Genomic DNA, 72,089 nt, shown 5'->3' on the forward strand with positions numbered 1-72,089 from the left:
CACGCAGTCCTAGTCCCAGTCCGCGATGGTATGATTCACGTGTCTGTACACACATGTGTGTATATTAAATAATATTAAATAATATAATAATATATAAAGAAAAATGCACAATAAAATAAGGGAGAAAAGAGAAACAATGGCAAGGATCGGAGAACTACGAGGAAAGAGGAGGTACTCTTCACGCATGCGCGTGTTCAACTCTTTTCGTGCGCGACTGTTATTATGGCGGACACAAAGGTTCCCCATATGGCGATCCGTTCTTATAATATATGTTATTAGACATTACTCTATGATAATTAAACGTCTATACGTTATTGTTACGTGCGTACTTACGTTACATTACTAGAAATGACACGTTTCGCTACAGTGCTTTGGATGTCGTGAAGAAGAATATAACCGCTCTCGACACTCGCAACCACTCGGTCCCGGTCCCAAGCTCATCGCTCTTAACTCCCAGGAATATTAATATCATTTTTCCAATTAACATTCATACGAATCTTATTTTATTAAAAAAAAAAAAAATAAAAATCATTTTTTGCGAAATTCTTCCTAGAACAATCGATAAAAAAAAAATAAAATTGAAGCTAAATAAACAATCGTTCACGTTAACTGACCTATGAATTGGTTTTACTCCGAAATAACCCTTTAAAATCATTGAAAAATTTATAAAATCTCTTTTACTCCCCCAGTAATTTTTTTCGATAGTGTAATAGCTTGAAACTATTATTTGAGGTTGAAATAAAAGAAGAGAAAATTGAAAAAAAAAAAAAAAAAAACTTTCCGAGAAATGACTCTATTTCCTAAAATCAAACATGTACTTATCTACGGTACTTGAAAAGTTTAAAGTTTTCGCTACCCTTTCTCTTGCTTAACTTTTCCATTTATCTGATGTAAGTATACATTTCTAACCCCCATTGGATTCTAAAATTAAACCTATATGTTAGGGACACGCGCCACAGTACTACAACCAACATATATATTCTTACACATATATACTTATATACAGCAAGATTACTGTTATTAAAGTAACCTCGAAGGCGTTAAAATTTATCTCGAAAGTGACTGATCGATGAGAGTGTATTACCACCGTACATACACACAACTTACTGGTTGTACACATAATATATATTTATTCCTACTCCACAGTCAGCGTTCAATGTCTCGATCACAACTGGAGCATAAGGTGTTTCGCGGTTTATAATAATCGCCGGGGTAGCTTTTTTATTTTCCGTACTATACACCCGACAGACTTTGCAGCCAGCGTCAATACGTAAAAAAAAAAAAAAAAAAACAAAAAAAACCGGGTCAGTTGAAGAATACGATGAGTGACTGTGGTCGAACACGTGTATGAAGTATCAATAGTCCATGGCATCTTTCTAAGGAAAGAGTTTTATTTTTAGATCCTTTATTGTATCATCAATTGTCCAGATCCATCGACATGCACACCATCCACCAACACTGAACAGGATGAGAATGTATAGCATATGCTAGCAAGCCTTCTTCTTTCTGCCGGTCATTTGCAAGTCATCTGGGCTCTAACCACATGCATCTGCTTTTCACCAATCCTCTGATGGACCTCGACTTTTGTGTTTTTGTACATCGTTTTATTTTATCTACTATTCTTTTTCATAAATTTAGAAGTTATAAATGTGCATGTGTGTAGAAAAAAGTTAACGCTAAAGAAAGAAATGCGTGTCAGATCTAAATAGGGGTAGTTTTAGAACAAATTTTTTTGTAAAGTCAGTTTTATGTTTTTTTCTGAACTGTATAATTCGAAATTTGATAATTAGTAGACGTTTAAATATATTGTCTGACAAATTTGTTACAATTTACATAGATTTGCATGAATTATCTTAGAGCTTTACAGTAATTGCAGAATTTTTTAACCTGATTTTTTATGTGTTACTGCATTTTTTAGTACTTTAAGTTTCAGCAGGCTGTAACTCGGAGAAAAACGGTCGTACAAAAAAAGTTTTAGAAAAGCGAATTGTAGCTTTAAGTATTTAGTTGTTTAAATTTTTAACTCCGAAAAAAATTATAATGAATTTAGAAATGTAAACTCACTAAAAAAATTAAATTGATTCAAGAGAATAATTTTTAAACTAATAAAATAATTTTGAAGAGTTTAATTGCCTTAAATAAGACGAAAAATTTATAAATTAAGTAAAATTCCTCAGTTTAAGAATTTTTATCTTGAATCAAATTAATTTTTTTTCAGTGTTAAAATTTTGATAATCTTATGAACAAAAAATGAGCACATACATAAAAAATAACGATGGTAAATTGAAAAACACTTTTTAAAAAATACATAAAGCGAGTTTTTATCCAGAAAAATTGATGTTGAACATGTCGACTTAGCGCAAGAAGAGGAAGATGCGTGCATATAAGCACATACTTTTATTTGTAGATGGGTATAACCGGTTGGGTATGTTACGCGGCCATATTAGTTGCCCTTGATGGCTTGGTGCATCCGGCATTTGAACAATGCCGACAGACATATGTACTGCATAATATATAACATGAACGAGACGTATTGTGTCTCCTGGCATGATCCGTATGTCATATAAGCATCATCATATCGTCTATAGATCCGAGCTGAGGACGGGGTAGGGGAATTCTATTGCTGCAATCCGATGTACGACGTAGGACGTACTAGTACGATATACTATACCATGGATGTCCTGATGAATGTACAGAATAAGAGCAATGCGAGGTATCTGTACTCATGAGGGTGCTTGAATGCCCCCACGTAATACACGATCCATGATTTGAAGCCTCTTACATATCAGGGCGTGGTGCTCACTCCCAGGTGCTGGTTTACTGCTTACTGGATCCACCGGAGGACAATTGCCACCAGGACACGTTCTACCTAGCCTTAGCCGTAGCCTCAGTCTATATAGTTCGCGTAACTAATGTGACACGCCTAGACCTCTGTCCCCGATATTCACGCGTGCTACATTATATTATTTTAAACAATAATGGTTCAGTGGCGTGTCCCACAGTGTCGTTCGCACTTTTTCGCTTTTCGAGTTTCTTTTATTTTCGTTTATTGTTGTTGTATGGATGTTGGGCAGATGCATTGATATACATTATATTAAATAGTTTTTGGTTATGCTACTCTAGCTTTGCTTCATAATAGTAACCAGAGTCACTCTATTTATGGTATATATCAGTGAGAACCGGTACTATACAGTAGTAAAGATTTTGGTTTAACACGCCTACCATTTGGCAACCGAATCCCTCGATTTGGTATTTGGGGTGGACATGGTTTGTCAATTTTACTGAACTGAACTAATAATGCTCGTCCATCAAAGATTGATGACCATGATGAAAAGTTTTAGTTTTATTTTCATTTCTTCAATTCTATGGATTTATTTCGAAACTTCATAGATTGCTGGTCACTCCTTATATCAGGTTTTGAACATCGTTTTATTTTTAGGTTTCACTTTGATATTTATGAGTTCTTGGGATATCAATGTTTTACAATGCAATTTATGGACGAAGTTAACAAAAAGTATGATGGATAATATTTAGTATTAAATGTACACAGGAAAAAAATTTGCATCAAGTAAATAATTTTGATGAACTTCACACTGAAAAAAAAATTAACTTGATTCGAGAAAAAAATTCAAGTAAAATTTACTTAAATTAAGAAAAATTTATTTAGTTCAAGAATTTTTCTACTCAAATCAAGAAGATTAAGTTCTTCAAAATTATATACTTGATTCAAGAACATTTTTTTTTCTGTGCATCTTCTTGATTTGAATAGAAAAATTTTTAAACTAAAAAATTCTTCTTGGTTTAAGTAAATATTACTTGATTCAAGAATTTTTCATCTTGATTAAAGACAACGAAACTCTTCAAAATTATTTTCTTGGTTCAAGAATTTTTCTCTTGTTAATTGAATCAAGTTAATTTTTTTTCTGTGTATTAGATGTATTAAGAAAAAATAATACTAAATCTGTCGGATACCCAATAATGCTTGGAATTTTTTGAAAAAGATGAGTGATTATGTAAAAAAAAATTTTTTTTCAATTCTATGGATAGCTGTTTGAAATTTCTACATTTAGAACACGGAAAAAAGAAAACTCGAAAAATTACAGTATATAATGCAACGTGGCACTTCGTGATGAAAACTGGAAAAATTACAGTTTCAAATTGTAATTATTACAGATTTTATAAGAATTACATTATAGAATGTAATATTTACATTGAAAGCTCTGAATATTAAATTAAAAAATTGAACTTAGAAAAATGTTATTTCAAACTGTAATTTTTCTAGTTTTGATTACAACGGGATCGATTTTACATTTTATACTGTAATTTTTCGAGTTTTCTTTTTTCCGTGAATTTTTTTTTGATTTTTTTATTACAATTTTAGATGAATTTTTTGAGAAATCTTGAGTCATAAAAATTTATTTTGCAATAAAGGACTTTCTGTGTAGAGTAACTCTGTACAAGAAATTATCTTAAAAATTTTTAATATTTTTTATTGACACAAGTGACGGTATTTTTGATTTTATTGCATGACGTTAAGTGAAAGTAGGAAGAGTTTCAATGGACATTTTGTTGGCGGACGACAATGGAGTACTGTCGTATGGGGTCAAATTAAAAAAGCTAAAAAAAACACATGGATTACATCTTCGAGAGAGTGACGATAGTCGCGGGTATACTGTGCGGCCCCCATACGCCCGAGGGCGGCAAGGGCGTACGCGATTCCGCCTCCAGGTGGGTCAGGGAGGCACCGGAGCATTCCTCATTCTGCCACGGTGTGCATAAATAACGATAGACCGGGCTAAACTCTTGTTTCGAACACGATGTATCAATTACATTATGTAGAGAATTAAGTGAAGGCAATAATGGATTAACGTTCGAATGAATGACGCTTACCTTTTATTTTAAGCTTTTCTGAATGACACTCGTGCATTCGAAAGGGTCATTACACTCGAGTAACCAATTACCTTGGGTACTTATATGTGAAGATTGTAAGGTCTTGTGGCCTTCGACGCTTTCATGTCGCAGAAAAAGTGACGGAAGAAAAAATTTAATCTATAGAAAAATGAGAGAAGTAAAAAAGTTATTGACAGATGGAAGAACTTGCTCCGAGCCTTATACACGTACGTACTTGTCAATAATGAAAGTTTTTTCATGAATACATGTCTCGCATATGCCTGAAGGGATAATAACACCGAGGGTTAAAAAATGATGCATGCAACGGTTGTGCATTTTTTGACAGTTTCCGTGTTTCTGTTTTTTTAACATCCGTTTTTTTAACAATAAGCAAGTTTAACTGAAAAGTTATTTATATATTAAATGTATTAGCGAGTAGAGTGTAAACACTTACAATAATATTTTTTAATGACTACAGCTTTCAAAGTAATGAAAATATTTTGATAAAAAATAAAAATTTACTCTATATTGGTGAAATTTATTGGTTATTAAAATAAATACAATCAATAATAATGGCTATATTGACCCTGCCAGGGTAAATTTAACCCACTCTTCACAAGTATTTTTTTATTGTAAATTATGCAGTGATTCCATATGTAAAGAGAAAGTTTTCAAAGTCAATTAGTTAAAATATTATTTTTTGAAGTGGATAAAATTACCCTGCTATAGGCTTAAGCAACTTCAATTGATTATATTTTTCTGACCCATTGATTTTGAGCAAGTTAAACAACTGTTCCTTGTTCCAATATTTTATTGAAGCAATTTTTTTAGTAAAAATTTGAAAATATACACAGAAAAAAAATTAACTTGAATCAAGTAAATAATTTTGAAGAATTTTATCTTCTTGATTTGAGTAAAAAAATTCTTAAACTAAGAAATTTTTCTTGGTTTAAGTAAATTTAACATAATTTAAGAATTTTTTGTCTTGATTGAAGACAATGAAGCTTTTCAAAATTAATTTCTTGGTTTAAGAATTTTTCTCTTGATTCAAATTAATTTTTTTTTCAATTCAGACCAATTTCAGATCATTTTTGATGTTATAATAAAATTGTTTTCTATTGTTTCAAGACCAAAATCAGATTTTTTTTTGTCACAATCATTTAACTGGTTTTGATCGCATCAAGGTCAAAAACAGACCAAAACGTTCCACAATTTTTAGTCGGTTTTTGATCGCCTGTAGATCAAAAACAGACCTTTTACGAATTAGATAATAATGATAATAAAAAAAATAATAATAATATATTTATTTATTATTATTTTTTTCATGTCCTCGAAGATCCTCTACAGGGCACAGCTTTTCATTCTCTGAAATTGAAATAGTGACTATTCTCTATTTTGTAGTGCAATGTATACCAAACGGTATACTTTGCACTACCAAATAGTGAATACCGCTCATTAAATGATGCGTGAAAGTATAAAATTTAATATTAATCTTATCATATTGTCAACATTTTAATCTTGTCGATGTATTCACATTGTGTTTAATATTGATAATTAGAAAACTCTAGATTTAGATCCATAATCAAACGATGAGAACTATTTTATATACGTATGTTAATACAAATTTATTAGTTATCACTGCAACTAATATTCGCAGTTACAAAACTTTTATAATCCATGAAATGTTAAGCTATGACAAATAAATATGACAGATGTAAGGTTATAATCGACGTTCAGTTCATAAAACAAGAGAGCGCATGAATATATTTTAAATTAATTTATTTTTTCAAATAAATGCGACATAATTTTTGATGAGATACTTTTGAGTCCAAAAAATTATAAGTCACTATCTTAGTCGACTTTTGGCCTTCGAACATTTAGAGTGAAAATTGTAGAACAAAAACAGTATAAGATTTCATATTGAATTTGAAAACAATACATAAAGTCCATCTATAAATTAACTAGACTAAAAACCGATCAAACTTTTAAAACTTTTTAGTCTCATTAGATTAGAAACAGCATAAAATATTCATAGTTGCTCAATCATTTTACTAAAAAGTTATTTAGACTTAAAACAGATCAAAAATAATTTCAATAGTAGATCAAATACAGATGAAAATGTTTTTAAAAGATCAAATACAGATCAATAAGTTCAAATGCAAATCATTTAGCTTAAAATCAGTTTAAATTTTTCGACCCGGGTACCGTGTGAAAATCGGTTGATTTATTAAAAAGTTACAGCAGTTTGAAAATTAGAAAAATCGTGTTTCATCGTATTTTGATAAGACTTTTGAGCTCGAAGAGCTCAAAAACGTCATAAGTGCAATTTTAAGCGCCTAGGTATGGAATTAGCGGGAAGTTGCAGGGATGGCCTTCAGGGTCAACCGTTTTTCTAATTTTTTTTTACCGAATTTAAGTTAAAATTCTTCATAATTTCTCAAAATGGCATTTTGATCTAAAAAATTTTCGACCCTCTGTTATTAATTTTTATTACATGTCACGCTGGTTTATTATATATAATACGTTCTATAAAATCACATAATTTATTATCATTTATAATTTTGGTCAAGTATAAAAAGATTAATGAAAGATAATTAAATAGAATATGCGCTATAAAGACTTATTTATGTAGTTAGGAGATAATAGAAGACAAATATTAGCAGATGCTCGAGTTGTGGTGCCTAATCTCTTGTGTATCCAGCGATCTATATACATATTATATGTATTATACTAATAAAACGGGGGTTTTTGAGAAATATATATTACAGGGTAAAGCTACTGGATTTAATAGTGTATAACACCCTTGTAAAGTCATCCTCTTTCATTTGCCCAGGGTTTTAAATTTTATTCGGGGGCTGTGTTAGCATTGTTGCACAAAAAAGGAATACATAAATCAAAGCGTCGTATACAGACCGCGAGGTAACAATGATATCGGTGTGCTTTAGATCGTTTTTGTAGTTACCACCTCTACCTCTTACTTTGTAGTCTAGTCTAGTGTTATGTAGTGGATCTCGATTGTGGATAATTCTTTGGAGCGCTACCGCGTCAAAGGAATTGAAGGAATTCATTCTATCATGGCATTTTTTTGCGTCTAAGAGGCGCGACCACAATGCCGCACGATGACAAATTACTTTTTAGTCGTCCAAGACAGAGTCACAAAGTGTCGTGAAAATTTTTTTACAAAAAAAAAAAAAAAAAATAAATAAAATAACCAATAATAAAAATGCAAATAAAAGTCAGTTACTTTTTCAGTTGATTAAAAATATACGAGTAATAAAAATAAAAGCAAAGTGTTTTTGCAAGACGAAAATGAGTGATACAAACCAACGAAAAACGAGCAACACAAACTCTATTTACTCATCGACGACAATTCGTTCGTAAAACTGTGTACAAGAGTTACGAGTTCACGAGGCGATAAAGTCTGGGCTCGTAACACGCCCTGAGAAGAATAAAAGTGAAAAAAATAAAAATAAAAAAGAAAGAGAGAGGGTACAAGCAATGCTGAGATTTTGTCGGCGGTTAGTTTGTTTTATGGCGAACCCAATGTTCAGAAGGAAGTTTGTGCTTATTCTTTCTGGTCCATCTGCGCTTTATGGCCCTTTAAGGAATTTAGCTTAAACATAATTGATGGATTGTACATTTGCCAAGTAAATAGTTTGTTTTCTTTGTCTACCATTTATAGCACACATTACAACACATACTATGCACCATACACTAATCTATCAAGGTAGATATTTATATCTATACCTTTACCTATCGTGTCTTAGTCTATAGTGTACTAAATAACACTATTTCTTACGGTTGAAGTTACAACTCACGTTTATCGTAAATATAAAACACCAATAAATTATTTCTGACATAACTTGAGCAGAATGTCCTGTTGTGCAGTTCAAAATTTAATAGCGTTAGAGTCAAATGTTCATAGGTAACTAACTGTGACTGTAACTATAAAATCCATTCATGAGAAATAATGTCTAAATTTGAATCTGACTTTCAATGGATCAAACTGCAAGCGTGGGTTATTTTTAACGATATAATCTATTGATAAAATTTTTAGGTAAAAGATTGATAAATATAATTGTAAAAAAAAATTTGAATTTTCTGTCCCAAAGTTCAGAAAATATATTTTTTTATTTCTCTTAATATTCAACAAATTTATTAACCGTATAATGTATTTTTGTATTATTAATTATTAGATGATTTTAATCACTTTATTTTCATTTTTGACAATTTATCAATTTTTTATAATTTGTGGAAAATTATTCCTAACTTTTTGGTTGATAAGTTTTTTTTTTTTATCATTAAATTAAACCGTATGTGAGTGACAAGTGAAAAACTGACAAATTACTATTTTCTTCAGACTTTTATAAATTTTTTTTTAGCAATTTTCGGTGATTAAACAAAGGTGGAAATTTTACAGATTATGTATCACATTAATAAAATTGTTTATGGCCAAATCGATTTTATTTTACTGATCTACAAAGTCTTTGAAATTGATAAAAGACTGATATCATAGCTGCAAGCAGAGAATTAGGGACTTATTTTATTTATATTTTTAAAAAAAGATAAATAGTTTTTAAAGTACCAGAGTAAGGCGTTACGTTTGGTGACAGACGATCAAAAGGTCACAGTGTCATATCGAGAAATTTATTTTTGACTAAAAAAATTTATTGAGATAAACCAGTTACAGTTACGCTTTAGCTTGGAAACAAGAGAATACGGGGAATTTTGGTTTATAATGATTCCGAGACTAAAGAGGGATGCTTTTAGTGTGAGACAATCGGGAGTAGCGACGTCGAGAAGATACTGATGAAGGGTGTAACGGAATAGAGAAAGAGAGAAAGAAAAAGTGAAGGGAGAAAGGAATGATTGCTTTTGGTAACTAGCGATGGGTTCACAGTTTAGTATCAGAGTTGTGTCTTTTTCCAGGACTGGATCGCCTCTGCTTAGTTTTGCGAGAGCATGTGCTTTGGGCGGTAACCAAAACGAAAGAGATATAGTGGTTTGCTCGAGTATTTATGGTATATCCTTACTCTTACTCTTAAATACTTACTCGGGCTGATATATATGCTTGACTTGGAATGTCTCACACACGACACACTACACATAATTGTTTCGAGAAGTGTGAATTGCGCGGTTATTAACTTCCCTTGTTATGGCTCTTTTAATCATTTTTTTCAGAGCTCACAGCTATTAAATCTTTTTTATATCCCGAATACTTATTAGCGAATGAGTGAGGCGTCAATCTTAATGGTTAATGTTTTTTTCTCAAAATTATCTGGATACTAGAATTGGAGTCATTAATAATTTAATACACAAAATTTTTTTTAAATCTATTCAATAAGTTAATATATGATTTAAAAATGATTTTGTTATATATTTAACAACGTTATGGTAGGATTAAAAGATAACAATACGTTAAATTAAAAAATTTGATTTTATAAAAATAATTAAAGTCTAGTAGAATAAATTTATAAAAAAATTATCAATATAATTAAAGAATTTTACTGCAATTTATTGAAGAAAATTTTTGTAACCTTAATACTCATTTGCAAAATTCTAGTAGATAAAATGAGATTTTTAATTAAACCTGTCTTTTGTATTTTTACATAGTTTGTAAAAATATGAAACGTTCGTTTATGGAAATTTTTTTAATAAATTTATGTTCTAACATAGAATTTAAAAAGTATAATATTGTCATAAAAATTAATTTCCAATAAATTTTGGTCGGAAATTACTTATTTTTTTTAACAGTAAAGAATTTTATTTCATTAAAATTTTGTTTGAAATTGTGATTTTTGTTTGTCAAAATTATATTTTAAAAGTATAATTTTTTGCAATTTTTTACTAGGGGCAACAAATTATTAAAATATATCCATTACAAACTGTAAAAATGAAACTGTTCTTTTTCCGTGTAATTGAATACATACTAACTATAAGTATAAGGCTCTTTTTTTTTTTTATAAATTATTTAACAGAATATAGTCTGTCAATAATTGCATGATGCGTTATAAATGTGATAATTATTTTATAGCTGTTTTTTCACTGCAATGTAAATTATCAAGTCATAAAACTGAATCACTACACTCTATATATGTTTAATATTTGATGCTGTCTTGTAAGTATATTATTTATAGGCTACTTCATTATATATTTATAGAGTATATATTTTATATTGAATTTTATTAAATATCAACATCTTTTTTTTTCAATCATAATTTATCACTTTATTTATTAGAGATTTGATATTTTTTACCTTCAACTGGATAATACATTTTTAAAATTTCTCATACAGTAAAGTTCGATGTAAAGATATATTTTTTATGGTCGATGATATTACATAAAATAATTTAAAAAAAGATAAACTTGATATGGAAGATCTAAAATAAGAAATTTTTTATTGGGTCGTCAGATAAATCGAGTAAATCGAGCGTAAAAAAAGTATAAAATGGGGTAAGACTATCAGATATCAAACAGGTATTCCTTTGTAACTCTGGAGTGATAATTGGCTGGATCGAAAAATGAAATAGAAGCCTAGCATGAGAAGAAAAGTATATACGTGCGTCAAAAGGTTTACTATTCGCTATAAGAAAATATAAAGGGCAATAAAAGACACCTGAGAAGCCTAACTGGGGCAATTAGTATCGGATGTCGATAGATCGGTCCTCTGTGTAACAACCTGTGTAAAATAGCCCGCGGCTGCAGCCCAGCAGGGTGCAACCTGTAAAAAGTTCCAGTGAAGAGACTGCCAGACTAAGACCATTCATTCATTCGAGAATATTTAGGACAGCGCTAATGGCTCTGGCAGTCTCAGCTTCTCATTCAGAGCCAGATCCTGCTTACTTAGAATTTCACGGGATAACATATATATATATATATATATATCGTTATACGTTGCATCGGGTGATATCCAATTCATGGGAAACCATAAGGTTTCTCGTCCTCTTCACGAACTGCTCTACTGTATTTTACGTATTATTATTATTATACTCCTCATTCTTTTTGAGGACGATTATGCCAAAATTATTGTTATTTTCTCAGATGTCGACGTATTTTTAAATTTCACTTTGCCCCGAGGAATTTCGAGACTTAAAAGACTTTAAATGACATAAATTACCCAGCAATCCAGTTAATCTTCTTTAAATTAAATTCTGAGCTATTATATATCAATTTATTTTAAGAATAAGAATATTAACAGTTAAAAGAGTCTATACATTATTAAATAATATTTTTATTCGTATTATATTGACATTTATATATAATAAAATAAAATATACAAGGAAATATCTACAAGTATGAATAATAATATCGAAAAATATTTATAGAGATTCTGGTATTTGGTATGATTTTCACTTTATGGCCAGCCGGAGGGTATTATTTATCGATAGACGATGGGTCAGAGACGTAAAGACCACCCTTGGGATTCTAGTTGACTGCTGATTTTCCTGCTCGATAAATATCATTCGTTCCGATACTCAAAGATACCCGAAGGGTTTCCCTGGAACCCCGGCCATCTAGTCTGGTATAGTCGGTACTCTATACCATATACTTGCTACACACCATATATTATTATACCAGAACTATATACCAGCCTCTCAGTGTAACTAAACTCGAGGGGCTTAAACTTGGTTCTTGTTCCATGTGCTTGTCTTTTATTCTTCCATGCATCTGACCTCTCACCCCAAATTTGGCTTATGAAATCCAAAGTTCTTGGTTAATCTTCAATAAAATACTCAAATAAGTTTTTCATTCATTAGTACAATAATTTTTAATTTTTCTTCAAAATTTGCACCAAAGTTTATTATTATTTTTCTTTTAAGGGACTGTCCGTGATTTTATATTGTATTGTATAATAATATTATATCATAACCTTCAGCGCAATTTAATTTATTTTTTATAATCACGAATGTGCAACATTGTATTGTGTATTCTGTTACATATTTATCGATTAAAAGTTTGATTACATTGTAAAATTATTTATTTGTTTTATTGTATAATATTTGATGACTAGTTTTGCTATCGGATTCTAAAAATCAAAAAATAAATAAATAAGTGAGAATCGAACATTGAATAGAGGTTGCTTTACTAAGAGTGAGAGTAGTTCAAAAAACAACAGTAGTCCATTTCCGTTTCTCATCAGAGCACGGATTGACCATAAAACTAATACATCCGTAGGGAATCCTACTTGGAGGGTAAGCTACTCGGAATTTGATGTGAACCCTATAAATCCAAATCGAGTCCCACCCTCAGATTCATCAAGGACCCAAATACTTTGGTATTGTCCAAATTTTTCAGACAAATTCGCCACGTGGCTTTCAACCTACACTTTGTGAATGTACATGTACGCGTGGAACAAATTGAAGAGCCGTAAAATCAGTCTATTAAGAAAAGCAGATAAAATCCTCCGATAATTTAAAACTTTAATTAAATGCATCTAATGCATTATTGATGAATAAGTAAAAATAACTTAAACATTTGGAATTTGGATTAGACGTTGGATCCCATAGTCGCGGTAAACTCGAGAATTTCGGCCCCAAAGAGGTGAATTATGAAAAACGGTAACTATTATCGTTAAAAAAAAATTGGGCAAGGTTTTACAGCCTCTTTTAGCAGCTCCAGGAATCATTGCGAATTCAAGTTTCATTTTTTTCTGTGAATCCGTTCATGGAGGTAGAGGATAAAAATTACAGAAAGGAAAGAAAAAAAAGTATAAAAGTGGTCAGGATTACTCGAGTTTATTCCTAAGAGTCCGCGAAAAGTCTTTTAACGTCTTTTGGGAATTTCTGGTGATGGTTTCGTCGTCGGTTGATGCTGACCGGGCCATAAAGATAAATAGTTACCCGGCAAATTTACACAATTTGGGGTAAGCGACGCGACGGGGCTCCGGTTCAATATCGCCTGCTTGTTATTTTATTTCTCTCTCGCCAGTGTATAGTATATAGTATATAGATGACCAAAAAAGAATTTTTTTTCTTTCGTCTTTCTCAGCAGTGTGATGGCGATAGCAACAGACTCTACTTTTATTTTTTTATTTTATTTTATTTCTATATACTATATACTACACTCTCACGACGTTACAGTACATCAGTGTGGGTTTTAGAGTGTAAGTTGTATCCGTAAAAAAAAGGCCAATCTACGGAAATTGGTTCGTTGCTCTTACCAATTTCCGACCAAGACCCGCAAACACTCAACCATCCTCAGGTCATTCAGGGTGAGGGTTAATCGTCGTTAAAACGATCCTCGTTAACGCGCCGAAAAAACAATTTTTTTTTGGTCAGTTCAACAATATTTTTTCTTCGCCGTAAATCTACTGATTTTTATCTCCACCCCCACCGTCCACCGTCCACCATTCCATCATCTACCTTTTCCTCAGTCTCCTTCTAACTTAAGTTATTTATTTTTTCCGTAACCTCATCTTCGAGTTCCTCAGCTCGCTAAATTCCTCTGGATAAGCGATAAATCGAATCTCGATTAACGTCGACACGATTTGCGGTTCACTTTTCAACACCCATTGTAATAATAGCGTCAATTATTTATTTGTTGCATCAAGGTATACACGATTAAATTTGTGTTTAAGTTTCAGTATTGTTATATACAAGCTAAAATATTAATTTATTTGGTATTATAAAAAAAGTGTTTTCTTATTTTTATTTTTATATTTTTTATTTTTAGAAAAAGATAAAGAACGTTCTTTTTCCTTCTGCGTGGAATAAGATACAATTTTAGTTCGCTGGACCACCGACAGCTCTTTCTTCCTTCGATCATTAACATTCCCGACGCAATTGCCCACCCCCACGTCAACGGGAACTCAGGTAATTTTTTTTTTACAGCATCAAAGTTCTTTTTCGCTATGTACCGCAGCTTAACCGCGAAATATTACTATTTAATCGTCGATTAAGCTAGAGTAGTTTCTTTCTGAGGCCCAGGTGGCAGCACCGCCCGATTTAGTCTAACAGTAAGCTCAAGATACTTCAACTTTTGTTGTAATAAAATATTTTTTTTATTTATCATTGCTATAAATTTTATAAATTAATAAATAAATAGATAAATGACATTATATATTGTCAATAAATAATTAGAATAAACTTTGATTCTATAAAAATGATAATAATAATAAAATTCAATATTGAGTTTGCGAGAACAAGTAAGAAGAGAAAAACAAGAGAGGGGAAGTAAGATAAAATATTTAATCTCAATTCGAATAATATAAGAGGCATTTTGTCTCTTGAGTGTCGCGCGCGGCCTCATCACGTGAATTACAGAGCTCTTGCGGTTCGCGGTGCCGGAGAGTCGCGTGGATAGGCGGAGAAAAGAGGATGAGAGCTTGAGCATCGGTCTACAAAAGATAAAAGAGTAAATATCTTTGTCATCGTCGTGATGACAAGGATTGTGCCTCAGGATCTTAAATTCAAGGGTTGGTACGCTCGGGTCAAATAATATTAAAGCGATGCCCATTATGTTACCATGAAAAATAAAAATATAAAATTTATTCTGAGGTACAGCGATGATGAAGAATAAAATCAAGCAATTTTATTTGTTTGATGAAGATTAAGAAAATTTAATCAACTTGCCCTTCCGCGTGTTTTTTTTTATCTTTATATTCATGAATATAATAATTATTGAATAAGTGAGTGAAATTTATAAAATAGCGTTCGATTACTGTGATTTAATGATTGAATTTGAATATTAAAAATGAAAATGAATGTATGTGTTTGAAGAGATTGAAGATGAAAATGTATACGGATGTAAAAGAGTCGTCATTGGATTTTATATATATATTAATGTTGAACATGATCGCGATGTCGGCGGCGCACGTCTCGATAAAATGAGGAGCGGCAATGGCAAATAAATCGCCTCGCCCGCGTCACGTTTCGATCCGAACCGAGACCGAATGCTCATGAAAGCTTATGATGGACCCGCACGAACCGCTCTCGATGCTTTTGATCTCGCCGCTCTGGTCACAATCTTCCTTGGTCCCTGGACCCCGGTGGTATACGATCGTAGATCTGCGGTCCAGTTGACATGGATTTTTACGTCTTACGTCTCTACCTGTTGCAATACTCGCTGTTATGGCTGAGACCATCGATTTTGAACTTTTTAATTTGTCGTAAACGCTAGTGAAAATTTAATTAACCGTCTTTCGTTTTCTAGATGACTTCGGGCTTGGTTTTATAAAATTCAATTAATTTTTATTTTAATAATAGTAATTTACTTTTATAGAGTCTTAAAAATGTATAAAAATTTTATTTATTAACTATTTTTTTTTTTTAATTAATCATTGCTTGGAATTTAATTGACCAGTATTATTTGATCGGTAAATATTTATTTAATCAAAGTAAAAAATATTGAATTAAAACAAATAAGTATAATTTTTAAATTCTCTAAAAATATTTCAATTTTTAAGTTTCTAATTTTTACATGAATAAAATTGAATTATAATTTTTAATGTTGATTTTTCATTTCTTGGTAAGATGATTTTTTTTTCCAAAAATTAATATTAATTTTTAATTACATTTAATTTAAGATTAAAGTTTACTAAGTGAAAATAAAGATTATTTAAAATAATTGAGGTCGATCTAAGCCAGGAATCGAACCTAGATCTTCCTAATTAATTTTTGGCTCTACCAGTTAATACCTCGTCTCTATCCACATGCATTATGTTGATAAAATAAATGAAATACTATCAGAAGAAATATTGATTCGAAAAAAAAATTACAATACACTTTTTAACATTACACTGATAGAAGGATTTATTTGTAACAAAAAATATTTGTTAATAGTTAACAAATTATTTTTATTAAAGACCACTTTTTAGTATTAAACAATTATTTCTTCGTATTTAAAATGATTTGTTTGTATTTAATAGATCTGATATTCATTTTTAAATATTAATAAATCTTTTTAAATACTAAGAAATATTTTTTAAGGACTGAAAAACTAATCAAAATTATATTTCTTCAGAAAGCAAAAATTATTTTTGCCCAAGAATACTCAACTGCTAACAATAAAAAATCGATTGAACAAATATCTTTATTACATCATTATTGGCGTAATAGAATATGAAAATTAATTATTTAAATCTAACATCTAGTTACAACACAAAAACTCATATAACATAATAAATATATTATCAAAATAATATATAATATATGAACGTTATTAAATATAAACTGTAATATGCAACTACATTCGGATCCAACATTGATTCGCGACAACTCAAGTATATACACTCATATAATACATATATATTTACATATAAATGCGCGCATAAGTTCATGTATATAATTTATACTCTATCATATAAATCAAGCCGAGCATCACGCTTGGATTCAATACCGCGGAATCCAAAAATATACCGACTATTCCTGTCTTCAATGCATGTACTGGCTATAGACTTCCTTAATATACATATACATCACAATAAAAAAACCGTCATACATCCATCGCGTGTATCCAATATATTTTTGTATCTAATACGTTATAAAACAATATTTTATTCCGGGTATCACAACTATTAACTCCATAAGCTTCTTCCCGCAATTCTTGCTCTTTTGCAGTATTTTAATCGCGCTGGCTCCTGTGTTTTGTTATTCAGATCTCATACCCTTGGCACAAATAATATCCATATCCTCCGAGTAGGCATACACACAGTTAAAATAATAAATTTAAAAATAACAAGCTACTCTAGAAAAATTAATACCCACTTATTCGACGCGATCATTAACTCATAACAACCTCGTGCAATAAAAATCAAGTGGTTTAATTATTTGTTATTAAATTTTATTTCTCTATTCTATAGGTATACATTCACCATTAAAACATTTTTATATCAAGTGCCTTAACCTCTCGTAATTTTTCTTTTTAAATGGTTACTTGATCCAAGAAGCAGTTGCGAAATAAAAATAATTCGTAACTTTGAGGATGTACTGAACTACTGAATTTATAAATTATACTAAATTGTTATTGTAATAAATATATATTTAATAGATATGTATTAAATATTATAACTATAACTATTAATTTAATAAGTATGGAAAGTCACAAGAATTAATATTGTTCCGGCGGATACATATTACAAAAATATATGCGGCTAGATATTTACTAGATTCACAAACCGTGGGTTATAATTCGCAATGACAGCGAGCAATCTTTTATGATATTATTGCATCCATATATATATATATACATTTATACATAAACATGTGAGGTAAAGAAACAACCTGGTACACGATTGGTTGCACTGTTTAGAACACACGCAATCACATATTACCGACATATTATTGTTGTTATTTTGTGGTTTAAATTTTATATTTGTTATCGTGTCGCGATTACTATAAATTATATACTACTATATGAATTATCAATTATTCCCTACCTTGTACGTTGTAATATGACTCGAATTTGTGGTTTTATTTTTTAATCATACTGTAATATTTTAACGTTTTTTTTAAATTATGTTTGACTGCAAAAATAAAAAGTTTGCAAAATCCAAAAGTGCACGCCTCATTATCTCATTTTTCACAATAAAATTGATTAAAATAAAATATAAGAAGCAAAATAATAAAAAAACAGAAAACTCTGCTGTCGTTTAGTGGCGCCACAACTCTGAAGTGAGGAAAAAAATACTATAATAAAATGTATAGATTGATATACAAAAAATCCACAGTCATATATTAGTTTTTTATAAATAATAATTTAACGACAGTGAATTGAACGCTTATATTAATTGAAAAAGTCTGTCATGTATTATTTTAGATAATAAAAAAAAAAAATTATTCCGGTACGATCATTTTTTCGACCAATTTCCCTGCCACATACACCCATCCATACACGGACGTCCAGAAAAGATTATGTTTAATGTTATTATTTACTATGCACTGATAGAAGGATTTCTTAGCATTTAAGAAGATTTCTTTGTATTTAAGAAATCATTTCTTAAACATCATTTTTTAATATTTAAAAAATATTTCTTAAATACAAAGAAATATTTCTTAAATATTAAGAAATATAAATACTAAGAAATATTTCTTAAATACAAAGAAATATTTCTTAAATACAAAGAAATATTTTTTAAATGCTAAGAAATGATGTTTAAGAAATGATTTCTTAAATACAAAGAAATCTTCTTAAATGCTAAGAAATCCTTCTATCAGTGTGTTAAACAAAAAAATTGTTATTGAAATATATTTTATGTGCCTGACAAATTATTTGAATTGATATACTTGTACTCATATTAATCTGTAAGTGCGATATAAATAACAAAAAATCAATTTCAGTTTCGAGAAAACTGCTTTTTTTGAAATGTCAAGAGTAGAGCACAACCTCAACGCTTCGCTTATGAGGCGTGCAAAAATGTTTCAAGCTACATAGCTGTTAAAAGAGTTGACCAAGTTTGAGAGCCATTATGGTGGATATTTATCAAAATGAAATATTATTAATGGAAGAGTTAAACGTCGATTTATTAATTTAATAATAGTTTTATTGCAAGAAACAATCTCACGATGGAGAGAAACGGAGAAGCAGCGTTGCATTTTTGGCGTATCATCCGGCGCGACCTGTTGGCGCGGGAATTTATAATTTTTATTCAGCTGTGTACTGCTGAGGCTGAGTCTATAATCGTATATGCAAATGGTCAGACATCAGCAGACAGTGTGCGGCTGAAGCAATCGTCTCTCGAGCAATCGTGACTTATTAAGTCGTTCTAATATTTTTTTATCCGATCACGAGAATATTTAAACGTAAAACCCAGTATTCCGGCAAATGCCTACCTTGACCCCGACTGCATAGCAGGTCGTTAATAAAATGATAAATAAATGCCGTGGAATAATAACCACTGTTTCCTAAAATTATAGATATTAATTAATAATTACCCACAAAAGCAAAATATTTTTTTTTTTATGGGCAAAAAATATTTTTTTTTCTGCAATATTTTCTGAAAAGGCAACCAGTGATTTATTTTAGTAAAAATTTTCATATATATATATATTGACAATAAAAACATTTTTTATCGCTTAACGTTCAACGACAGGAAAATGTCAGTAGAACAATAATTAGTTTTAATAAGCAGGCACATATATTTGCGTGCAGCTTAGCTCACAATAGAGACGCGAATTTAAAATTTATTTTTTTAATTCAAGGCATTTAAATTTAACAACATGTCATTCCTGCATCCGCATTACTAAAAAAAAAAAATTCCAGTTACGAGTTACGACTTTCCGGGAAACGTTGACAGATTTTTTTATGCGTAAAAGAGCCAGCGATTTTTTAAAATTATATTCTTTTATTTGAAAATTACCCCCCTGGCTGTAAACAAGAAAAAAATCTACAAACAGGGACTTTTTATTGTAGATTAGACATTACCTGAAATTAGCCCGATGTAATTCAAGATTTTCTTTAGAAAGCATAGCTCCTTTCAAAACTCGAGGTTTTTTATAAAGTCAACATTCAGCAGTCAGCATATTTTTTTTTATTACTAATATTACCTTTATTAGAAATACTTGAGTATTGTAATGAAATTCTATTTGATAAATAAAAAATTAATTGTGTACATTTACGATTATGAGTTTTATCGGATAGATCAAGTGTATCAGAGTCGGGGGCTTAAAAATTCATAGAGTGTAGAGTCGTCATTTACAAGCGATACATACAAGTAAAATTGTTTTGTCCGTATCCGTATAATATAACATTATATATATATATATATATATATATAAATATGCACTGACAGAGTAGAGCAAGCGTCTGAGTTGTTCGTCACTTGGGGTTGTCATACAATTCCATTGTGACGACGTGCCCTACTCACGACGTGGGAAATATGGGGGAGCATTGAGCATTGTCAAGCTACCGATATTACCCAGTCTTTCTGTACTATATGTTATATAAATATATATCTATATATCGGTCTATCCTCTACTGTATTGTGCTTCATTCTCTTTATCTTATAACACCCATAGCTAATCAGTCGATCGTGTGCTCAAAGGTTAGCTCGTACGTGTACGCGTTGACAAATTTTACGTGTTGTGTTGAGAGCCGAGCTGAAGCTGAGATGATAGATATGTATTCGTACGCCATTTTCCATTCACTGATGCGGTGATAGGGTTCTCGAGATGACGGGCCTATTTACACGATGATCGAGCGATGATAGCTTTCAAACTTTTTACTTTTTAAAACATCAATTACCTCTAGCTTCGCTGAGATAACTGATACGTTCACAATCACTTCAGATTTCATCTTTTGATTGATTAAATTTTTGATACTCTCAACGCGTGTCATAATATATTTTTTAATTAACTTACGAACGCTCTCAGATTATCCTAACTCAAAGTTAATGGAGGCAATATATAATTTTTAACTTCCCGCTAAGAAAATCGAAGATTTTCAAAAATCGGGCAGTTATTGGTTTTACCCAGTTTTTCGAAAATCGAGTTTTCATCAGATCTCGACGTTTTGAGGTCCTAGGAAGCTTCCCTGAATGTTTTCGCGATGATGTCCGTGTGTCTGTATGAGCGTGCGTGCGTTTGTGTGTGTGTGTGTGTGTAACCCTTTTATAACTTTTGAACGGCTTGACCGATTTCATCGCGGTTGGCGCCATTCGAAAGGGTTTGACCAAACTTAGATTTTGAATACACTTTGGACCGATTTGGACCAGTAGATTTTGAGAAATCTTAAAAAAACTACAAAAAAAAATTTTTTGAAATGTGGTTTTTTTGAAATTACTTTTAAATGGCTTTACCGATCAATTCCAAAATCTAATCAGCTCTTAAGATCAAAAAACCACGCCGATCACTGCAAGCCCGGTCAAAATCGGTTGATTCGTTCGTGCACGGAGAAAAAAGTATTGCTATTGTAGCGATCCAGTGGATCGTGAACGTAGTATTGTGATTAGCTCAAAACAGTATTGTCATTTTCACAATATTATAACTTGATATACTCTATACTTCGGATTCTTATATTAACTTTCCATGGTATGTGAATATGTCAAAACGTATTGCGATCATAAAGAAACGTTTCCTTAAGGAAGTAATTACTACGGCGAAACGGATCGTGATTATCACGATCCACGACGCCTTCAGCGCCACCACGCATAACCAAGTCTGAAACTTACGAGTGGATTTGTTTACAATTTTGGTGATGAAATAGTGATAATTACATAAATTATTGAATTAATAATAACAGCGATATGGATGATTGGTTTGTTGATAAATTACTCGAGTGGAATCTTGAAAAACGTGTCGATTTTTGAAGGCTTGTAAAGAAATAAATCTTTCTATGTTAACTGTTTTAATGCTGTGTCCGTGGTTATTGTATATAATTCTACTGCGTTGATAAGGAAAAATAATGTACATTATATATTGTATTAAATAAATAAAATTTTTGTTTCCATAAAAGTCTTTTTTAGCATAAATGATTTGATCCCATACTGTTTTATACAAAAATATGTTATTGTATAAAATACGTACATTAATAAAGGAGTAAAAATTTTTTTCTTACGATAAAAATATTTGCCTCTTTTAAATGAATATTTCAATAATACAAATTTCTAGGCTAATAATAATAATATTTGTAAAAATTAAAAAAAAAAGTCATATAAGATAAATTCTAACAATACTGCTGTAAGTCATTTTATTTAAACATTTTTAAACCTAACCCAATTCTTGACTGTCATAATCTACACAAAAATTTTTAACTAATCAAGCTACAAAAAGAATTTGTATTTATGTTAATAACAATAAAATACCAAAAAAATAATAATCTGCAATAAAATATAATTAACATTTAATTAAAGACAACTAATCATCTATAAACCATAGCAATATAGACCCTCAATAGAGACACTCAATATCCGAATCCATGTAGATCGTGATAATCATGATCCACTAGAATGGGCATATACGCATCTAAAGTATAGTCATGCGGGGATCGTGATCATCACTATACTGTATCGTGGTAATAGCAATACTTTTTTCTCCGTGTGAGTTATCGTTGTCGAAAGAAAACCGAAAAAAGTGTTTTTTCGGAATTACTTCGAAATTTCTGGCTCGATCGATTTAAACTTGAAGATTCTTCATGGGGCTTTAAAAACTGCGTTGAATGCCGCTAACCGCGTAAAAATCGGTCATTCATTCAAAAGTTATTGCTGTTTGAAAATTCAAAAAATTGTGTTTTATTAAACTGCTATTAGAGTTTTGAGCTCGAAGAGCTCAAAATGACACAAAAATCATATTTATGAGCTCGAAGAGCTCAAAAACGTAATGTGTAATTTTGAGCGCTTAAGTACAAAATGAGTGGAAAGTTGCAGGGATGGCCTTTAGGGTCAACCGTCGTCCTAATTTTTTTTTTTTTTGTAATTACAGAGAAGTGAAACTCACACAGTAACAAATTTTGCGTTAGTGCGTCGAAAAATTTTGTGTTAAACATTTAACACTTTTATGTGTAAATTCAACATTTATTCTGTTAAATCAACACAAAAAGGTGTTAAATATTTAGCATAAAAATTTTTATCACAAAATTTTTTGACGCATTGACCCAAAATTTTTTACTGTGCAACTATATATATTTTCAGCCATAAAAATTGAAAAATTATCGATTTATTTTTTTTTTTTAATAAACATGTTCTAGATAAAAACAGTTAATTTTCAAAAAATTGAAATAAAGTTAAGAATTTTTTAAAAAATTTGAACCTGATGTAAAAAATATCTGACATATTTTTTGTAAAACTCCTGGATTATTTAATCGATTAGACACCAGAAGACATTGAGAGCAAATAGTCTTAAATTTGAAATTGAGGTAGTAACTACCACCAGACATCGTACTAGCACAAAAAATCGGTTCTATTCCTTTCTGACATCCATATATTTTTTGTGGAAGGCATTATGTCAACGCGTCACTTAATCTTTTGCAGGAGGGATGACACTTTGATATGTAAATATACGCACTGCAGGATACCCACACACATACATCCAGGATCGTCGCCACCAGCGATCTGAATAACACATCCACACAAATATACTCACCAGGAACCAGGCACACATTTATGCGTGAACAAAACTGCCGGCGATGTGCATTTGCTCGAGTGAACGTGCCACAATGGGGAAGGCTCTGTGTGAAGACTCAGTCACAAGAAAGACACCAAAAATAAAAGAATTGAGCGCGAAAAAAGATAAAACATCATTCCCTTTTACTCCTGTAATATAAAAACTTCAACACTCGATTCAATATCAGGTTCCTTTTTCCCAACGAATTGAATCTAAAAAGTAGAAACTCAGTCCAATATCAACTCCCATTCTTTTCTCATAACCAGGATTCAAATTTCCCGCGGCTTCATGCATCCTATCTTCAACCGGTTAAATTTAAAAGAGCAGCAATAAAAAATCAATCACTAGTCTCTCCGTTGCCTTTCAATCAATGAATATGTTCTAGACTAATATAAAATATAATTCATGCGTGCATACATGTATATAATTAGCTTGAATTTTCTCTCATTTGACTGAATATGTGATACTTATGAAGTGCATATACATGGACTTGTAGGTACCTGTATTGGAAAAAGTTGGATTCATACAGAGTCAACAGCATACATTACACTCTCGAGACTCACTGTAGAGGCCTAATGGCGCCGTATCGCTCGGTAATCTTTGATTAATCGGTCTTTTAAAATTACCTTACGGTCACACCCTTAGAATGAAATGACTCGAAATGATAGCAGTCGTCGATAGGCACGGTCGCATGACAAACAGCAATGTTGCTGACATGTTTTGCTCACGTTATATTACTCTCCTCTCTCATTCTGTTCGTCGTCATCGTCTTGCTCCTTCTTATTCGTACATAGTATTAACTTATATCTTATAAATATATAATGCACTCGCTGCAACAACTTTGTGATACTGTATTGCTGACTGCAGCTCATAACATATAACATGTATGCATTAATTTTCCTGAAGGGAACGTTGGCCGGAATAAGCTCCAGGGTACCCTCTGCTCTGCACCGCGGAGCAACCAGCCAACCAATGCACGCAGATCATCATCCATAATGTGTATGTATGTAATGGACGTAATTTAATATTAACGACGCCATTTTACCAAACGACGTCCTCTGGATTTATTTATTTATTTTTTACGGCATTTCAATTTAATTTTTACTTCATTTTTTTTTTTTCAATCGTAATTGAAATTTTTTTGGTGCAAAATCTAAGTTAGAAAATAATTTTTACGGGAATAAATGATTTTACGGAAATTAATTTTCCGGGTAATTTTATTATACTTTACGTATAAATAATTGAAGGATTGGTATCAAAGTATGACATAAGATCGACAAAACGATTGATTTGGTTGAACATAAACAATTCATAAAAGTTTTATTGTATTAGCTCAAGTCTTTACTTGATGACCTCATATGTATATTTATATACATGTATAATTTGAACACTGACAGGTAAAGCCTTCCCACTGTCAGGTTTTACCTGGATAACAGGTGAGGAGGCGTTTCTTCGTCTCGGCCAATAACGTTGAGAGGCGGAACAAAAGCCTTTTAACCGCGATTTCTCAGCTAAGAACCGCGTGGATGTTTGTTTTTTTTTTTCACAATATTTTTGTGTACATATGTACAATGTACTCAATAAAACTACAATAGAAGCATAAATTTATAATTGCCAGAGTGTTAGGCAAGCTCGATTCAATGTTGCAAAAAAGAGCGAACGTGTCTGCAAGAGGGTGGCTATTTATAACACTGAAAACAAAGGGAGACTAGGAAACATAAATAGTATTTATTTTTATTGTTTAATTCTTCAGGAGTAAATGAAATAGGAAATGATAAGTTAATTTTTGTAATATTTTAAGCGTTACCAAGTAATAAAGCCACTGTAGATACGTAATAATAATATTAATTAAGTAAAAATGGACCTCCTGAGAAGTTAATATCGTGGTAGCACATCAAACTTTAGACACGGCTGAGGTGAAGAGTTGCTGAGCCTCCCAGCTGTCCTCCCACGGTTTTCAGATTACAATAATTACCGTACTTATTATTATTTGTTCTTTCACACATATACTTTTTAAATATTTTTTATTACTTATTTTATGTTTGGAAATTGTTTATTTTCATTGAAGAATTCATTAGTTGGATCAATTTTCTCACCTTCATCCAAATATGAATTCAATTTATTAAAAGTTTGATACAGAAAAAAAAGTTTTTATTAATGAAAATAATTTTTCAAAAGATTCAAATTTTTTTGGAGCAAAAAGAAATTTTTTGGGACAAGAAAATTATTTCTCTATCGAAGACTTTTGTTTTCTATTTAGAAATTCGAATTTTTATTTTCATCAAAAAAGGATCATCTTCGTACTCTCTATTTACAAAATTCAATTTAGAATAAGAAAAGACAGATCAAAATTAATCTTAAGTTATAACATACACTGAAAAAAAAAAAACAAAATTATTATAATTAATTTTTCGACAAAATAATATCAATATTAACATCTAAAATATTATATAAACATATCAACTACTTTACTTGATTTAAGTCAAATTTACTTTCATCAATTTCACCAATTATACAGACGAAAAAAATATTTTCGTTAATAATTAAGATCATATGTTCTTGTATCAAAAAAATTTCTTTACAGTATTTTTTTTTTTTTTTTTTTTTTTTCAATGTATGATGTAAGCGGAATTTTAAATTCAACATAATTAAAAAAATGTTTTAAGCCAAACAAATTCAAAAATAAAAAAACCACAACTTAGTAGCTCAGACAGGCGCAAAAGATCAACTCAAAAGTCAGCGGGACCCAAACAACGGAATAAACGCTCTACCACCGAACATTTGATTCATAAACGCACGTGCTCCTGGATCCAGCCATAAGCCAGTAAATGAAACCCGAGATCAGTAATCACGATCACGACTTTATTTTATAACATTATTTACTTTTTGTCGTCCAAGTCTGTGAGTACCACCCGGGACGATAATTCGCGTGGAGGCTCTACGAGTCCTGCCGCCTCGGCGACCCCCGTTGCGTCATCACCGCGGGCTGAGTTACGCCCCTGAGATAGGAGCCGCGCGCGGCACCCTTTGGCCTCGCGACCAAAATTCACGTGCGATAATTTATATTTTTCATTTTTTATTCGGTATTTCACTTTTTTAAGCGCTTTTACATGATCCCAGTGAGCCGAGCGGAGATAGAGCGCTCACGGTTACGATTGACAGGCATTTTTTTAGAGGACAATGAGGCTCCGGTGTATAGTTATGGTTATTACAGCTTAGAGCTGTGCTGTAACCTCCAGGTTAGTTGTAGGACGAGAAAAAATAATCGCGAACCCGTTTTCACGTTAACGCCCACCGGAAGCAGCTGGGAGCCGGCAGAATGAATGCTCCGTGAAAATATGGGACCGAGGATCCGATTACGCGTGATATCAAAGAGAATTTTTATTTTACTTACTTTATAATATGTAAGTACGTTGGTGACCGTTTTGGCTATTGAACTGCTGCCGAACCCTTCGTTGTTTAAGTCTTTACAGCCTCTCTCCCTCTCGTTAAATTATTACTATACAATATAAATATAGTAGCTAGTACCTAACCAGTTCATATGCGCATCAAAATACATCGAGTGGTTTTTATAGTTTCCGAGAGGGGTCGTCGCAAAAAATCCTAAGGAGTTGCTTCAAAAAAATAGTGTCGCGAGTATGAGTATGATTGATGAGCGCCGAGAGATGATCGAACGGCTTGAGCTCCATGGGCTAATTGAGCGGAAGCTGGCAGTTCATGGGCCATAGTCCAGATATAGCAGACAGAGGATCGGATAGGAGGGAAAGTTATGGCGTAAGACCTGACACCAGGACAAAAAAAATTTTGAATTTCTAACAAGAACTCTTGAGAGTTGAGTCTGTTAGTGATGCTTCTAATATTCTCCGAATAAGTTTTAACGCATCTGCATGTGTAAGCTTCGAGCTGTTACCTACATTCTCACAGATGACGGCAATTTGTTGGTCCTTTGGAGCTATCATCCACGATGCATCCAACATCTGTCAACCAGGACAAACATCGGGCTCGATTATTTTTTATGATTCAGTTTTATGTTTTTGTCGAATTTAATTTAAACCAGCGACGAGTCGAGCTTTTTATGGTCTTTGCTCTTGTTTGTATGATATGTGTTTTGTTATTTTATTTGATCTTTTAGATTTTATTTCGTTCTTACTAACGAGAAGTTAATAAGCTTGTCGTAGGCCCAAGGGGTGGATCCGGATGTTTAACAAGTTCAAAAGCACACTACCTGTGAAAAATTAAACATTCGAACACAATTCAAGAGCTAATGGAGAACGGAATTCCTATGGTCCCGCTGACAGGTGGCTTCATCACCAACTGTGGCACGTTGCCTTGTATCTTATGTATCTCAGAAGACAACACAGAAACAGAGACACATATTTCTCCTTTTATTTGTTTCAACGTATTTAAAAACGTTTAAAAACCCGATTTAAGAGAAAACAATCTTTGAGATTGCGGTCCAAATAATATTTTACCGACAGAAGAGAAACGAATAAAAAATGGTCGCAATAAGAGGTGGAGTTCTTGAGGATATCCATCCAGTACAGGATCCAGGCAAGAATTTTCTTTTGTTCATAAACCGACACTCTTGCGGCGGTATATTTACAAACAATAAAAAAATTCTAGCTTTTATATGCTTCGAATTTAATACATGTTTTCAACTCTGTGTTTGCTCAACTTATTAAGGGTATACACCTACCTCTGTCTGTTTTATTAAGGTCTGATTACTACCGAGTTATTTAAATAAATAACTTCAATTTTTTAAAACTCAATCTAATTATGAGACCAATCAATATTTCTTCTAGAAATTTTAAGTATTTTCTTCCTTTTGTAAGTGTTTTCTTCTTATGTTTTACCAAAATGTCACGTACAAGACTCGCCCTAAAGACTCGAGTCCTCAAGTGTTACCGAACAGTACCAGCGAGCGTTTCTTTTGATCATTATCAGAGAAATGATTAGTACAAGTTGGGACTTTACGTAAAAGACCTCATTTATTCTTGGATCTTGTATCTTAACTTGGTACAGAGAAGAATTGGAATCCCACCCCAAGTGTTTGACTGGCACGTGTATAAAGTTAACGCCTACCTATAATGAACGCATCATCAGCACGTCCAAAATTAATTCCAAGCAAAACAAAATCCAAATTGACAACTGGCTGGTTCGTTAAAGTAAATTGTCTGCGTTTTCTTGACGTAATCATACTTATGACACACTTTTATAAATAAAACCAAAGGAGGACATGCATCCATGAAACTAAATACAGATTGAAACCTTTTTGTCACATAACAGCATGTATGCTGTGTCTATTTAACTTTGGCCTTGCCTCCACCGTCCTTTTAATTTTGATTCAGCTCTTTTGCCATCATCAGCAAAAGCAGCTGTATTCTCGAGTATATGTTACGCCCACGACCCCGCCGAGATAATTTGGAGCCTTGAACCACGCATGATGTTGTGAGCGTTCCAGCCCGTACTTAAGGGTGCAATCTTCTTTGAACGGATAACGTGCGTTCTCTGGCTGGCCCCCAGGGTGCAATGTGTAGTGTGTAGCGCCTCAGCACGCGTTAAGGCGTACCAAGGGCACCCGTTCAACCGCCCCTGACGACCCCTAGGTGGTCCAGGGCGGCGTTGGGTGGAACAGACTTGTCATATTTCTCGGATGTGTGCCGTGACCCATCTGAAGTAACAATAACCAGTCCAGATTCCGTTCAACCTACTTCTAATTCAATGTCCCATTACATATATGTGTGTCTTATGTTATGAGTCGCAATCTGCTGACAGACATCAAGCAGCGCGAAACAAACAGTCCAGAATGAAATTAAAAGAGTAGAAGCGAGGATACCGAATAATGTGTACATGTTGGCTGGTAACTGTAGCTTCAGATTTTTTGTCCGGAACAATAATTTTGAGCGCGATGTTTATGATGAACCTGCAGCGGTCAATAAATTGTAATTAGCGCTACACTAGGCTAGGCAACAAAAGAACCGGTAGCCGATTGCAAAGACGCATAAACCCACATGGCTCATTAACCGGCAGAATAACATCTACCAAATCACTTTAGCCTTTTATAGCCCCAGTGGTCGCCGAAAGGCTTATACACGACCAAATGCTCGCCGTTTTAAGCATTATAACCACGAAAAGAGTTTACGAGCCGGATATTAAAATTCTAAACGCGTTTAAAACAAAAGTATTAAGCATGCGGTGTGGTCTTTTTATCGTGCTTGCATATGCTCTGTATCCCGTGAAAAAAATTTTTGATGTTCAAATATATAGCCATAAAAAGGCATATATATATGATTTGATATGTTTCGTTATGACTTTACGTACCGATGTCAGGCCTGATGTGTTCATATATGGATACTGTTATGCATCAATGTGTTAAGTGCTATGGAAATCCTATGTACTTAACACACTATTGCATAACAGAGTCCATATACTCATAGATAAATTTTCAGTCTAAGATAATGTTGGTAATCTCTAACGAGGGACGAATAATCGGTAAACCATCTTCTTACAAGAGAGTTAATTTTTTAGTGTTGTTCTAAAGTAAAAATCATTTTGTTTTATCTCCTCAGAAGCTTATCTGACATTGATTTTTGGCTTGATCAACTGCTAAATGAATTTTTGTTGAATAAAAAATATTAATATTATTAATATTTTTTATTAATTTATTTTAATTTTATTAAAATTATTAAATTTTATAATTTTATTAATTAATATTAATTTAATAACCGTATAAATTTCTAGAAAAAATGAAAAATTATTTTTTTAGAGTTATTTTTCAGTGACCGATTGTATATATAAGTTAGAATTTTTTTTTTCTGCCTAATGGTCATACAAGTGACTAGTGAATCCAGGTTCGATTTCTGGCTTGGTAACCGACCCCATATATTTTTTCAAAGTATGTCTTTTTGCTTTCATTCAATTTCTTTCATTATCTTTCATTCAATTAACATCTTTATAACTCGAACAGATACCACAAGCTTCCAGCTTTACTAATATTCAAGTTTGATGGATTTCCATCGAACTAATGTACACGGAAAAAAGAAAACTCGAAAAATTACAGTATATTTTTTTTTTTTTTTTTTTTTTTGGGAATCTTACGCGTCAGCCTTCTGGCCTAGACACGTGGGATTTTTACGTCCCTTCCTACTATTTATATTATTGTGCTTGATATATCTAAATACACATCTTTACCTCCTATCCGCGGCTGTGGCCGACTTACAGTCTGTACCCGCATTTGCCTGTGCCCCGCCCCTTAGCACAGTGACCAAGGAAACCACAGAAACCTCGCCAGGGTACGGTCGGCAAGGGAGCAAGCCTTGGAAATCGCAGAAAAATTGCGACTGCCAGGGCTCGAACCCACGCCTGAGCGACTATTGTACGGGCAGTTTAAGACTTAAATCGCTCGGCCACGCAGTCGCCTCAAAATTACAGTATATAATGCAACGTGGCACTTCGTGATGAAAACTGGAAAAATTACAGTTTCAAATGTAATTATTACAGATTTTATAAGAATTACATTGTTAAATGTAATATTTACATTGAAAGCTCTGAATATTAAATTAAAAAATTGAATTTAGAAAAATGTTATTTCAAACTGTAATTTTTCTAGTTCTGATTACGACGGGACCGATTTTACATTTTATACTGTAATTTTTCGAGTTTTCTTTTTTCCGTTTACAAGAGAGGAGATCTCTCGACCAATAGGGAAGATGGAGTGTCCATCTATTGGCTTGAATTAGATTGACTAGTCACTTGTGACCACTAGGCAGAAAAAAAAAAAAATTCTAATTTATATTATTTTTTTATTTTCATACAGAGCTTGATATGGTCTTATCAGAAAATTTTCCACCGGTAATTTTATTAAATGAAATTGAATTTTCGAAAATGATCACAGACTTTGAACAATGTTTTTTGGACTTTTACAGGGCAAAACAACCATTATCAGTTGTTTAAATACATATGTGCGGATTGGGATATAAATAAAAATATGTCGAATTGAGGGCTTTGCATAACAGAAAACAGAAATGGAATTTAATTTCAGACTTATCGATAGACTATTCTGTTGACAGTTTGTATGCAATGTTGAAATATACGTTTGCATAGAAGACTACTATACTGAAAGCTTTACTCGTTCTGGATACTACCATTTCATTTGTGCGATGTGTAACGTATGGCGTATATGTTAGAATAAATGATTGGTGATACCAGCACGGTATCCCGATACTACGTACTACGTGCAGTCAGCCCGGAATTTCCAGAAATGATTGATGAGGGAATATATACTCAGGCTGCATGTACACACTACTCTCTATTGCATAATTTTACGGTGGTAATGATACGGTCCGGTTTTGCTTCTGCTCTGTTATCGCATCACGTAAATGTTGTTCCGTCTCTTTTTGATGCTAATAGAATATGGGTGTGTGTATTCCTCTAGCTCTTTGCAAACTACGATACAACTTTATATCCATATAACAAATTTAATGTATCGTCACATATATCTATCAGCTATCAACTATAAACTATTGGCCAAGTCACTCTGTCTTTTAAATAATAATATCTCTCATACCACGCACATACATGTGGGCTACGCCCTCATACAATATGCAGAATACACTCGTCGACTAAGCATCAAATATGTTATCATACTACATTTATGTGTAATATACGTCAATGATAGTTTAAATAGGGAAGCGTCGTCAATAATTGATAAATCTGCACTAGGGTGGACACGAAAGCTGTAGACACGAACCAAATTTATTTTATATTATCCAAAGCATATATGATTCAAATCATGTCGATGTGTTCAATTTATATTATCAATTGTATATTGTGAAAATTCATAATGTATGAGTGGTGTTGTAGGGCAAATCAACTGCTTAAAATTTTTTATTATTAAGGGGGTATTCTAGTCTAGAAGCATGGATTTCAGGTAATTTTGTGAAGTGCTATAAGAAAAAGGCAATCAATATTTTTAACATCCATTTTTTTATAAGTTATTTATTAACATTACAAGAATACAGAAAAAAAATAAATAAAGTTGAGAATTCAAAAAATTAGCAGCCGATGAAGTGAGGGGGGGGGGGTCTCAAAAAATTGGCACGTGACCATGCCCACGATTCCAACCCTCCTAGCAATCTGAAATAAAAATAATTAGGAAAACGGTTGACCCTAAAGGCCATCTCTGCAACTTCCCGCTAATTCCGTTAATCCTGGCCGCTTTTTTTGAGATCTTCGAGCTCAACAATACAATCTGGGTGTTTTTTTGAGCTCTCCGAGCTCAAAAAGATACCTTTTCTATGCTTTTGAGCTCTTTGAGCTCGAAAGCCTGATAGAAGTTTCATAGAACACTATTTTTTGAATTTTCAAACCGCAATAACTTTTGAATAAATGAACCGATTTTTACGCGGTTAGCGGCATTCTACGCAGTTTTTTAAGTCTCATAAAGAATTTTTAAGTTTAAATTAGTTGAACTAGAAATTTCGGAGTAACTCCGAAAACACACTTTTTTCGGTTTTCTTTCGTTCACAATATCTCTCGAGGTGGTTTTTCAGAGGTGGTTTTTGGAATAACTTTTAAAAGGCTTTACCGATCAATTTCAAAAACTAATTAGCTCTTAACATAAAAAAACCACGTCGATCGCCGCCAGTCCGGTCAAAATCGGTTGGTTCGTTCCTGAGTTATCGTTGACGAAAGAAAACCGAAAAAAGTGTTGTTTCGGAATTACTCCGAAATTTTTTGTTCTATTAATTTAAACTTGAAGATTCTTTATGGAGCTTAAAAAACTGCGTCGAATGCCACCAATCGCGTGAAAATCGGTTCATTCATTCAAAAGTTAGTGCGATTTGAAAATTCAAAAAATAGTATTTTATCAAACTTCTATCAAACTTTTGAGCTCGAAGAGCTCAAAAGCATACAAAACTATTTTTTTGATCTCGGAAAGCTAAAAATAACACACAAGTTGTATTTATGAGCTCGAAGAGCTCAAAAACGTCATAAGTGCAATTTCAAGCGTTTAGGTATAGAATTGGCGGGAAGTTGCAGGGATGGCCTTCAGGGTCAACCGTTTTCCAAATTTTTTGATTTCAGATTGCTCGGAGGGTCGGAATTGTGGGTATGGTCACGTGCTAATTTTTTGAGACCCCCCACCCCCCCACCTCATCAGCTGCTAATTTTTGGAATTTTCAACTTTTTTTATTTTTTTCTGTATTCTTGTAATGTTAATAAATAACTTATAAAAAAATAGATGGTAAAAATATTGATTGTCTTTTTTTACGGCACTTCAAAAAATTATCTGAAATTCATGCTTCTAGACTAGAATACCCCCTTAATGCTTTTCAATCTTATCATAAACTTTTTTTGTTTAGCCATATACGGCCTGATTTTAGCTATATATTAGTGAAAATTAATTTATTATAATTTTTCAATATTTTCTATAAATTTCTACATCAATTAACACGTCTCAGTGAGTGTTCATTGGCTTATTAATTAATTAATCTACAACCAATATTTTGTATAAGTTCTTAAGGAGAGTAAAAAAATTAATTGAATTTTATAAGAACACCTTAGACTTGACTCTCTTACAAGGAGATCATTCACTGATCATGCGCTCTCTGACGGGAATTTTATATAAACATATTAGAAAATTTTTTAACGGGATTTTAAAATTTATATTAACAGCAATAAATAATGTTTCGTCATAGAAAAAATTCTTTTGAATCAAAAAATTTCTTCTCGCTCCAGAAAAAAATAAGTTTTTTTTTTTGATCAAATTCAATCTTTTTTCTGGACAATTGAATTAATAATTGCTGATAAAAATCAAAATTCTTAAAAGTTTAATTGCTGAAAACTAAATTGAAAAAATTGTTAGGTGTACAATTACAATTATCATAAAGGAATAATTTTTATGATCTGTTACTTCTCTATATATAGACCCTTGAATAAAAAAAACCGTTCCACGATGTGATTGTTTAATTTCAAGGCCAAGTGCGAAAGTAATAATTCATGTACATGAGCCGTAAAAAATGATATATTATAAGATACGTATACACTGTAAATCCAAGTGTTTTAACAAAACACACATAAAGTGTTTTGTTTCTATCTTAAAGCATTGTAGTCACTTTTAAAACATTTCCACGTGTTTTAAATTTTCTATGTTAAATGCCCATTTGTAGTCACTTTTAAAACACTTGGATTTACAATGTAGATATAAATATAAACACAAATGTAATTGTAATTACGAACAAAGATAAATAGTTAGGAAGTATTATATTTATTAATAACAATAGTTCTACCGGTTTTTCATTCTCTGTGTTTATAACTTGAATTATTCTTGTGAATTATTTCGTGCATGCACGAGAAAATTTATCGTTATTATATCGTTATTTTACATTCTGCTACTGTACTTTTAACAATGTATATTATGTTTTATATTATGTGATACAATGTAATGAAATATATACACCAATTTCCATCAGATTACTGATAATAAGCACCATCTCGTTATTTAATTAAATTAAATAATGGTTTTGTTGTAATTAATAAAATTGCGGATAATTTTTATTGCCGTAGAGTTTACTAAAAATTATACGTATTATATTTTTCTAAATTCATTTATCGTTAGTACCTTGCATGACTGCCTTAACTTTTTACTGCATTGCGGCCTCAAGAAAATAAATAGACAGTATGCATATGACGAATGTAATTTGCAACCAAACTATTTTAAAAGTCCATGTAAGTGAAGTCAATTTAGAGATTTAAATTTTAAATTCGAGAACCACCGAAAAATTAGTTAATTTAAAAAGTGAGAAGCTAAATGTAAAAGTTAATTTACAAACAGTTTAAAAAGCCATAATGATAACCATCGGCATTAAAAATAGGTAAAACATACTTGACGATAAAAATCGTGTAAGCCAATTAGTTTTCTTATCTTAAACAGATCCTAAGGTGACCGTGCTATAAAAAAGCCTTTGACGTCGGAAAAATAATAATAAAGAAGCAGAAGAAAGATGTAGACTTTAGACTTGAGACCTGTATACAGACTGTAGATCATTTGGTGGCGTATTCAGAGTGCCAACGGGCTGTATGATCACACACAAGAGGAAAAAAGGTGGCGAGATGGTGAGGGTGACGGCGCCAGTGAATCCTTTGAACCTTGCCCGCTTCTTCAGGTAGCCACAGACACATTAGTCACTCCCTTCTCACCGTGATCCAGCAGCGAGTCGGTGCTACTCCAACTAGTGGAGATGAATCAGTATCTCTTGCAGTGGTATGCTAGGCTGATTATTCCTCTGCTAGCTGTCTCTTATTATTCTCTTGTTGACGAGTTTCTCTGTAATTCACTATTCATTCGTTCCTCCTGTCTACTGATGGCATGCCACTCGCTCCGTACTTTCAGCTTTCAAAGCCTCATCTAAAAGTTTGCACCAGAAACCTTCCAGTGCAGGTTCCAAACAATAATGTACAATGCAGGTGAGTTCATTTCCGAGCATACTCATAAGCTACTTGCTCTCGATCCCTAATTGGTCACGGACGTCAAGTTTTTGGACTCTAATGTTCAACCGGACCATTTACCAAATCCATTGTTGAAAATTTTTTGGGGTTTCTTTTTCTTCAAGAAAAATATTCAATATTCATTTGCTACGGTGACATGCCGTTCATTTTTTTAATTCACTCCGGTAATCAAATTTTAGTTTTTTACATTAGCTATAAGTAGTATGTACACTGAAAAAATTAATTTGATTTAAGAAAAAAATTCTTGAACCAACAGAATTATTTCGAAGAGCTTCATCGTGTTGACTTCAGTAGAAAATTCCTTTTATTAAAAAATTTTTTTCAATTTAAGGGATCATTCTAGTTCCGGCGCTCGAAAAAAAGCAAACATTCATTATTTTTTTACACAGAAATTATTATAGATATTGATATAAATTTTATTCAGCTCAACACATACACTCTTGAATAATAAAAAATATTTTACTTTATTTTTTTTTATATTTTTTATATGCATAAACAGCGGATGAACGGAGTTCCTCCAAAAGTTGGTATGTCGCTGACGTAAATGATAACTTGATAATGGCTCATCTAAAGCACTAAAACCAAAATTATGTACTTTCAATATGTAAGTAATTATGGCAAGAACTACGGAGATTAATATTTATTGATAAAAAACAAAATGGCTGAGATAAGAATAACGAAAACTTAAAAATAAGGGTTTTTTCCCGATTTTTAGTCCTAATAAAATAGTAAAAATAAAATTTTGATTTGGTTGTAGTTCGTGCCTTAACGGGGGAAATACGTGTAGAAAGCCGTTTTCATTAATTTTTTTAAGGCATAAAAAATTAATATTATTTATTGAAACTATCAGGTTATTTTATACATATATTTATGAGTATTTTTTCGTATTAAACAACAATATAAGTTAACAAATAGCGGAGATATCAGCTGATACACATCGTAGGTTGTCATCCGACTTAGCAGTCTGTGTGCAGTATGGAAGCCACAATTTTTATTTGAAATCAATGGCACAGAAAAATTACTTCATTTATATGTGTATTTTCCATATGAACCTCAATTCCACAAAAAAAAAAGTAAAAATTTGCATTTTTTAGAGGGCTGTGAAATTAAGTCATGATTTTTTACCACTTTTTCATACATTGTTTATTGAAAAAAAAAATAGTTTAAATAAAAATATCGCTTCCAATTGAGGTTCATATTCAAGGTAATTGTATAAAAAAAATTATAAGCCATATCGCAATATGATTGGTTTAAAACTCTTTGAGCTAGACTGCACACAGCTTTGAAAAAACTCGTTTCGAGAAAAACGCGTTTGAAAAAAAAGTGACAGAAAAAGTTAATGTAAAATAGTATTTTATTATTATTTCGATTTTTACTTGTATACCGTTATTGGTTTTTACAAGGCTGGGTAGATGGTAGCTGTCGCATTCCGCGAGTGCGCCACCGTCCTGTGTTTTTATACTGTCCTTGTTTTTATTCAACGCTTTTTTGGACCCCAGCACATCCTCTTTTCACTCCTGTATTTTCACTACATAATCAACCTTATTTTTCGCACATTTGTATACTCAACTCTTTATTATTATCACGCGGCTGTGGACCGACTTGTGCTTTCTGTACTGTATTTACCCTATTCCTCACCCCTTTCTATCGGTTGTTGGAATAGTGGCGATGGGGAAACCACAGAGAAAACCCATGCCAGTACAGTTCGGCTACCGGAGCGACCCCCGACGGTTGGTGTTGGAACTATTCGAACAACCGTCGGGGCTCGAACCCTCGCCTCACGGCATGATGTGCGAGCGAACTAACGGGATAATGACTTAACCCGCTCGGCCATCATGCCACTAATTATGTAAAATAGTATTAAAGTAATTACTAAATTGCTTATAACTTTTAAACGAATAGAAATTTTGACTTGAAATTTTCAATCTATATTTTTGAATAGTTTTACAAGTGATTTATAAAAAAAAAAAAAAAAATTAAATTTTTTTAAGCCTGTATTCGTATTTCCCCCCTTAACTACTACTATGTAGAATATGTAGTTTAAATTTTATTAAGATCAGGTCAGGTGTTTTGGAGATATCATGTACGTCAACCAGAAAAGCATAGTTCTGAGATAAACGCGTTTAAAGTTTTTTTGATAAAAAAAAAAAAAATCTAAAGTCCCTTCAGCCTGTTTAGAAATTTGATTTTCTTCCTCTCGAAAATCCACATAAACCTCGTAAAATAATATAGTTGCAGTGGTCTGATCACTTAGAAATTTTAACTCAATACTTGTAGATATATGTATTTTCGAAAAATATAAAAAAAATGTACTTGATTCAATAATTTTTCCTTTGAATCAAAAGTTAATTTTTTTTAGTGTACTTTTTGATAGTACATAATTTATAATTTTTTATTCCTTTCTTGTCGTTGTAATCCGATGAACAGTGATTTGTAACCTGGCGCCGAGAGCTCGAATCACGATTTCATTATGAAGTAATTAAAAGTCATTACTAGTGGTATTCTTTTATTTAGTGAGAGAAGCGACGGGTAAAAGAAGCCGACAATCGAGTGGCAGTCAGACCCTTGTCTTTGGACGTGATCATCTATCGAGATACGTCGGACACTTTGTGCCGTTCGAAAATATATAATATATATATATTACATTTATACACATAATATAACTTCGCTACTATATACATGTACCTATATATTTTTTTTCGAATGTAATTTAATGGTGTTATACGTAGGTTCAAACACTGAGACACCCTTTATAAGACAATCTCCGGTCCAGAATGACCGGATGATGAAATAATACAAAATTTCGAAGGGTCATGGGTAAAATTTATTGAATTAGCTGATAGTTGAATTTGTCATAATTTTTTTTTTTTTTTTTAAATTTGAAATTCAATATTTGTCTACACAAAAGTTTGTTAAAAATCAAAGAATTAATTTCTTGTAGTGAGACATAAAATTTTTTTTTTAATTCTGGGTTATATTAAAAACATATTTTTACGAGAGTTTACCAAAAAGACAACCAGAGGCTTGAAGAGGAAAAGATGATAAAAAAAGAAGGAGAGCTTAGCAAAATAAGGCCGTGACGAAGCCACCGGCGCCAGACCTGTCCCAACTCATTACACGATTCTCTTCGCCGACCGATTCAATCCAAGGACTCGAGGAGAGAATCCTTTTCTCCGTTTACGTCCACGTTTCTTATTTTTCCTCTACTTGTATTCTGCTGCACAAGAACAAGAGAATATAAGGCATTATACTTTAATGCGAAAGTCAAAAGTGATATCGCGATTCAGTGAAAATCAATCGACTGGGTCAGAAAAACTCAATCTAAGATAATTGATAAATTTTTTCTTCCGAGCATTATAAATTCAGTTCTGCAAGTCATAAATCATGGGAAAATTTGAAAGTTAAACGATTAAAAAAAGACGATTACTTCCGTTCTCAGGAGGCGCAGTCGAACTAATTTGAAGTTTGGCCCTTTAAAACCGTAAAAATTGTAGTGAAATCGTTAGACTCATTACTAAATCGATTAGTTTTCGAGATTTGATATTCTATGTGTGTACGAACCTTTGGATCATCAATGAGCAGACCTGAACCAGAGTTTGAAACGGCTTGATGAAGGTAAACAAACAGGATATAGGTTCATCGATCATGTTAATGGCGGGAACTAATCTTATATATTTTACTAATGTTAACTCCGGTTTCTGGTGCTTTAGTTGTGGGTTAAAGCTTTTTTTATCCAAAGTAGAAAGCAAGACTGTTAATGACAAAAAGATCATTAATTTTAATTTAAAAATCCTTAATAAGGAATATAAACTCCGAGCTGACAATGTTTAATGACTCCTTCAAATTATTATTTTGTTTTTATGCCCTATCTATTTTAATGAGTATCATTATATTTTATACGCACTTAGAACACATATAAATTTATTATATATTATATGGTATTTTTATTTAAGATATTTCGTTATTTTCTCACGGAATCCAACAATCAGAATTAGGTAGTAGCTTTGAACTTTTTTATTTATTTTTTTCAGGTAAATACTTAAAAGAAGCTTTTAGAGTGCGATTATAAGGAAAATTACTGCCGAAGAAAAAACAGATGGTCATGGTGGACCAAAAAGAGGTTGTGCCGCTAATGGACAGAAGCAGATGAAACAAAACGAGTCAAGAAGAAGTCACTATTTGGCCATCGCCGACGGCTTTTTTTATCGTTTTCGAATCCTCGTTTTCTTTTCATCCATCATCCAACTCTGTAACTGCTTTTGATAGCTGTCTTGGCTGAGCATCATCATTCGTTTATTTATGTACATACTCATCATGTGTATGTAGCACCATACGGTGTGGTACATTATTAAATAGAGACACAAACTCTTTCTGTTTCTGTTTTAATAGTTTTTAATCAAAAATTAAAAAACAATTTGACGCTGATAATTTTTTACATTTTTTTTTCTAATTTTAGAATTCAAAGTACGTAACTATTCGTTCATTTACTTTTTATGACTGCTATTGAAAATTAAACGATTGTAATGACCCTTAAAAATCCTTCAGCTTCAAACGGATGTTATCTCAAGTGTTTTCTCGCACGTGAGCTTGTTGAAAAGAATTCTAGGATACTTGATGAAGGTTTCACTGGATGAAGCGTATTTGCAAAGATCACTTTCGTTAATTTATGACATTGATCTCGAGATAATAATGACTCATCATATATGTTTATTTAGAATGAAAAAACAATATTTATTTGAAAATATATAAAAGTATCTTAGAGAAAATTTTGTATTATTTTCATTAAATCAAAAATAATTTTTTGAAAAATTTGATTTTCTGCAAATGAACTTTCCGTGTAATTAATAAAAATATTTGATGTATAAAAACTCTTTACAATGATCATCGATAAAAGTTTGATTAAATAAAAATAAAATTCAATGATTTATAAAATTGACAATAATTTAACACTAAGAAAATATAAGTTACTATGATTTATCGCCAAACATATCCATTAGTTGAAAAACACATACATCATACTAAATTCACTTTTATATTGAATCTGTCTACAGTACTATTAGATAAGATGTATTACAATATTTTTCCAGAACTGTAATAATAAATACTACCAGTTAACAATATCCATAATTCAATGGTCAGTGCCTTCATGAATTCCAAAGCTCTTATTCATTAAATTCCGATATTTCATTTCAACAATAAAGAAACCCGTACGACAACTATAAACTATAAAGCTCGCCGAAAATACGTTCGCTAAATTTTAAAACCAATAAAACTCTTCCGGCACTTTGTGGGTCATTTAAAAACGTCTAGCGGTTTTTCTTCTACTTTCATTATTATTTTTCTTCAATAAATACAAATGTTAAACTTTTATACTGTACCTAAAATCCAATATATAACAATATAATGTATGAAAAAGAAAGAAAACTAGTAGCTCACTCGACGACGTTTATTCTTTTGTAACTTTGCACTTCCGCGGCAATCGGTTACGCCTTCTCGTGTCATTGTGACATATTTCTTCGGGTCCTTTGGGCTTTAAAACTACAACTGTATGGTGGATGTATTTACTAGACCAGTCTCATACATAAGATACACACATTAGTGTTCTGTGTATGAACATCGAACGTAACACGAGTTGCTGAAGAAAACATACCGCTAAAGGTTATGGGCCATGGGGCTAGTTAATGTGTCAAATGTACAACAGGAAGCGATACAATAATATTGTAAGGAGACCAGTGTGGAAGTTTTTTTTTAAAGACGTGTGGGATGGGCGTGTGTACATGGCTGCACTGGCATAACTGATCACGGGAAATCTTTCTCTATTACAGGAAACGCGTTTAATTTTACGGTACTATTCAATTTTCATGCATGTATGTATTCAAAGATACATAATGTATGTCATTGCTTAGTGAACATAATATAACGTTTTGTATGTTATTGATCTTGATCTTATGCACGTGCCGAAAATTTTTCAATAGAACTATTTTTTATTTAATCTTTGTAAAAATATTGTTTCCTAAATTTTTGTGATTCTATAAAATTTCATTACTGTATCATTTGTTTAGAGTCCTGAAAAATTACTAAATACACAGTAAAAAATTTTTCGTCATTGTGTAAAGTGTAAAAATTTGTGTGTAGAATATTACACTCTAGTGTGTAGAATTTCACATTCTAGTATGTTAAATCAACATTTAAGAATGTTAAATTCTACACACTAGAGTGTAATATTCTACACATAAATTTTTACACTTTACACAATGACGAAAAATTTTTTACAGTGTAGAATGCGCTATGATAATATTAAATTCTTATTAATATATCGTAAAAAATTGGTAAAAATCCTGAACATTTAATTCAAAAACACCGGTCGATTAAATATTATCGTAATCACATCCTCAATGAGTGCAGCATCTTTAAAAAAAATAACGTATCATTACGTATTTTTTATAACATCCCGTGCATACTGTAATACATGCATAACATCTGTCATTGTAATTCTCGGCTATAAAATTGAGGTATACCTGCAAATTAAAAAACTCGGAAATCAGAAATATTTTAAAAAGTTACTTCAAAAGCTGATCATTTTGCACGGTCATTTTCGTGTACGCCCGAATCAGATATCCATGGGGCTGATTACTGTTATTACACACCTTTTTTACTCCATATTTCCATTCTGTTTAAATTTGATCTAGCCATTCATTTCGATTTTATTGCATCACTCTATTTTTTACACATAAAACACCGTGCATGCATTGAAATTTAACTTGATCGTCAATTAATACCTCAGTCAATTTAAATACAAAAAAAAATCATTCGGAAAAATTCAATTATTTTTCATTATATAACATACGTTCGAACTTAACAGAATATGATTGTATTATTTATTAATTTTTTATGATTAATTTATTACTGATACTAATAAAAACCGAATCAACAGCCAATTAAGTACATAATTAAAACAAACAACGTAAATAATTATTAATAATTATAAAAGTGTGAAGAATAAATTAATAATTAACAATTAATGCACATAAAAAAAACATGTAATTAACTCAATTAAGGTTTTTTTCTATCAACAAATCTTAGACTCTAAAAAATTGTATTTGCGTAATTATACGCATGACCATATTATATATTCAAGTATTATTACTTTAAAAGTGTATACTTCGTTTAATTTACCGGTAGCAAATCTTCTGAATCTGACAGCGAAGGCGACGAAGCATTCATAGCTTAACCTATAAGCCAGCACGTGACAGTAGTCATTGACACAATGACTAAATGACACATAGTCGGGGGCTCGTGAGCACACCACACACCCGTTTGGTTGATGGTGTGCATAGGGCCAGTGACAACGAGAATCGTTACGTTAACACCCACCTTTATTATTGTAAAGACTTTTATATCCACTCTATACCCTATTTTGCTATTTGTCCTCTGTTCTATTTTATTGAATACGTTCTATTCTGGTAAATATGAATAAAATCGTGAATTCATTGTCGTGAAAGACCTAAAGAATCAGAGCAACCCTTATGAGAAAAGGAGCCGCTTTGACGAGGCGGTGGGAGGAGTAGACCTTGGATCTTGGAAAAATCGGAGATGAATGAGGCTAAAAAGTAGCAGGAAGTAGATCTCAAAGCTCAGATTTCGCGAGTTCCGGTGCTTAAACGCGAAGTAAAATGAAAATCATGATCGATAGGTTCTTACATCATTGTAAGAAGCTTTATGATTATTATTTTTGATGCGCTTTTTTCGGTTAGCTTTGTACAGATGCAGGTATTGTTTATACAAGATAAAAGACTCAAAATAAAAGTGCCGAGTAGTTTTTTTTGATCTGTATGACGCGAGCAGGATTTTTGAGATACGCGACGCGTGCAGACCAGCTGGCATCCCCACACGCCTACGACACACCCCTTAGGGTCAACATTTTTGTTGTGCCGCTAATTTTCAGATGCTGCTTTGGTATAATAGATTTTCTCATGTCTACACAAGTTGCTGATCATTAACATTTTTTGTTTGAATAATAATAACAAAATTTTGAAATATTACTATCAGAAAAAAATTCTTGACTCTAAAATAAATTTTCTTAACTTAAAAAAATATTTGTTTTGGATAAAGTAAAATTTTTTTGTTTTAAATAAATTTTTTTTTTACGCAAGCAAAATATTTTTGACTCGAGGATCCATATAGTTTTTTTTTAAGGCGAGAATTTCTGTATAGACTGAGTGTATATAGATCTAAGAATTTTTTAAGAGTTAGTTTTAAATATTTAAGAACTACTGGACGTAAAGGTGAACGGTTAAAAGTTTATAGAGTTTTTAAGAGCCAATCTTCAAAATTTTAAAAGACTGTAATCGATAGTGAGTTTAAGATTTTGTGTTACCAATTGAAAGAAATTTGGCCGTAAAAATGTTGGTAATAATATGTGAGTGTAATTCGGTACTTTTTAGAAGAACCAATAAAAACTATTCTCACAGTAATATTTACAGACATGTACCTATACACACGAAAAATATATAAAAATACATAGAGTTAATATTATCATAAAAAGAACGAGTTTTCGCATCATCTTGGTGTCTACCGCCCGAGAGATTTAATGGAGGGGCATTGAAAGAGGTATACGCCTTCGAACAAGAACTACCACCCCCGGGGGCAGCAATCTTGCATGTAGATCCGGCTTAAACGATAGGTCCGTTCACCAGTTTGCCGCCCTGCAGAACTCTTAATTTAGCTGCCGAGAGAAAAAGACCGTCAAAAAATGCCCCACGACTCCCGATACGCCGAAAAGAGAACCACGATATATGCGTTAAGATGATACCACCAGAAATAATATAACCCATATAGCCATAATACTACCACAGCATTCTATCCACCAGAGGTTTCCGCGAAAAATACTTTGCATCGCGACCTCGACTTTGTAACACACCACTAAACCATCCACCACTCTGATGTGAGCTGTTATTACCCACGTGGATTTCCATATCGTGTAGGCTAGACGATGCTAATTTCATCCCTCAACGCGGCAGCACAACCCCGACAAACTCCCAGGCTCTGAATATATTCCAAGCTCGTTAAACCCGTAATGAATAGCTCCAACGCTTAAATTTATCCTAAAAATTTTGCAAAAAAAATATAAATAAAAAAATATGTACGATTTGATTATTATTGTTACGTCGATCCGATCTGTCGATGGCTACTGGATTTTTTTCCGAGTAATGTATCATTAACTGTAAAATAATGCCACTAAATTGTTACTCAAGCTAAATATTATGGTAATTTATTTATAATGTAAGCACTGTAAAAATGACAGAAAATATTTTAACGAAAATCGCGTGGCCTGAAGAAACATGAAACGACGCTGAGATATCATCGTCGAATCTGGGTAAGGAATATGTGTATGTAACACTATAAATTGAAGGAAACAATTACCTCGAACAAGCTCTCATCGGATATTATTAGATGCATTTAATGATAAGTCGCTCCAGAAAGAGAGGACTGGCTCTCTGTGGTATCGGATACAGCAGCATCCTTCATAGATATGTATACAATACTTATGTTACAAGTTATGAGCATAAAGATGTGTTTGTTGGACTCGAGATAGTTTACAACAGAAACCAGATATAATACTATACACAGAAGAGGGAATAACTCGTGGCATTCCTCTCTGATGTCTCGAGGAAGCAGATTCCTATAATCATTCAGCGAGATCGGTTTAAATTGCTCCGATCAATTATTTTGAAACGATCAAAACCGCCCTACTAATGCAAGTCTCAATACTTTTTGCTTTATGCTGTGCCGATCCTGTTACGAATTTTCTCAATGGTCATTAATTTACTTTAATGTTTTTCTTCATCGAATCGCAAACGACTGGAATTTATATTTTACTTAAATGGTTAACTTCCATTGAATAAAAAAAAATTAACAGTTATATTAAGCAATATAAGAGATATATTGTAAAAAAAAAAAGTAAATGATTGAAAGTAATCGGTATCCGAGTAATCACCGTATCAGGAAGATGTAAATTAAAATACGAATACATAAATGGATGAATAAAAAATAATAATAAAGAGTGTAGTGAGTGTTAAAGGAACCAAACATCCGAGAGCAATATTCCAGGCATGATTAGGGGTACATTAACTAGCGTGCTACCGATTATGGGGAATAAAAGAGTTAGTATTATGAGCCGGTCGAGTTGTAAGTGTGAGAGCTGAACAGTAGCCTTGTAGAGAGCCCATAGATGATGATTAGTGCTTTCAACTCGGCTCAATATTGAGTTCTCTTCAATAATATTAAGATAACACGTGAGTCAAGAATAAATCTTTTTAAAAGTTAACTCAATCTCAGTCTCGGAGTGTAGAGGTAAAGAGGTAAGCTCTTCTATACTTACTTCTATTACTATCTCTCTTTTGGAGTGAGCATGGATGGATAGCGTGTACTTGCACTTGCAATTTGAATTCGTTAAAAAAGAGTTTGTGGGCTATTATCGACATAAGGCTTATATATTCTGGATTACTTTGTTTTTTGCTTGATTGCTTCCCTTAGAGTATAGGATAGGTAGAATGAACTATCTATACTGGTTGGATTTGATAAGGGGTTACTTCTTATTCTTCTTCAATAGCCACAGAAAAATCCCCCTCATATACAGACTGTACAAGACGATTTATACGATAATCATCAGAGTATCCGGAATAGCCGATTGAGCACGAAGATTCGTGTATCGAATAAAACTATGCTTGTAAATAAATCATGGAAACGAACAAGAAAACAATTGCGTGACAAAAGTGATTCAGTTATTGTATTATTCGTGGTATATGTTTGTTGGTTATATGTGACGATAAAAGAAATCTTAAAATCAGGCAAGTGTAAAGACAAAACTTGAAAAATACGGTCTGTAATCATAATCATGGATCATCTGCCGGATACTATAAGGTTGCATTAAAAAAGTCTACCGAAAATAATCTCTAAAACTGAAAATTAGCATAACGGAACGAATTTTTTTTCAGCATAATTACTGTGAATTATTAAATTTTAAATAATAACGAATGAATAATTTAAGATTTTTAATTACCCAAATAAAAACCCGCAAAAACAAGCCAGGATCCTCTTCCTCTTTGCTGTTGATCATCATTATCATTAATAATAGCCGGTATGAAAATTTTGGATGGCTAATGGGCTGTATTATGGATGCATATATTGATGATCATGATTATGATGATCCTTGCATCAAGTAGCTCACATCACAATAATATATTAAATATGCAGTGGCCAGCGCCATTTTGGCTCAACCATTTTTGCCGATCAAATCTTAATTGTTGGCTGGCGGCTGTCTCAGGAGGCGTGGCTACCATATAACCAACTCCAGCGAATATACTCTCGCGTTTTAGCCACGCAATGCACGAACGTACTAGTCGTTTTCTTATTTTGCCACGATGATCCACACATAACATCCTAGAAGCTTTGTACCGAACTTGCCGGTCAGGTTTTTCACTGGATACACGCATTACATTATGCACGTTAATCGGTCTTTATGTCCTTGGGCCAAAGTAACTAGCCGATCTGCAACAATGCACCACCAACCAATTGCACACCTCGTATGCACACCATGCCCAATTATCGAGCCCAGAACTCATCAGACAGCTTTGAGTATAAAATGTCTCACCTTCACTTGAAAAATATTCTTTTAGTTAATATTTGTCTGATGTTATCATATGCATTCATGATAAACGTGATAAATGACGCTTATGATAGAAGTATGTAATAAATGAATAAATGATAACCGTAGAAGTTTTTCCACAAACTACATACAATTATTTGTCAATAAATTATAATGATCATTGAATAAAACTGATGACTACTTAGCAGTGCATCACATTTATAAAATCATAGCACAGGTGAACAAGTTGTGTACATATTTATAATGCACATACTTTTCATTAGTTTTCCTAACTGATCATTATGAATTTCTAATTTTTTTGTACTATGGAAAAAAAAATATTGAGATAATGATTAGCATTGGTGGTTGGATAAATGTCAATATTTAACGGGGTGTATTAAAAGGATGTGTCGTGTAATCAGAGCATGGATGTATTGGCGTATTATTTATTGTATAAATATGTACGTGTAGATTTATTTTATACGTGTATATACAAAGGAGTGTAGTAAACTTTCAATGACCACCTTTCTCTCTCCTTTGCGAAGTAATCACACGTATTACTCTGATTGGTAACAATTGGTAACAATTGACGGGCGGAACCCAAGAGTAATTCGACTACTTGATGGAGGTTCCGCTACTTTACTCATAATGTTTACGAGCAAGAAATTTCAAAACACTGATATATAAAATGTGAATTGTAATTTTTTTTTTTTTGGAGGTTACAAAAGCCAAAGTATCGACTATTGTTTTTTATTGACTTTGAAGAATGATTGATGAGTTGTAAAAGTACTTTTGGGAAATTATTTCTCCAATAAAATTGAAATTATTGAATTTCTTTTAAACGACGTTGATGCGTCTGTTGCGAGGAAGGATATTTTTGCACGCCAAATATGGATTTAATGGATTTTACGACTGAAGATATTGGTGAAGAGCAATTAGTGTTTGGTAAAAAAGGTTTATTGTTGAGAAAGAAGATAATTGTTGGAGCCATTTGGAAATATATTTAGAGATAGTCTTGAGAATATTGGGATTATTAAAAAGTTTAGAGGGTACTTGGCTAAATATGGAAAGACGAAAAGATAAAAGTCTGGCGTTGAGCCTTCGGCGCAAAACGGATATACTTTAATGCTAATTTAACTAAGCTTATGAGTTGCAAAAAATTGAGAAAAAAGAGAGAAAACCAGATCTTTGTAAGAGCTGGAAGATTGATGAATAAGGAACAACGGATGTGCAGTCTTCACTATTGTACGTAATATTTGTTATAAAAAGTGTAAAAACGGCGGCAACAAGGAGGCTACCTTTTCAAGTTTATGGAGCACTTAATGCATCCAATGGCCCATTATGTCTATAGTTTTAAAGTCGCTGAGAAATTATTACGACGTAGTTTAGTGAATTTTTTGTTATATATTACATTCAATATTTCTATAGCTACATCGACTAGGTCGTTAAAGATTTACCATCGAATTATTGATATTTAACAGCCGTGTGAAAATTTTGTCCAAATAAATTTAGTGTAATCATTTTATTTTTTTTTTTTTCTATATAGAAATTCTATAATAAATTGTTTTTATATGATGGACAAAAAATTCTTCAAAAACGATTAAGGCTACATTATGTTTATATATTTATGGTTATGCATATATAATATATATGAAGACAATTGACTTCAAAGGGATGAGTCTGCGGTTGCGAAATTACAATATCGTTAAAACGACGAGCAAGTTTGTGGATCATGTATACAAGGAAGATGTGAGAGAAAATAACTCTTCACTACTTCACTCACTCTGGAGAATAGGCGTATGATTATATGTATTATGTGGGCCAAGATTGGTAAGGTACGTAATAAAATAATTGAAATAATCACACGCCACAAGGACTACTCACGCGCCATTCAGGATTCGAGCCTGGTGCTGTGATCCTGAACAACCGCAGAATCATTTGAGAATTCTAATCGCAGGTGATAAAATATTTAACTTGGTCAATATTCATAACTGCGAGGAGAAGAATCGTTTTATTGCACAGTAAAAAATTTTGCGTCGTTGCGTCAAAAAACTTAGTGTTAAATATTTAACACTTTTATATATAAATTTAACATTTATTCTGTTAAATCAACACAAAAAAGTGTTAAATATTTAACATAAAAATTTTTAACACAAAATTTTTTGACGCAATGACGCAAAATTTTTTACTGTGTGGATTTTAAATGTTCCGAGGTGTCAATTTGGCTTTGAAATTTTAACTTACTTTATTAACAAAAATTATTAGAAAAATTTAATCTACAATTTTAAATTTGCTTGTCATGAAAAAATAATTTATAGATAGGGTAAATGTACCAGTGGTTGACCGATTAAGGATTTTTGGCATTTCAATTGATCGTAATTTAATTATTATACGCTAAAAAAAATTTTTTTTAAGTTTATTTAAACTTTAAATATTCAAGTTTTTGATATGTGATGTTATTTATTCGAATTTTTCATAAAATTACATATAAATTCACATTTAAATGCAGGTAAGATAAAAACACCAGTAGTTGACCGGCTTGATCCAGTAAATTGACCGGAGTGTTCCAGTAGTTGACCGATTATCAAACATTGGTTATTTTGTAAATTTTAATTAGTTTTTTATGTTTGATGTATAACGTTTTTATGCTTATTTATTTAAATTAGATTTGTATTATTAGTAAACAAGATTCGTTTAGTTTAGAACAAAACTAATAATAATAAAAAAGTAACAGATTATAGTAAATTAAACTTCGATTCAATAATGACAAAAGCAAAACATTTTTCTGAGGCACATGTATGCAATTATTAAAAATAATAACTATTATTTAAAATAAATTATTAATTACTATAAAATTATGTCTATATATTTCTAATATCAACAAAAAAATTCATATTTAAACTTGTTACACTGATAGAAGGATTTGTTTATATTTAATGATGTTTGTTAATATCATAGGGTTTAATAAATATTTATTAACAGTTTATAAATTATTTATTAAATACGATTTATTAACTGTTAATAAATATTCATTAATGTTTAATGAATATTTGTTAACTTTTAACAAATATTTATTTACAATCAAAAGCAAAAATAGCAATTTTCTTTTGACACTTTTTATAACCCTACAGCTGGAATACATGATAATAATTCAATTCACTAAATAAATTAAAGTTTTTAATATTTTAAAATATAAAAGATAATTATGAGCTGTGATAAAATTTGGTATGTGACAGTAAACGTTATTATAAAATAATATAATTAATGTAAATAATTTGTAAAGATGATTTTTGTTTATAAGCAATCTTCGTAACATATGACATTGCAAGCGAAACACAAATTCACTCAACAAAATATTTATTAACTGTTAATAAATATTGGTTAAATATAAATAAATACTTATTAACTATTAATAAATGTACTCTTTCCTTCTAAATAAATTAAATTATTAATAGCTAATAAATTCTTCTATCAGTGTACAAATTTAAACTTGACTCAACAATCATCTTATTTGAAACACATTAAACAATAAGCATAAATACTTCTTCATTAGTAATAATTTAATAATTATAAATTATTTTAAATAACAACACTTATGTAAACATGAAATTATCACATAAACATATTTATATTTTTAGAAACTACTTAATTATAATTTTTTTTTTTTTAATCAATTACACAATTAATTTTTTTCTTAAAAAATGAATGAGCGTCATGAGGCGTGTACTTTTGGATTTTCCAAACTTGTTTGAAAAATAGCAGGTTCCAATAGATGACCGAAGTCATTTATTGATGGTACAACGGTGTTTTATTGTGCCAGTGTCTGACCGGTCGTTGAATTGGTATTTATTTGATTGTTTTTGTCAAATCTTATTAAAAGATTTGTTAAGAAACTATTAAAGACTACTTCAGAATTTAATTTGGCAAGATTAACCTAATAGAAACTTTTTTGTTAACTAAAACATGTAGTCGCCTCTCGGATACTCTACTATAGTAATTGACCGATTTTAGTCAGATCATGCAGTGAAAAATTTTCATGAATTATTTTCGATGTTCTAAAAATTAAATAATATTTGGAATACCTATTCATTGTAATGATTATAAGTTCAACAATAGTTAAAAATAAATTTTAGGGTCATAAATAATTCAGTTAATAATAATTTTTGGACTTTTTTATGAAAGCGGTCAACTACTGATGCCCGGTCAACTACTGGAACATTTACCCTAAAAAGATAAAATTTTTTTACAAATAAGTAAAGGAAAATATTTGTAAGCAGAAAAATTTAAATATATTTTTTTGTTACTTGTATTTATGAATTCACGATTCACTAATAAAATAATTATTAATTCGTTCCAATGGTATTAATATTTTATTTCTGTTTATTATAATTCGTAAATTAAAATAAAAGTGATTACTATTCAGAAAAAGTACCGTGTACATATACGTACCTATGTACTTATAAAATAATAACGAAAAAAAAAGCAAAGGAGCGTCTGGAGTTTTATGTCAAGACAGACATTAAACACACTCTCCGATGCCATCAGGCATATTTTATTCTTTTATTTAATTCCCTCGCAATTTAAATATTATCTCTCACTCGAATTGTAAATAATTGCGGGTAAATTCGGAGAAACCTTTGCGGAGTGACTAAACCAGAAGAATACAAATAAGCCCACTTATATAAAAATGAAATGTATATTAAATAAAAATAACAAAATTGTATCATTTTTATTGCTTATTTAATTTTTTATTCCTCCAATTACCGACACTTGATTATTAATCCAGTTTGTTCATCACATACGTAATTTTTTATGGGAATAATAAGCCATAGTGTTTTCAATGTCATTGTACTTGCTATAAACAACTGCCTGAAGAAAGTTAATGAGTATAATAATTATTTTAATAATTTTATTACCAATTAAAGCCAAAGGTGGAAAATAAAAAGTAACGATTTTTTTTTTAACCTGAGCAGTCGCGCCGCGATTTCCTACGTAGAGGATTGTGCGTGTTTATAGTTTCTGTGAACGCGACTAAGTCGCAATCAACTTCTCTTGATGACCACTTTCTAGTAGATCAAACCACTACTTTAATACTTCCACGAACTCATTTCATTTGTCTCAGTTGTTTACGGGGAATATTTATTAAGTATTACTTGCCATCAACAATATTTATAATAATTTTAGATTTATATGTCTTTCTTCTAAAACAATTATCATCTTCATCAACTTTTACTGCAAATTTCTAGTACCTTAATACCTTGAAAAATTTTAATGAAATTTCTAAACATCGGGAAGTTTTTGCTTTCAATAACTGAAAGAGATATTTCTAAGATAAAATTTAAAGTATGTATAATATCTACTTAGAACTTCAGACCAAGGAAATTATTGTAAAAATTAGTAAATAAATTTAAAAAAAAGACGTAATTAATTTTCTATTTTATAATACTGAAATAAACATGATACTAAAATTAGCCAACTTTCAACAATTCTTGATTTTTTTATCAATTAAATTACAAGTAAAAAAATACTTTTTAAAAATTGCACGTATAATTTTTTTAATTTTCTGCATGTGAAATTTTTTATTTCAATTTTTTTGTAATAATTTTTTCAATAAAAAAAATTATAAAAATTTTGAGGTGTTAGCTAATTTAATTTTCATGAAATAAAAAGGCATTTTACAATGTTTTAGACTTTTTAGACAAATAAAATTTTTCTTTTATTTTTTTGTTATAATTTTTTCAATAAAAAAATTCTGAAAATTTTTAGATGTTGGCTAATTTAATTTTCATACCAGAAGTCCGACTTTCTAATAAAAAATTAACTTCAAGTATAAAATAAAAATATATGCAATAAATAAAAATGCAGTATTTACTACTTATTACTTACTACTTAATATATATCTCATGCATCTGTTTGAAAACATGAACTTTACCTGTTTTATCTTCACGAGTTCTTCTTTAATGTCCGTAGATAAGACCGAATCCTGTGAACAGAAAATAAAAACTAAAATAACCTCGTACGTGACGTCACATTCTCCCGTGCCGTGTGTAGTGCCGTCGAAACCTCACACGTTGTGTTGAGCATTTATATATTTATATACTCACATTTGCCGGTGTCTGTTCAATTTTTATACCAGGTATTTTTGATATTAAATTACTCATTTGATTATTTTATTCATTTATATTTTTCTCAGAAGCGAAATAAATAAAAATTAAATTGTTATTTATAAGGAGTACTGATAATTCATTTCATAGAAATTTAATATTTAATGGAATGACTTATATTAAAATAACTTTTATTAATTTATCATTGTTGTATTAATTTATATACATTAAAATAGCGTTAAGGATTTTTTAATTAGACTATTTAATTGTTATTCGCAACATCAGGTTATGTTCTTCAATCTGGTCTCTGGTACTGGTGGAATACACTGTGATTTTATTTTTTGAATTATCCGTTAGGCTGCGCTTAAGTCGGTTACGCGCGAATTAAAACAGTTTAAAAATTTCAGTCAATAAATAAATTTAAATTTTATGAATAGAAAAAATTTTTTTTATTTTATTGATTAATAATTAATAATTTAATTTAAATTTTATTTCTCAAAAAATATAAACAATTTTTTATCTCATTAACTTATATTTAATAATTTAATTTAAATTTTATTAAAAAAAAAAAAATAGAAGCAAAATTGAAAAAAAAAATTTTTTTAGTAGAAAATTGCTTTTGTCCAAAAATAAATAAAATTTTATTTAAAAATTGAAAAAAAAACTTTTTTTAATAACTTAAATATTAAATAAAAAAATAAATTTTTAATAAACACAAAATTCCATAAAGTTGTTGATAAAAGTTATAAAATAATAACAGACAAAAAAAAAGCAAAGAAATTTGTGGGGAGAAAAGAAGCCGGTGAATCACAAGAGACGGTGGCCGATTGGGAGCCTGGGGCTTGGTTGCGGATTCTCGGCGTGATGCCGGTGATTCGTGGTCGCGATGCCCAGTGATCAAGCCTCTACCCGGCATATTCCTCCCCCGTGTAACCTTCTTCATCCTCGTGGTATTCTTATTTCATTGTATCCTTATTGTGGGCCTTATGTTCTACGTATATCGCGGCGGTGCACTCTTCGGTGGCGGGTCTGCCGTCCTTTTCTCTTCTCGGGTTATACTTTGATAGCAGCGCCCGCGGCCGCAACAGCTCCGTCCTGTATCCCCAGCCAACCTCTGCACGGTTTTATCGTTTGATACCCAAGAGAAGATGCAAACTGTTGGTTCGCGGTCCCCAGAGATACCAACGGTAATCTTGCGGTAAACACTGCTATCGTTCGATGCCGTACGCATTAATATAATTAGTCACCGCGAGCGCATATTCAGCGAAAACCGCGCATTCAGTCAACTTTGCTTTTTTATATACCCCCTAGGTATTTCATATATACTTAAATGTTTAGATATATACATATATATTAAAAGAAAGGTAAAGAAATTGAAGTGGAAAAAAATACTGGAGCTTAAAGTATGAATTAACGATAACAAATTTAATAAATCGTTTTAAATTACAAAAAAATATTTATTCATATTATAACACATTAAAAAAATTTTTTTTTTTTTTAATAACAATTTGGTGAATGAAAGAAAAAATTTTTTGAGTCTCAAAAATATCTTTTTACTCAAAAACCTTCTTAAGAATTTTTCTGATTCAAGTAATATTTTTTTTGTATAAAAAAAGTATAAATATTAATCATAAAGAATAAATTGAAGAAGCAATCTACGTTCTTAAGTATAAGACTGTAAATTTATAAGTTTAAAATAAAACAAGAAAAATTAAAGGTAGAAATAATGCCGGAGGTGATTAGTTTAAAATCGTAAAATGATCGCGGAAACGATTGCATCAATTGGCAGCAGAAGCGGCCGTAATAATAAAGTGACGGAGCTCGCATCTATTCATTTACTCTAATACAGTGGTATGTGGTATATAAGTAGCCGATTTCAATGCAACCGATGCTGTCCGATTATTTCTATACTGATACCACTGTAATTATTAATAATTTTCGTATTTTTAGTTATGGATTCCTAGATAAGTAGAGTAGTGTCCAAATGCTTCTGGGATTCATTCGTAGGTTGCTTCGAGCCATGGTTTTTTTAGTACCGTCTGCTTTGTCTGAAACACCCTATAATAAATAAATAGTAGTTACTTAAATATAAAAAGGCTATCCGTGTATTATTCACAGAATGCCTCCTAAGAAAGTCGAGGAGCCAGAACGGAAGCCGCTGATCGGGCGAGTGGGCACCAACCTGAAGATCGGAATCGTCGGGATTCCCAACGTCGGAAAGTCTACGTTTTTCAACGTCCTCACAAAGAGTCAAGCTGCTGCCGAAAACTTTCCGTTTTGCACCATCGATCCCAATGAAAATAAGTATCAGTTCCGCGTTTGAGATTTTTTTTCCACTTTTTCATTTTTTTCTAACCTTTTATATTTATTTAGCACGTCGCGTTCCAGTTCCTGATGCGAGGTTCGATTACCTGTGTGAGTACTACAAACCCGTCAGGTGAGTTTATTTTTATTATTTAAATTTTTATTTTTTAAAACTGAAACATCCTTTAAGCAAAAATATAAAGTTATAAATCAATAAACTAAATATATGTGAAGCATATGCATGCTAAAGTCCTTGTAGAGGAAACTATTCGGAATAACTGTCGCAATTTCCATACATCTTTGCTGCGACTGCCTTTATCCAGCTCAGCAGAGGGGGTGAGGGTCACGTTTCCACAAAACGTGATCTGCAATGTAGATTATCCCGAATTTCATCTCCAAAATATACGATACACATACCATCAGAGCCGACTTTTGTATCGACAAATACATGCATAAATTTTACTGCTACCAACACCATTGTATACTAATTTTTTCCGATCACCGATCACCGAGAATTGTCATGCAGAAGACATCTAATCGTGACATTTTTAAATTTACTAACGACGTGTTTAAATATTTGAACGTCAAACGTCAAGCTCAACATTTTAGTTTTATTTAAAATCTAAAGCTTACACGAGACTAGTAAGCAGTAAATATTTGAGTTAACTCTTGTTTGATTTTAAAAATGAAAGTAATGTTAATCAGCAGTAGATCAAAGTATAAAATGTATGTGATAGTTTAAAGTTTACTTTATCCTTAACGCCCAATTCTCGCAGTTATTTAAGTTTAAAGCCACGTGTTGTACAATATTACAGCGTAACAAAAGCCAACTAATCAGCACCCATCATCCTTGCTACACGTATCACATACTGGGGTATTACTATACTGAGGCTTGTCTTCAAAGACTAATTGTTTAATGAGGTCGACATTAGCATTTAAATGCATTGTCATTGCAAATTTCACTTATTTTGTCTCTCTTTCTGCATTTAAACTCAGCGCAAGCTCTCTCTTATATTACGACACCCTTAATCTAGGCCACACGTCAGCTCGGCCCTTTGATCTCAGTTATAAAGTAACCCGATGGGTGAATGTGATGATGATGGTATTGAAATTTAATTATGTTACTTGAAAAGTAATTTTACTTTTTGATGCATTGATACTTTACTTTAAAGTAATTAATTAACGATTGTTAATGTTTTTTGCTTTTAATGTTTTTTTTTTTTTTCAGCAAAGTTCCGGCATTTTTGAATGTCGTCGACATCGCTGGGCTTGTCAAAGGTGCTGCCGAAGGACAGGGATTAGGAAATGCTTTTCTTTCGCATATCAATGCTTGTGATGCGATCTATCATTTATGCCGTAGGTTTTTTATTATAATTAAGTATTTATTAAGATAAAAAATAATTATAAAATTATAAATTTTTTTTTTATATTTTGAGTTAACAAACAAGCGGTGAGAAATTTTCCGTGTTGATAATTGCATTACTCCAAGTAAAGCGACAGCAGATAATGTTTGAATTAATTAAACGAAATTTTTAAAACTAAACTTGCATATAGATCTCTTACCGAGAAATGAGGTAGAAAATAATAATTATCCAATTATGCATATCACAATTACGGCGTATAATTAAAGTAGACTGCAATTTATCATATCCAGTCGGTATTGATCGTTTTCATTCATAAAAAGTTTTCATTTGTCGGTAGAATTCTCATGTGGAAACTTTGCACGATCGTCCGCTCCGACAATGCACAAGGGTCGTCGAGGTTTAGACGCAAAGAACTCACCCCTCGAGTTGCATTACGTGTAGTACCGTACTGCACATTCATGAACTCGACGCACATCACAAGAAACGTATTTGCTTATTGAAATAACGGGTTATTAGTGTCTACTTGCGGAATTATACTGGGTAGAAAAAAAAAAAATAAAAGATAAATACGAGTGCGGAAAACGTGTCGAGTAATTGAATTAGAGAGTCAATAACGGTTGCGTGTCACTTGGACGTCTAATTGTCGTGGTTACACGATCGAGTCTCTTGTGCGTGATGTTTTCTCTTCGACTCTGTTATTTGTATCCATTTGTCAATTTTTTTCCTTTTTGTCTATTTTAATATTCATTACCTTATTTTATTACTCATTACCGCCATTATCCGTTATCTCTCAGTTTTATGATATTCTGTTTAAATAAGTAAACTGTCTACTTGGAAAGACAATCTCATTTTTTATCAAAAGTTTACTTGGAATAAAAGTCCATAAAATTTTTTAACAATTACCAGATATTTGACCATTTTTTTGTTTTATTTAACCCGTTGAGGATACGTGGGGTCCAGTGGACCCCAGGCTAACTTTGAGGCAATTTTAAATTTAGAAGGAAATTTATAAATGAGTCTTAGCGTGCAATCTTTTATCGGTTGAAATCTACGCAATAAGTTGTGATACGTCACAAAGGTCTCCATGCTGTTAGCATCATTTTAAGCGACTGACCGAAATTCGTAACTTCAAACTTCAGAATAGATATATTTCTTTCAAACTTCATTAAATATTGATTTTTTTCTTTAAAATATATTGTTTTCCGAATAAAATGGCGTCGGTTTTTTTTCGATATCGTAAAAATCAAAATTTCTGCGACTTTTTTTATAAAAAAAGTTTAGTTTTTTTTTCTAAATGATTTTTTAATAATCTTGAATTATTATAAATTAAAAATAGCTAGTAGATATTTAGAGGGAATGTTATATTAAAGTTTGGTGCCAATTATAAGTCAATACATCACATAGGAAATGAATTAGAACTGATTTGCTGAGTGGGGTCTACTGGACCCCGTGTGTCCTCAACGTAATTTTTTCGATGTGTGTCCTCAACGGGTTAAAAAATATATTATTACTAATTATTTAGTTTTAAGATCCAATACTTCAAATTAAAATAAATATAAGAGGATAAAAGGATCAAATGAACATCAATACATCAACAGCATTGGCAAACGCAATGTTTCGCTATATTTCATAGCTTCCTCAGGCTCTGTACAATATGAAAAATAAAATATACAATTATTACAAGGCTTACATCAAGTACATACAATTCTAGATGAAAAACCATACCTCCAATACACGTTTTCGTATCATATCAAAAACCACTCTAGCCTTGCATACATATATATCTAGTCATGTTGTACATGTTACGCTATACGACATACTTTTACTTATTTTAAATTACTAGACTCAATTAATTGTCTTATAAAAAATTATCAAAATAATTTTTTTAGAATAACAGAAGTCACTCGAGTTACAGGTTATTGCAAATACATGTGAGTACGCGTCAGACAATCAGTCACATGACATGTGAACACATGTATATTCTTACTCAGGAAATATTTTTAAAAAAAATTTATTTATAGTTTTTTATAAATTACATTTTAGATTTTTTTTTTTTTTAAATTTTATCTACAATAATTTACTTGTTGAAGAAACCCCAAAAATTTCTAAATATTAATTTTAAAATAAAATTTTTTGAAAAAATTATTTTAGGAGCTTTTGAAGACGACGATGTTACCCATATCGAAGGCGAAGTCAACCCCGTAAGAGATCTTGAGATAATCTGCGAAGAGTTGCGGCTCAAGGATATTGAAATGCTCAATGGTTATCTGGAAAAGTTGGAAAAACTAGTCGTACGCGGTAATGACAAGAAACTTAAGCCTGAATATGTAAGTAATCGAATTGTATTCGATTATCAGTATTTTTTTTCATTGTTCATGCTTGTAGTATGTTAAGTAAACATGTTTCAACAACTGAAATCCCCAACAAAACAATTAAATTCTCAAAGCTTAAAAAACAAAGTTTGAAAGCTAATTTAAAAGTAATGCCAGTAGATCACGAATAAAATTTCCAATCTTTTTTTTTTCTAATAAAAAAACGAAAACAAATCTAAATAAATAGTACATCGCTTTTGAGCCACTCTGAAATAACAAGTTCTTCGATAGATCGCAAATATGGCGCGCTTAATAACCTCGTACGGGTCTAAAAGGGTGGCGTTCGACGTTTCTCGGAACTAATAAACTCTGAACTCTGAATAGAATGTTACTCAGACTAATCAACTTTAAGAATACACTCCAGCTTACTTTAGCAATTGCAGTTTATTTTCAAGTTTTCGACAATACTTTTCTGATTTATATACATATATAAAATATATACCAGTTGAAGATAGTTAACGCTTTTTTATACAAGCCCCACCTTGTAGTCCTGCACGCTCTGTTAAATCGGTACTTTATAAAGATAATGACACTTACTCAACTGTGGAGAATTGCATGTCCAATAAGCTCAGCTGTATACAAAAATATAAGCCTGTACGAATAAATACGAGAGCTTATTATCATAATCATTAATGTATCTTGAGTTGAAAGACGATCAAGATCAATTTACATTTTTTTTAACTACCAAGCTATTTAAATTACCCTTTTAATAAATATAAATTCACTAAATAAAATTATAATTTTTAATCATTGCAGGACACTCTTTTAAAAGTCAAAACAATTTTGGTAGAAGAAAAACAACAAGTCAGATTTGCTGATTGGAGTGTTAATGAAGTACGTATTTTTTGTTTTTTTGTTTTTTTTTTTTTTTTTTTTAATTAATATTAAATTAATTCAATTTAATAATTTATAAAAAATTTTATTTTGATGTTAAATAATCATTTTAGATCGACGTGCTCAATAAATATTTGTTTTTGACGTCGAAGCCCGTAATTTACTTGGTGAATCTCTCGGAAAAGGATTATATTCGTAAGAAGAATAAATGGTTTGTCAAAAATATATAATTTACTATTTTATTTTTATTTTTATCGTGTGTAAAAGTTAATATGTTGTCTCTGTAGAATCGATACGCAACGTATGAAAGTTTATTTAACGTTTTTACTGCCCTATTACTATTACTATACCCATATAAATGTGTTTTGTCGCCATGAAAGCTTTGTAACCCGAAACCGCGTGAGTACACTGTTGAAAATGCATTCACAGAACAATTTAAAATGCACGCGTCGTATTTTACATAGAATATATACTATATATACCGGCGTTATTGGTTTTCAACGAAACTAAAAAACATGTCGTGCTATCGTCCTTCGTGCATTAATGTTTCACACTGTCCTGCTATACATATAAATACTAAACTGATATCACACAAACGACGTTTACTTAATACTATACAGCTTAATAACAATAACGATTGATAATAATAACCGCTTGGAACCAGTAGTCCAATAACAGTCGATTATATTTATTCATAAAGTATTTTGAAAGCTGGTAATTTTTTGAAATAACACTAATGATATTTCTTGTCGACTTATAATTTTATTTTGTCAATCTTTACCAATTTTTGGCTGCATATCCATATTATTAAGAGAATAAGCAAAATTTTTTGGCCAGTGTATTTTTATGATAAAATAGGTTTTTATGGTTAAATTTGATATCGTTGGAAGTCTTGACCTGGAGTTGTGCCTTTTCATGGTTTCATATCATTTTCACCAATAGTCAATTTATGATGATAAGTATTTAGGCTGCATTCGAAAATGCTCTATCTCTAGAAATATAATTAAGAAATGACCTTGTATCTCGTAAACTATTGACATTTTTAAAGATATAAATAATAAGCTCATACCGATGTTACACTCATCAAGACCTTTCATTTAAGTATCCACATTAATTTTTCCTATATTTATAAATATTATATATATATGTATATATGAAAAATATATAAAAAATGCATGTGGGTACTCAAATGAAAGCTCTTGATGAGTGTATCATCGGGATGAGCTTATATCTTTAAAAACGTCAATAGTTAAAAAATTACAGTGCAATTTACCAAAAGTAATTATTTAATAAAGCAAAATTTTATGTATTTATAGTTCACAAGTCACGGCACATAGTGACTGCAAGGTTGCTAGTTTTAATCAATTTTATATTTTAATAGAAAATGAGTTAATATTAATTATTATTATTAATAACTTTTTGTAATTTTATTTGAACAGGCTTATAAAAATAAAGGAGTGGGTAGACAAAAATGACCCTGGTGCAACACTGATACCCTTCAGCGGTGTTTTTGAAAACAAAGTAATCGATATGGACGACGCTGAACGCGCAAAGTACTTTGAGGAATCTAAAGTTACGAGGTGAGTCATTAAAAGTACTTGAACGCGAAGGTAAAAAATATAAAATTAACAAGACAATTTAAAAGTTTGATGGCCGCAAAACGGTCAATAAAAATATTTTTCTTCCATAAATTATAATTGATAAAAATATCCATACAGATATATAATATATAATATGTAATATGCAACATATATACGAGTTCCCACGAAATTTTTCGAGCTTAGTTTCTAAGTGAGCACCATCTTCGTCGAGCATACTTACGAACTGCCGGCTTAGTGAATAATGGAAGGGTTCCCCTATACTCTTATACTCTTATTCTCAGATCATGTCTAGACTTATATATCCCTTTCGTTGAGAATCTATAAAACCGGGATCATTTACTCACTCGCCATTCGCCAAGAAGAAGCATTATATTTTTTAGCACACAGTGTTATTCAAATTCTTGTTAAATTGCATAAAAACCTCGGGTGGTTCGCGATGAAAGCTATAATAATGCGTTTAATGCCGTCTCTGAATCATCATCCACACTGGGTCATCTATAGCTAGAGGGTTGCAATGTACGACTTGTTTTACTTATTCCCTTTTCCCTTTTTTTTTTTTCTTCAGATTCAGATTTATTTTTCTAAAAACCATTTCGGTTTTTTTTTTATTTCTTATTTTTTACCGTCAGTATTATTAAGCTCTTCATGAATAATTGGTCGATCGAATTCCCGACGTAACTGACCATTTCGATTGAAAATATAGGTCAAATACTATTACAGTTAAAGTTTTAAAATAATTATAAAATTGATTCGAAGAAGTAGTTTAACAAATTAAGAACCTAAATTTCGATATTCGTCATCTATTATTATTTGTTTTTTATTTTACGTTTTTAAAGTTAATTCAATAATACGGAAATTGATACTACCAATGACGGTAAAATTTTTGTCTTGAAACAAAATAAAATAAAATGAAACTAAAGAAGCTACGAAAGGGGAACGAAGATTATTTTTCGAGCTGAAATGCTTACTGATGCCCATCAAAAGTGACTCTATGACTAAGACAACAGTAACTAGTAATCATAAGACTGAAATGATTTTATTTTAGAGACCACAAGATCACCGGGTTGCCCATTCACCCTCAAATACTACTAATTCCCTGCGCGATTCAAAAACCTCTAGTCAGAATGATAAAATTGTGCAGTATTAAGTCGTTCGGTTTATGTGTATTCTCTGAAGTCCCGAAGTCTAAAGGTCCGCATTCAATTACTCTCTTTCTTTCTCTAGATATTTATTATTTCCTTTTTTTCTATACTTTTTCGCTCCCTTTCACTCTCACTATCTTTCTCCGTAGGGTGTATACCCTGTCATTAGACGATGTTTAGTCCAAGACAATCATACTTCACGGTCAAGCAGTTCGCTTTTAAAACTATTGCTCTTTTGCAATAGACTTACCAGTTAAATAGTAAAGAAAATTTTTTACCGCTCCTTAATTTCTTTTTTTTTTATTAGTGAACCAATCGTAGTTTTACTAATTTCAACTGATGAGTCTTTTTACATTTTAAATGTTTCCTTTTTCAATCGATTGAAAAACAATTGTTTGCTTTTTATTTTTTCAGCGCGCTTGAGAAAATCATTGTCCAGGGTTACAAAGCTTTGCAACTGCAATATTTCTTCACTGCTGGCCATGATGAAGTCAAAGCTTGGTCAATCCAGGTTTGTCATTTTTTATTTTATTAATTATTAACAATAATTACTTTGAAAAAAAAAAAATTAAATTTAAATTCTAAAAACCTAATAACAATTAATGAAAATGACAGAAAGGAACAAAAGCGCCTCAAGCTGCCGGTAGGATCCACACGGACTTTGAAAAAGGTTTTATCATGGCTGAAGTCATGAAATTTGAGGACTTTAAAAATGAAGGTTCCGAAGCTGCAGTCAAGGTACTTAAAAAATTATTATTATTATTATAAATAAATAAAAAGTTTGAAAAATCCAAAAGTGCACGCCTCATAATCTCATTTTTCACAATAAAATTGATTAAAATAAAAGATAAAAAACAAAATAATAAAAAACAGAAAACTCTACTATGGTTTAGTAGCGCCATAATTCTAAAGTGAGAAAAAAAATAGATAGATAGATAGATAGATAAACGTTTATTTAGTCCTGGAGCCTAGGCTCCCTCAGGACCATCATCAAATAATACAAAATAATAAGTACAGTAAATACAAAGTACAGTAAATACTATAGTAAAAATGTATAGATAGAAATACAAAAAAATTTACAGTCATATGTTAGTTTTTTATAAATAATAATTTAACGACAGTGAATTGAACGCTCATATTAATAAAGAAAATCGGTCATGTGTTACTTTAGATATTAAAAAAAAAAATTATTCCGGTACCATCATTTTTTCGACCAATTTTCCTGCTACTTTTTCCATTCATACACGGACGTCCAGAAAAGATTGTTTAATGTTATTATTTACTATGTTAAGGAAGTACGATCACCAAGACAACTTTTGATAAAAGGCTTGATTTTTTTTTAATATGAAGTTTAGATATGTCTAAACAAATTCCGAAAATTTGAAAGAGATTGCCCGATTATTAAAATAAATAATTAACTTTGAAGTTGAGCAATTTAACATTGGTCTTATGGAGTAACCTCCAAACATTGATACATTTCTGTACTTTTCTCGTAAAACTGTCGGTGAATATTTTTAAAAAACTTATAGATGAAAGTAAATATATTAGTGATGAATTTAATTCAAAAAAATTTACACTTGCCCGACTAATTAAAGTGTATTAACTAAAAGAAAAATAAATGCCGCCCTTAGCAAATGTTAAATGTATATCGATATATTGAGAAAAATCATATGGTTACTGCTCTTCCCTTACCGCGCTGGAGTCGATACCTATCCCAACCCCGCCTAGCGCTCATACTTCCTTAAATAAAAAAATTGTTATTGAAATATATTTTATGTACCTGACAAATTATTTGACTTGATATAAGTGTACTCATATTAATCTGTAAGTGCGATATAAATAATAAAGATCAATTTCAATTTCGAGAAAACTGCTTTTTCTGAAATGTCGAGAGTAGATCACAACCTCAACGCTTCGCTTATGAGGCGTGCAATAAATAAATGAATAATGGTAGCTTACAGAAATATCTAATCACAAATTATCGTTAATTATTACAGGCAGCAGGAAAATACAGACAGCAGGGTAGACATTACGTTGTTGATGATGGTGATATCATACTATTTAAATTTAACGCCGGCGCTGGACTGAAAGATGCCAAGAAAAAATGATAACACGCTAATCTTCTTTACGCTTATGCCACACATAATTTTTTTTTTTTTTTTTTTTTGGTATTGCATTGCGAGCGTCAATTGATATTTACTATATCGACAGTTTCTATTGAATATAAATTTATCAATTAAATATTTCAATTGTTTTTTTTTTATGTTGACCAATTTAACTCTTGAAATTTGATAATAAATTTTTTTCTTACCAATATTATAAGTTATTTTTTGTAATCCAAAAAATCTTTTTTTTTTTTTTTTTTTTTTTTTTTATTAAAAAAAATTAGGTACAAGGCGTTGGTGTAAACCAATATAGCCAACTTTACAAACTTATATTATGTACAGTACATTTTCGCCGCTCTTACATTTAAAATATAGAATTATTAAATATAAATATAAATATATAGAACAATACATGTGTAGTTCAATTAGGCTTATGCCATATCACTGTTGAGTAATGATCCCATCTTAGTAATAAAAATTCATAAGGTTTACATTTTTTCCCTTTACAAAATAAATAAAAAGAAACATTAATATATTGCACAAATAAAATATACAGAAATTAGAGCGATTCTTATTAAGATATTTTCCAATTATCAGTGTGCTTAATTTGTTCATCCATGATATAACTATATTAATCAACCACAAGTTTGCATCCAAAAAATCCCAGTTTTCATATTACTAGCGTTATCTATCGGCATTCCCTCAAACTATGTCATGATTGATAAGACTCACTAGGTAATAGCTCATTATTATTATTATTATTATTATTATTATTATTATTATTATTATTTAATTTATTGTCAACTAACCAGCTGTTAGGATGACGATACAAATATGCTATCAAAATGTTGAGATATTACCTCAGTAGGATACGTAACACGGAAGTGTGTACGTTTTAATCCAACACGTATTAGTTCAACATGTGCCTTTATTAAATTATTTTTATTATTTATTTGTACATTAATTTAGCTAATTATTCTCCAAACAATGAGCACTAAGGTAAAATGGATTTATTTGGCGGCATTTTTAGTAAGTTATAAAAATATTGAATTAAAAATATTCATTATATAATAAACTATATTAAGTAATGCGTAATTGTTAAATTAAAAAAAAATTATTTTACAGGATTTATTCGCCGTTAGTTTAATAGTACCATCAATGGGAGCGCATTTGAAAGGATTAGGTGCTTCTTATTTTATGATAGGAATGATGACATCTATTTACGCTCTCACTCAACTATTGAGCGGCCCAGTAATTGTAAATATTTATACAATTTTTTTCATACTTAATATTTAATTTAAAAAAAAAAATGTAATCATTCACCTTCAAAATTTATTTAGAATTGTCTTACTAAAAAAAAAAGTCTTTTTCTTTAAAAAATTACAAAATTTTGAAATTGGATTAAATAATATTACTTATTGATTTAATAATAAGACTTTTTTCAGGGCAGCTGGAGTGATAAAATAGGCAGACAAAAATTATTTGTAACAATCTATTTAATTGTCGGTTGTTGTTATCCGCTGATTGGATTAGTCAACTCATATTACATTATTTTATTGTTGAGAGCTACAATCGGTAATAATATATTTTTTTCTTATTTTTAAATTCATTAATTTAAAATAAAATTAAATCTCTAAAATTTAAATTTATATTTTGTAGGAGTCTTCAAGCATGGACAGGTATTAATTCGTACAATAGTTACTGATCAGATCCCGGTGAAAAATCAATCTTCATTGTTTGGACACTTAAAATCGATTGCTGGAATAAGTTTCACGATTGGTCCGGCGATAGGAGGTCATTTATCTGAATTAGACGGAGGATTCCGTTATGTTGCTTGTTGCACTGGATTTTTATTGTTTTTGAACAGTGGTTCGTATTATAATTCAAAAAAATTGACAATTTTAATCCTTTTTAATTATAAATTAAGCTAAAAGGTCCAGTTATTGATACTGGCCTAGTTATTAACACTTGCAAATATTATTTTAATTAAAAACAAAAAAATAAACTAATAAATTAATAAATATAATTTTTGAGTTATAAATTTTAAGATAATTGGTTTTTTGAGAACATTTTATTTTTTTAATTAGAATAAAATTGTAATTGTCAAACAACTAGGCGAGTGTCAATAAATAGGTCTTTTACCTTAATATTATTTATTAAAAAATCTCATTTTATAATTGAATGAATTAAAGAAGTACTAAAAATAATTAATTATGTAATTAAAAAAATTACAGTAATTGGATACCTGTATCTCGATGATGTAACAAAAAATGATACGTCTGAACAGCGAAAAAAAGATGAACATAAATCAAAGTCTTTGCGTGAAGAAATCACTGAAGCGATACGCAGTCTTGCGGACGTGAACTGGCGCCTGTTTGGCCAAGTGTTTGCGTTAAAATTTGTACTCGACATGTCAGCGGGCCTGTACCACTCTAATTACAACTTGAAAATACAAGAGCGATTTGGTATAACGCCCAAAATTTCAGGATATACGATAGCGTTTCAGAGTTTTGTCGGTGTTATCACTGGGCTGTTTGTCCCTAAAATAAATGACAAGTTATACAATTCTGATGTGGATTACAAAAAGCGGAATATGCATGGTTACATACTGATGGTTGTTGGATACCTAGGGATTTACTTTGCAAACAGCTTGAGGATATTTCTTCTTTGGACAGTCGTTCTCAAAACTAGCCACATGTTTCTGAGGATAATTTTAACTGATATGCTGATGCGAAAATGTCCACCTTCACAAACCGGGTCTGTTGCCGGTACGTCGAACAGTGTCTCGAATTTGGCGCGTCTGGTTACCCCCGTGGTCGCCGGGGTTTTCGAAGACAACTGGGGGATCAACAGCGCTAACTTTTTGGCAGCCCTCGTTGCGAGTATAGGAATTTTTATTGCATTGGGGATAAGCCGAAGTCATCCGAAAAGTCAATAAATTTTTGTTATTTATAATGAAATTTGTAAATATTTTACATAGATAAAATAAAATAAATTATTAATAACTTAAGACGAAAAAATAATAAAGAAGTTTAGAATTTTTATTTATATTTCAAGTCTAAAGTAATTTTTCTTACAATATATACTTAATTACTTGCACTGATAAGAAAGTATAGAGATTATTTTTATCACATCTTACAAGTTTCTTCTTTTAAATTTAATTAGAAGGATTTTCATTCTTGAAATTTCAGCATTGCTTGTGACTTATTTTGTTCGTCCACAAAAGAATCGTAAAGTTTCTTACCGTCTAAATCTTGATGCTTGGCACACTCAGCTCGTACTTCTTTTAGAGATTCTGTGAATGTTCCTGGTGTATTGAACCAATGGAACAATCCAACGGGAAAAGAAATGTAAAGTGCCATTTTTACGATCTCTAATTGCCACCCCATTGTAAATCTGGAATATTAAATAATCAATAAATATTTTTTTAATATATCTATATATCTATCTATATAAATAAAAATAAAATGCCGCATGTATGTCCACGCATCACTTGAGAACGGCTGGACCGATTGAGCTAAATTTTTTTTTGTTATCTTCAGAATTGTTAGGTTTGTATGTAAAAAAATTTTTAAAAAATCTTCCCCAAAAGGGATTGCGGGGGCGTTAACAATGAATTATTCCCGTTTTTGAACTATAGCTCCTATAGTTCCCAAATTTGGTAGGAATCTTTTGTAAGAGATATAGAAATAATCTATGAACGAATTTTACGATAGCTCACTCCACAGGGGGTTGCGGGGGTGGATATTAACAATGAAAATTTTTAACTTTCAAATTGTAGATCCTACAGACGGCAAATTTAGGTGGAGTCTTCCATATGTGATGCGGAAATGATCTAAGAGCGGATTTTACAACCCACCTCCAATAAGGATTACGGGGGTGGGTGTTAGAATGTTAAGTTTTCATTTTCAAACTGTAACTTCTACAGACTCCAAATTTAGTAGGAATATTTAAATGATTAGATCTTGGGAATTTGGACAATAAATGAAGATGCTGTTTTACTCTATTACATCTATTGACTGTGTAAAAATGAGACAAGGATGTTAACCATAAGAGTAACTATTGTTATCTTAACTTATTTTGTTGTATATCTTAATTATTTGTATTAACTAAAAATAATTTTTTATTTTTAGTTTGCCTGATGAAGCTGAAATAAATCAGCGAAACGTTGCAATTCCTATAATTTAACATCTTCATTTATTGTCCAAATTCCCAAGATCTAACCATTTAAATATTTTAAAATATGGACGAGAACTTAAATATTAATTTTAGTAGGAATCTTCGTGTATGATGTTAAGTTCAGCTAAGAGTGGGTTTTATCAAATTCTAACCCCATAAGGGATTGCGGGGGCGTTAGCCATGAAAATTTCTCATTTCCAATCGATAGTTTTTATGGACTCGAAGTTTTGTTGAAATCTTTTATTTACAATGTAGACATCATCTCGAATAGGATCTTACGAAATTCTTCCCCCGCATAGGAGTGTGGAGGTGATAATTGTCAAAAAATTCATATTCTTCAAATACAGTTCCTACAGATATAAAATTTAAAGAATCTCAAGAGATACAGGAAATTACAGGGATGGCCTTCAAGGTCAACCGATTTAAATACTTTTCTTAGTTAATGATTAGATTTCAACCAAAAACAAATTTCGTGATAATTCAATTGATATGTAGGTTGTGTCAGAGTGGTTAGTAGAATGTAAAAAATATTTTTGTTCATAAACTAGGACTTTTTGAGACATGAAATTAACAGCCGAGACCAGTGATTGCAGTTTCAATCGGCTTAGCGAAACGAATGGAAATTTTGAAAAAACGTTTTTAGAGATAATAGATAATTTAATAAACTATTTCACCACAAAGCATTTTTTTCAAAAATTTCATTCGTTTTGTGAAACCAATCGAAACTGCAATTGCTCTGCTGTTGGAAGTGCGACAGAGATAGTTCCGTTGAGCTCCGTGAGAGCAAAGCGAGAAAAAGATGGTCTCGCCTGTTAAGGAGATATCTATTAAACTTCAATAACATTTAATAAAAATTTCCTCACAACAATCGTCTCTTTGGCAGCGGGGAAAAAGTCATTGTAAGGTTTTCAAAACTTAACATGACATGTAGTTATTCAGTCAACGGACTAAGAATTTCTAATACATGTTATTTTTGCTAATCACATAACTAATTAATTGATTTTATGATTGCGGAAATGTAACGGTTGAAAATGAATGCATTTTTCAAACACTTGATTATTAATTTCAAGCCGATTAATAAAATCTATTATCAGTTTGTCAGTGCGTAAGAACTTTTTTATTGTTATTGTTTCAAAATACCAAGGAGAAGACGACCTGACTAAGGTCATGCCAGTTAATGAGATGTGGGACGAGCTATCTCACGTTCAAACCGCACTGACGCTCATAAATAAATCGCCAGGCCAGTCGTTGAAAATTTGCGAAATCAAATCGGAGTTTCCCTGTTTCGTGCATGGGAAATTATACGTCCTGTGTTCGTGAATCGGAAAACCATCATCTTTATATATTTACGCACCGCAAAAAAAGATAAAAAATGTAGTCCATCAAAAAGCTTTAAATTAATTAAGTGTATAACTATGTTGCATTGAATGTAAATAAGAATTTTGTATTAAATTTTGACTATACTTTTCACAAATATATGTAGGTGATACGAAGTTCACCGGGTCGTCTAGTAATTATATAATTAAGTTATAAAATATTAAAAACCGACTTTTGCATGTCAATATTATACAAATAAAAATTAATAAATATTTCAATGATAATAGAAATAAAAAAAATTGTTTTGATAATTAACTTATATAGAATATTTATGTACATACCGATTAAATCAATAAATTTATTTGATTTTTGAAAAAAACTCGGGAGTTACGAGTTAAAATGCAATATTTTTGACCCAAACTAAAAACTTATTATTATTATTGATCTTAAGATCAATAATAAATAGAAATTTACTACGTACTTGGTACTTTGTCAGATGTTATTGTTTCTTTGGTACCGAAACCTTTAGTTAAAAAAATGAACTAAAATAAAGATTCTTTTTTAATAAAATAGAATTGTATTTTATTAACTACAAGTACATAGTCTTTTTAGTTACCGAAAGTAAAGAAGAACCCGGCATTATTGTGATGGTTCTGTCGGTAACAAATTTTTAAAATTGTATGTAG

At 31.2% G+C, this 72,089-nt stretch overlaps 2 protein-coding genes and 2 long non-coding RNA genes across 4 annotated transcripts; 3 read left to right on the plus strand and 1 right to left on the minus strand.

The window, feature by feature from the left end:
• The first annotated feature begins 7,888 nt into the window (after positions 1-7,888).
• LOC123266131 lies at positions 7,889-41,206 on the plus strand. Its single transcript, XR_006509711.1, has 3 exons — positions 7,889-8,537; positions 14,563-14,702; positions 40,466-41,206. It is a non-coding gene; the product is annotated as an uncharacterized LOC123266131 (long non-coding RNA).
• LOC123266138 lies at positions 30,271-35,821 on the minus strand. Its single transcript, XR_006509712.1, has 3 exons — positions 35,812-35,821; positions 32,041-32,051; positions 30,271-30,354 (listed from the first exon to the last, which is right to left on the minus strand). It is a non-coding gene; the product is annotated as an uncharacterized LOC123266138 (long non-coding RNA).
• A 12,882-nt stretch (positions 41,207-54,088) lies between the features above and the next one.
• LOC123275041 (obg-like ATPase 1) lies at positions 54,089-66,043 on the plus strand. Its single transcript, XM_044742934.1, has 11 exons — positions 54,089-54,217; positions 56,304-56,485; positions 56,562-56,622; positions 57,718-57,845; positions 60,005-60,180; positions 60,982-61,059; positions 61,173-61,270; positions 62,499-62,639; positions 64,217-64,313; positions 64,418-64,540; positions 65,800-66,043. The coding sequence occupies exons 2-11, from the start codon at positions 56,305-56,307 to the stop codon at positions 65,908-65,910; spliced, it is 1,194 nt and encodes a 397-aa protein (XP_044598869.1). The 5' UTR covers positions 54,089-54,217; position 56,304; the 3' UTR covers positions 65,911-66,043.
• A 674-nt stretch (positions 66,044-66,717) lies between these two features.
• LOC123275040 (major facilitator superfamily domain-containing protein 9-like) lies at positions 66,718-68,900 on the plus strand. The gene is made up of 5 exons (XM_044742933.1): positions 66,718-66,936; positions 67,033-67,164; positions 67,353-67,482; positions 67,567-67,776; positions 68,142-68,900. The coding sequence occupies exons 1-5, from the start codon at positions 66,895-66,897 to the stop codon at positions 68,843-68,845; spliced, it is 1,218 nt and encodes a 405-aa protein (XP_044598868.1). The 5' UTR covers positions 66,718-66,894; the 3' UTR covers positions 68,846-68,900.
• The last annotated feature ends 3,189 nt before the right edge of the window (positions 68,901-72,089 follow it).

The sequence above is a fragment of the Cotesia glomerata genome, linkage group LG1 (genome assembly GCF_020080835.1).
Source record: "Cotesia glomerata isolate CgM1 linkage group LG1, MPM_Cglom_v2.3, whole genome shotgun sequence".
In the NCBI taxonomy this organism is placed as follows: domain Eukaryota; kingdom Metazoa; phylum Arthropoda; class Insecta; order Hymenoptera; family Braconidae; genus Cotesia; species Cotesia glomerata.

What these genes read in the sequence shown, in the direction of transcription:
- LOC123275041 (XM_044742934.1), top strand. Translation starts at nt 56,305, where the DNA reads ATGCCTCCTAAGAAAGTCGAGGAGCCAGAACGGAAGCCGCTGATCGGG. An exon ending in CACCATCGATCCCAATGAAA is followed by an intron (nt 56,486 to 56,561) that starts ATAAGTATCAGT and finishes TTTATTTAGCAC; the next exon opens with GTCGCGTTCCAGTTCCTGAT. An exon ending in GAGGAATCTAAAGTTACGAG is followed by an intron (nt 62,640 to 64,216) that starts GTGAGTCATTAA and finishes TTATTTTTTCAG; the next exon opens with CGCGCTTGAGAAAATCATTG.
- LOC123275040 (XM_044742933.1), top strand. Translation starts at nt 66,895, where the DNA reads ATGAGCACTAAGGTAAAATGGATTTATTTGGCGGCATTTTTA. An exon ending in ATTGTTGAGAGCTACAATCG is followed by an intron (nt 67,483 to 67,566) that starts GTAATAATATAT and finishes TATATTTTGTAG; the next exon opens with GAGTCTTCAAGCATGGACAG. An exon ending in TTTATTGTTTTTGAACAGTG is followed by an intron (nt 67,777 to 68,141) that starts GTTCGTATTATA and finishes AAAAAATTACAG; the next exon opens with TAATTGGATACCTGTATCTC.